The sequence below is a fragment of the Gossypium raimondii genome, chromosome 6 (assembly GCF_025698545.1).
Source record: "Gossypium raimondii isolate GPD5lz chromosome 6, ASM2569854v1, whole genome shotgun sequence".
In the NCBI taxonomy this organism is placed as follows: domain Eukaryota; kingdom Viridiplantae; phylum Streptophyta; class Magnoliopsida; order Malvales; family Malvaceae; genus Gossypium; species Gossypium raimondii.
The window spans coordinates 58,941,143-59,002,937 of NC_068570.1; the positions used below are offsets into that span (position 1 = coordinate 58,941,143).

At 31.9% G+C, this 61,795-nt stretch overlaps 4 protein-coding genes, 1 long non-coding RNA gene, 1 other non-coding gene and 2 pseudogenes across 9 annotated transcripts in view; 6 read left to right on the forward strand and 2 right to left on the reverse strand.

The window, feature by feature from the left end:
• Window positions 1-263: 263 nt before the first annotated feature.
• Window positions 264-5,229, reverse strand: LOC105773975 (developmentally-regulated G-protein 2). Of its 4 annotated transcripts, none has more exons than XM_012596239.2 (12): window positions 5,113-5,229; window positions 4,449-4,555; window positions 4,251-4,318; window positions 3,717-3,793; window positions 3,348-3,528; window positions 2,924-2,980; window positions 2,535-2,609; window positions 2,243-2,362; window positions 1,995-2,165; window positions 1,592-1,705; window positions 1,307-1,477; window positions 264-663 (listed from the first exon to the last, which is right to left on the reverse strand). In XM_012596239.2, the coding sequence occupies exons 2-12, from the start codon at window positions 4,516-4,518 to the stop codon at window positions 568-570; spliced, it is 1,200 nt and encodes a 399-aa protein (XP_012451693.1). In that variant the 5' UTR covers window positions 4,519-4,555; window positions 5,113-5,229; the 3' UTR covers window positions 264-567. The 4 variants fall into 4 exon arrangements, with proteins under 4 accessions (XP_012451693.1, XP_052488833.1, XP_052488834.1 ...); XM_052632873.1 differs by having other exon boundaries at window positions 4,449-4,541; window positions 5,113-5,225; XM_052632874.1 differs by lacking the exon at window positions 5,113-5,229 and adding an exon at window positions 4,006-4,031 and having other exon boundaries at window positions 4,449-4,517.
• Window positions 5,230-8,978: 3,749 nt separating this feature from the next.
• On the forward strand, window positions 8,979-11,431 carry LOC105773333 (shikimate O-hydroxycinnamoyltransferase). The gene is made up of 2 exons (XM_012595110.2): window positions 8,979-9,472; window positions 10,363-11,431. Exons 1-2 carry the CDS (start codon window positions 9,065-9,067, stop codon window positions 11,290-11,292), a joined length of 1,338 nt encoding a protein of 445 aa, XP_012450564.1. The 5' UTR covers window positions 8,979-9,064; the 3' UTR covers window positions 11,293-11,431.
• A 5,795-nt stretch (window positions 11,432-17,226) lies between these two features.
• LOC105773329 (shikimate O-hydroxycinnamoyltransferase) lies at window positions 17,227-34,367 on the forward strand. Its single transcript, XR_008197147.1, has 2 exons — window positions 17,227-17,651; window positions 33,297-34,367. It is a non-coding gene; the product is annotated as a shikimate O-hydroxycinnamoyltransferase (transcript).
• Window positions 22,218-23,417, reverse strand: LOC128041962 (uncharacterized). Its single transcript, XR_008197148.1, has 2 exons — window positions 23,017-23,417; window positions 22,218-22,906 (listed from the first exon to the last, which is right to left on the reverse strand). It is a non-coding gene; the product is annotated as an uncharacterized LOC128041962 (long non-coding RNA).
• Window positions 22,339-27,727, forward strand: LOC105773331 (shikimate O-hydroxycinnamoyltransferase). Its single transcript, XM_012595109.2, has 3 exons — window positions 22,339-22,808; window positions 25,385-25,829; window positions 26,657-27,727. The coding sequence occupies exons 2-3, from the start codon at window positions 25,422-25,424 to the stop codon at window positions 27,584-27,586; spliced, it is 1,338 nt and encodes a 445-aa protein (XP_012450563.1). The 5' UTR covers window positions 22,339-22,808; window positions 25,385-25,421; the 3' UTR covers window positions 27,587-27,727.
• Window positions 34,368-44,945: 10,578 nt separating the features above from the next.
• LOC105773334 (shikimate O-hydroxycinnamoyltransferase-like) lies at window positions 44,946-47,223 on the forward strand (annotated as a pseudogene).
• A 6,500-nt stretch (window positions 47,224-53,723) lies between these two features.
• On the forward strand, window positions 53,724-56,197 carry LOC105773332 (shikimate O-hydroxycinnamoyltransferase-like; annotated as a pseudogene).
• A 3,638-nt stretch (window positions 56,198-59,835) lies between these two features.
• Window positions 59,836-61,795, forward strand: part of LOC105773155 (transcription initiation factor TFIID subunit 12b) — a 7,138-nt gene continuing 5,178 nt past the window's right edge. Inside the window, exons 1-2 of the mRNA XM_012594853.2 lie at window positions 59,836-60,580; window positions 61,768-61,795. The exon at window positions 61,768-61,795 is cut by the window's right edge and continues 179 nt beyond it. Of these exons, the coding sequence (XP_012450307.1) occupies window positions 59,915-60,580; window positions 61,768-61,795 (694 nt within the window). The 5' untranslated portion in view covers window positions 59,836-59,914. The remainder of the gene's footprint in view (window positions 60,581-61,767) is intronic.

Consider the following 61,795-nt stretch of genomic DNA (forward strand, 5'->3'; position numbering starts at 1 on the left):
ATTATTATATTATAAAATTACAATTTGGTCCCTCAAAATGATAAATTTTGATTTAGCCATTTAAAAGATTATAAAATTATAAACTATTAAAATGATGAAATTACATTTTAACTCTCATAAAAATATAAAACTTAATTCCGACCCAAAAAGATTTTCTAATTACACCCCTACTTGTACCCATGTTGAAAGATGTGTCCACATCATAAAACCTAAACCGAAATTTATGGACAATATTTAAATGCTAGAATTAAAATATTTCAATGTACATTATGAAACATACAATATGCTAATTAATTTGATAATCAAACCATGAGTAAGGATTCAACATTTTAAGTTTTAACCTAAATGGATATCATAACTGGAAGATTAACATTTCATATGTCAACTACACATCAATATACAGCTCGTAATTTACACACCGGTTGCCTTCGCCAACCGCCGTGCACAGGCTGTTGGTGAAGTGTTGAACTCTTCATTTCATTACCACGGATCAAACCCTAATAAGAAAATGTAGACTTACTCGAAATACAATAGTGTACCTTTCATATTGTCTGATGTTGGACATGGCTAGGTCTTCAAGGGAGCTTTCTTCTGTCTATCGGATATTCGAGCAGGAGCTGTTGAATGTGATTTGAAGCGGCCTCTTCCTCCTTCCTCTTTTTCCTGAAAATCCGGATTCTTATTGTTTAATTTCCTTTTCATTAAAAATTAATGTTGTTGAGGGGAGGCTGATTCTTTTAAGAGAAGTCTTTGAAGTATCGTCTGCTCGGAGCCAATGGATCCCTCAATAGGTCGGCCTCCCCTCAACAAATGCATGCATGGGTTTTTTGCCCACAGCAAAGTAAGTTCTTATATTATTTGAAAAGCCACTACTATAGGCATCGGCTACGATGAACAATTAGACTTATCAACTTTGGCTCGAACCAGAACCCAACCCAACTCTATTTGACCATAAAAGTTAACAAACCCAATTGACCTAAACATAAAAATGACCTGAACCTGAAACGATCCAAACCCGCAATAACTTAAACCTGAAGTAAACAGAACTCAATATGATACGAAATCATAATGACCCACTATGAGAAACCCGAACCTCAAACTCAACTTAAAATGAATTGAACTCAAACAACCCGAAACCAAAATGGCCCGAACCTGGAATGTCTCGGATCGGAAATTGACCCAAACCTGGAATTGTCTTGAACCAAAATGACCCAAAAATTTTAAAATTCCAATTGATCCGATCGAAAACCAACCTGACCTACCCAATCGATGGGTCTAAGAACCATGGTTAAACAGTTTTGAATACCTTTTTCTTGACAATCTGAACAACATCTTCATCCTGCAGAACATGCCCAAGGCCACAATGTTGAGGGTAGTGCCTTGCACTAGTGCCCCAGACTAGAACATATTTGACATCCTTTATCAAATTTCTATGAATGTGATTACAAAAGTCTTCCACTGTGCAGCCACCCCTATCCTATTTCGTACCAAGAAAAATGGAATGAGAGAATGAGAGGAAGAAAAGTAGGAGAATTCAATGGTATAGGCTATAAGAGGTAATGGAAATGAAAAGAGCATAGTTGAGACATACGGCAGAGAGAACCACGGGATCACTAAAATCAGGTTGCTGGCCTTGTGGTTTTGTATATACTCTCACAAGCCCCATCTCTTCCCACATCTTCCAAAGCAGTCTATCCAAGTTCAGCTGCACAAGCAACAACATACATCAAACATGAAATGGATAACAGGTTTCACCTTGCATTCCATTATCTATGAACAGCAGACAGTATGTTAGTGTACTTTTGGCAGGTAATGGACAATGAACTTCATAAAATGCATGATGAGATGACAGGTCAACAGACTTTGAACATGTCATTAGAAGAAACAAGCTGCATTCTAAAACCAACACTCTTCTTCCTTAAATTCCATTCTAGTTCTTTATTATTTCCGGAAACCGTTAACATTTAAAAGACAACAGGGGATCAAAAACATACCTTCAGATTGCAGCTTATGACAACAGAATTCGGCCGCCGTGCTAACTTATCCACATCATCAATGCCAATGACATCTATCTTGTTGTAAACATAAACACACTTGATATATTTGCGGTTTCCTTCAATGACATCAATAAGATCATCCACGGTAGCATCCTCGCGAAATAGAACCTGAAAAATAATCCATCAAGAATATCTGAGAGTAAGGAAACACCATTTAAGATCGAATCATATCGAGGGGTGCATACCTCTGCATTGTGAATTTTGTATTCATGTAGAATTTGATAACAGAGTTTCTCATCCACATGAGTCAAAGGTAATGTGCTGTTGAAAGAGATTCCTCCAGTTTTTTTCTTTTTAAAATATATCTGAAAATGAAATAACACGTATATGAAGATACAGTAAAAAATACCAAATCATTTGTTATGTGACAATTGTAATTCATCTCGAGACAAACAACAATTCAATACTTTAAAACCTACAAATATAGCTAATATATCATTGATTTACCACACAGACAACAGTCAGGAATGAACTTACTTGAGGAGGTCTCTTGTTTAAACGCAGACCCACAGATTCCAGTTCCCTGGTTAATATCTGGCGATGACCCTCACTCTGAAGTTTCCATAGCAAGATTAAATAGGCATAAGGAAAGAATTGATAAAAACAGGGAAAACAACAAGTCAAAAACAGAAAAATAACATAACTCTTGAACGTTTAATGGTATCGAGTTAACAATAATATTCAGGATTGAGGAAACAGACATTAATAGTTAAAACATTGACAAACTATGGCAACTATAAACATCATAAATGCATGACCATCTGTTGACAGTAACACCTTATGAGCATCCTAATCAAGAATTTCACCATAAAAAATAAGCAAAATGACCAATTCTTGAACCCCACTATTATGGTATGGATACTTACTTTAGAGGCATCAAGAACCATAAGCACAAGATCCGACGACTTGGCAACAGCAATAACCTGAGAAACAAGCAATCTCATAAAATATTTTGAGATAAAAAACAAAACGACTCAATCAAATTGAGCATAAGAATGAGATCAGATAGTTGAACGGTAATGAAAAGGAAAAAGACATAATCTTATCTTTTTCTTAGTAGGAACTTTGAACGTAGGCATATAGCACCCTCAACCAACTTCAACATAACACTCAGCCAAAAAGAATGTTAAGCATTTAATCAAACAACATTTAAAGGAGAATGTTCAGCAGTTAATCAAACAACATTCAATAAAAAATTTTATCATAATTTCCCTCACTTGGTAATGATGCATTTTATACCAAGAGACGAGAACATTCCACCAGATAAAACTAGAATCTGCAAATTTTTACCTGCCTTCCACGTCCTTTGCCTTCAGAAGCACCTTCAATAATTCCAGGAAGATCAAGTAGTTGGATCTTAGTATCGTTGTAGTGTATGATACCAGGAATGCATGTAAGTGTTGTGAACTCATAAGATGCAGCTTCTGAATGAGTTCCTGTTAACATTGTTAAAAGGGTTGATTTCCCCACACTGTAGTCGAAATACAATGCAACAGTTAGCTTCCTCTCCAAAGAAAAAATGTAGACAGAGAGCACAAATTTATGCATGTTTTACTAATCAGAAAGTACACTATATGTTTTCCTAAATTAATTGCACAAGAAGATAGAGCAAGCATGCTGGATTCAAGGTCTCAGTATGCAAGTGATAAAGGTACAGACCTTGGAAATCCTATTAGTGCTACACGTCCATGACCAAATTTTGTAACTTCAAAACCATCTCCACCTGCACTAGAACCCTGACACATAGATTCGAAAGAAGTTTAAAGGACAAAAGAAAGATTATTGCATGGAAAAGGTAGTGCAATCTTAATAATAAATTATCAGCAAGGCAACGAACAGCTTAATCATTCAAAACTCTTAAAAATATCTAGCCAACCAAGCAAGAAAAAATAACTTATTTGAGCAGTTAGATATGGTAAAGTTATATAGTAAAAAGAAACCAACCTACCCAGAAAGTGAAAAAGAACCTGTAAACTTAAAACATTGAAGAAAAAGAAAAGGAAACTGATATTAAATTCAAGCCTTAGGAATTGTTAGTAAAGATAGATGGTAACATTATTAGCAGGCACAAGTACATTAATAAGTGGCAAAGCAGAAGTTAGAGAAATATATACCTATATTTATGTATTCATCATACAGGTAGAAAACAAAAAACAAAAATATAATTTATTCAAACATAAGAAACATTCATACTTTTGGTGGCTCTAGTAATTGAGTTCTTAGCTTTGCAATCTTTGCCTTGAGCTGGCCAAGATGGTATTCTGTATACATTCAGTCCAAAAATAGAAAAAACATAAGTTAATAGATTCACTGTTTTCAATAGGATGAAGAATTAGCAAATACCAACAAATAAAAAGGAAAATTCAGTTCATAAGAGATAAAAATTTATACCTGTTGCCTTATTTTTCTGGGTTCGAGCCATCTCGGCTTCAATTTCTTTAATCCTCTCAATGATCCCCATTATTTTCCCCTTGATTTCAAGTACTAAAACAAGAGCACTGATATATAGATTTATATAAAACAAAAATTAAGTGAAAAACAAGCTAAAATCATGCACACACACACACACACACACACAAAAAAAAAAAAAACCCAATACATATTGAAAGAAAAACTGAACTTTGAATAGAACCCAATTATACGAGGTGATCAAAGAAGAAAAAAAAATATTAACACAAAAATCCATGAAAGTGCCGTGTTTGGTAGACAAGAAAAAGGTGTAAAAAAAGGGAGAGAAATTATTCCTTTTCCTTTTCTTCTTTTTTTCAATATTCGATAAGAAACTGATTAGTTGAAGCATGTCATCGTAACATTATAACTATAAGTAAAAATAAATTTAAATTATGAAAAAGGAAAAGAAAATTGATTTTGTTGATCACCATATCGGACTGAAAAGAAAGTGAAATTTAGAAATAATTGAGCTAAAAAAAAAAACTTGAAGCATATGGCATCGTAAATTTATAACTGCATGGAATTGATTGAAATATATATATATATATATATATATATATATAAATAAAGAGAGAATAAAAATTATGTTTAATGGGTGACTCACCGGAACTGAGTTGAAAAGATATCTATGGAGCAGAAAGATGAAGAAGGAAGACGAAGCTGAGAGACAGTGGCAGGCTTTTGAAACAGAAAAATGAGGGACTTTGGGATTTTAAAAGGCCCAACAAATTAGGATCATAAATTAATTAACAATACCTGCGTACATAATAACTTATTTCACCCTTCAATTTTAAAAAAAATATATATTTTAATTTTTTATTTAATTTTTCATTTTTCTAAATTTTAATTTTGTGTTATTTATTAAATCACACAAATTTAGATGAAAAAACATTTATTAACTTTATTAACTTGGTATTAGACCTGTTCATGAGTCGACCGACCCGCCCGACTCGACCTGAAGACCCATCCGAGGGTTTGAATAAAAATATAGGCTTAAAAAATCAAGTTAGACAAAAAAAGAAGAAGATTCATTTAGAATATTTTGACCCTGCCTGACATGAATACATGCATAAGGTATCGATACCTCGTAGTAAGTATCAATACCCTCCCTAAGGTATCAATACCTCGTAGCAAGGTATCAAAACTATAGACTTTAATACGGACCAAGTCTATTTGGGCCTGACTTTAACATCTATAACATGGGTTGGGCTTGGACAAAAATTTAAGCCCATTTTTTGGGCCAGACTGAGCCCAAGCCTATCAATAATTAATTTATTTAAAAAAACAATAAATATATAATATTCTTTATTTTTAAAAAAATTAATTGATGATGTGACATATACATAGACTGCCATATGGATACCACATAGCAAAGTTAACAAACGCTAATTTTTTTGTCGTCTATTTTGATATAATTTGACAAATAATATAAATTTAAGAGTTGAAAGATATACAATTTTAAATGAGTAACTAAAATAATTATTTTATAAATCCATACACCTTCACATTATGTAAGTATGTACATAATTATATGCAAAGGCTTCAAGACCCATTGGGTTTTGATAATTATTTAGTCGGATTTCAATTTAGAATTTTAATCTCTTGTATAATTTGGTTTAGCTTGTTTTACTCTTTAAAAATAATAAAATATATAAAATAAATTTACATTAATAAAAAATTTATTATAACAGGTCGAGTTAAGTTTAAGCTTGAGTTCAATTTTTTATAATCGAAAGTCGAAACTAGAGCAAGCCTAATAATGAATTATTCAAATTATTTTTCCATAATCATATTAAAAAATACGGATAATTGAAATATATTCAAAATTTTAAAGTAAATTAAGTTTGGATCAAACTCACTTGTGATATATGATTTAGCTAAAGTGAAATAAAACTCGAAAATACAAAATTTATGGGTAAATTTAGGTTTTGTCACTTAATTAAAAAATTATAGTTTGGTTATTGAATTATCTAAAAATTTTCTTTTAAGTCATTGGGTTGTTAAAATTGATATTATATGACTTTTTCTATTTGCACTGTATGCATAGATTGAAAGCTCTCTTTCTCCTTCACTTCTATGGTTCATTTTTTATTTTTATTAAACAACTTTGGATGTCACGAATCTGTAAACAAAAATTCAAGCATTTTTTCTTTGATTTCCAACATTGATTGTCAAAACATCTTGGACCTAAGATGTAATTTTCTACTCGTCGATGGGTACCAATCCATCGTATCGATTGTCGAATCCTTACTTAAAGCTCGTTGGCAAAACTTAAAAAAACAACAACTATATATCCTAGTGACTTAAATGAAAATTTTAGAATTTAGTGACCTAATAAAAGACTTTCCCATGATTTAGTGACTAATAATGCAGTTTACACACTTCCTCTTGGCCCAATTGAAGTTTTTGGTACTCCCAACCACTCGTAAAAAAGTTTTAATACTAGAAATGTATGAATATTTTAATATAAAGTACCAGTTTACTCTTTGATCTACATAGTGAGACTGATTTGTCAATTTTTTAAATAAATGAGATAAAATACAATTTAAATTTTAGTATAAGGACCTCCATGGTACATTTACCTTGAAATTATCAATAAAAACTTATAAATATAAAATGATACAGTTAAGAATATATAATATATCCACGAGGTGATAAGTGTTTTCAAAACTTAACATGCCTTAATGGGTTAGTGACAAGGCCGAGCAAAGCCACTAGTGGATGGGTAACAAATTTGGTAATATTTTAACAATTTAACTGTTAAATTTATCGATATAATTTTACTTAACATACATGTAAATTTTCAAACCGATCTGATATTTCTATCATATTGATCTAAAATATTGTATATATTGAACTATAAAGAGTTTTTTATATAAAATAAATAGTTAAAATTTGTTAACGTAGATCAAATTTGATATGCATAATTTATTTGAATGAATATAAAATATGATAGGTGAATGATTAGAATATTAATCATATAAAAATAAAATACATATTTTAAATTTAATATAAAAATATTTAAAAACACTAAAATAAATTAATAAAATCTACAATAACTTTTGAATTTAAATCATAATTATCGAAATTGGATTAAGTTAAATCGAAAACTAATTAAGGTATCAATTTAGAATAAATGATTGTATTAATTATCTCACAAATTGATTAAATCGACCTATCAGATAAATTTTTAAATTTTAAAATATTTTAATAAATTTTTAATTCACAGACGAATTTTTAAATACTTTATTACATTACTTTGTAATGTCAAAGTCACGTGATTTTTTTAGACTTGATTTTTTCTGCCAATTACTTCCGCACGTGCCAACTCTTTTATCATCTTTCAATGACGTGTACGGTATAGATAGCTTGTATTCAATTTTTTTATTTGCCAAATTGTGTTATTAGTCCCTATACTATAAGTAGTTTGCGAATTTAGTCTCTATATTTTAAAAAAGTCAATTTTAATCCTTATACATTTTAGCATTTAAAATTTTCATCATCCACAAAGGTTAGAAATTAAATATGCTTGGTTAATTTATATCCCTAATTTTGTACATAGCATAAAGTTATTTCACATTCTCCAATTTGATCATTCACAATTTTTATATTATTGAATTTTTAAATTTTAAGAAGATGACATAACATTACATATATGACAACATGTTTGACGTATAAGATTTTGAAAATAGTAGAACTTAATGAATTTAATGGTTATTGTTTAAATCAAGATTGGAATTTCAAAATTAGAAAAATATAGGGACTAAAATGATCAAATTAATTAAAGTACATAGACCAAATTTGCAACTTGCAGATTGCACAAGTATTAATAGCAGTATTTAACCTATTTTTACATTTTAATATGTAAAAATATCACCCATCCACCGTCTCCCAATGTAGAAGATAGGTTTTTTTTTTTAAAGTAATTCAATTTTTTTTTATTAATTCCAATAATGACTAACTTAAAAATTATTTATGTAAATGATCTAATTTCTATAGTGTACGCCAGATACATTAGCGGCGCCGACCCCATCATCGGCCAATGATTGTATTTCTAAACATTTTCAATTCATTCCCTAACATATTTAAATTTAGATAAACTAGTAAAATTTTTTTGAAGGATATATTTGAGTAATTTAAACGAGAATTTTATATAATATTTTAAGTTTATTGTTTTTAAAAAAAGTAAAAAATTAAAAGAGTTTATTTTTGTTATTCCTATAATTTTAAGGACTATTTAATTTTAATTTTAAAAGGAGATATACAAGCAAATAAACGAAAAATTGAAAAATATAAAATTTGTTAACTACCTGCTGCACCCTTTTAAAAAATTATTATTATATTTTTAAAATGCAATTATTGGCCAATGATGGTGTGGCGTCAACGACAATCATTGTAGAAGTTGAATTATTTCCGTAATTATTCACAAAACTTGGGTTACTTTTATAAAAAAACCCGAGAAGAGAACCTCGCCTTTGCTTAAGATAGCCGGACACTTTCTGACTTTCCCTTCTGTCAGTTTTTCATCAACTGTTTTGCCTCTTACCAGAACATCAATGGATGTTAGTGTAAAGAGATGGAGCATGATACGCCCTGCTCAAGATACTCCTAAAGAAAAGCAATGGATTTCAAATCTGGACGTGGTGATGACAACATACCATCTCCCTTTGCTGATTTTCTACAAACCAAATGGCTCCTCTGATTTCTTTAAGCCTCAAGTGCTACAGGAGGCTTTAAGCAAGACTCTTGTGCAATTCTATCCTATGGCTGGGAGGTTGGGACATGATGAAAATGGTAGGCTCGAGATATTATGCAACGCAGAGGGTGTTCTGTGGATAGAAGCTGAAACTACATCGGCCATGGATGATCTCGACGGTTTTACTCCCTGCTCAAAACTGAGGAAACTGGTTCCCACGGCTGATTACTCTGGAGATATCAGTTCTTATCCGCTTATTATGGCTCAGGTAAGTGAATGAAGAACTATTATCTTATTATAGATGATAACTGTTACTTGCAGTAGGAGACCAAGGATAAGCTCTGAGAAAACTCAAAACAGCCTGATACTGAAGTTAAAGCACAAGAAAACCTAAGCTATCAGCTAAGAAGTTGATATATATACGAAAATGACCAGTTTTCTACCGTAAAAGTCAATGCCGCTAGACTAATTAGCGACACCGATACTTTTGTAAAAGTAATACCATCAACAAAGTATCGATACTTTCAGTTCATCTTCACAAGAAAGTGCTAATTACGGAGGTCCATGGTGGTGGCTTAGTAGTGAAGAAGATGAAACCAAAAACCTTTTTTCTTCAATGAACCTCTGGTTTGACTCATTTGTAATAATCATTTTCGCTCGTCGGATGCGACCGCATTTTAAATGGAAAATTGTAATAATCCTCACCGAAGAAAAGCTAAGAACAAGATTAATCAAAGCTAAGAATAAGATTACAAGATTATTACAAATGAGTTGAACGAGAGGTTCATTGAAGAGAAAAAGATTTTGGTTTCATCTTCTTCACTGCTAAGCCACCACCATGGAACTCTTAGCACTTTCCCGTGAAGCTAAATGGTACCATCAACAAAGTATTGATCCTTTTTACAAAACTGGCATCGGTGTCGCCAATGAGTCCGGCGACATTCAAAAAAAAAAAAATTTAAAAAACATGGGGTGGTGCCTTCAATGAGAATGGTGGCACCAAATTTTACGGTAGAAAATGGGTTATTCTTGTACAAGATTTTACACTTGAGTCATTTTTATATATAATTAATCAATTTTTTTCGTCAATTTTGAAGAAAAAAAACCCTTAATATTTTTGTTTCAAAAAGGTCAATTGTTGTGTGTATATTTTGCTAGGTAACTACTCTTAAATGCGGTGGAGTCTGTCTTGGAATAGCAACTCATCATACTTTGACTGATGGCACAACGGCCTTTCATTTCATCAATAGTTGGTCTGAAATGGCAAGAGGCTTGCCCTCAATTAGCATGCCACCACTTATTGACCGAACCCTTCTTAGAGCAAGAGTGCCACCAACCCCTAGATTTCATCATCTCGAATATGACCCACCTCCTTCCTTAAACACCTCTACGTCACTTGGCCATAATAATCATAAACCCTCAATCGTATCTGTTTTCAAAATCACACAAAATCAACTCAATACCCTAAAAGCCAAGTCATGGGAACATGGAAACAAAACCAATTACAGCACATTCACCATTCTAGCTGCATACATATGGCGTTGTGCAACTAAAGCTCGGGGCCTCTCATATGACCAACCAACCAAGTTAAACATGCCAATTAATGGACGTCCCAGACTACATCCTCCCCTCCCATCAACGTACGTGGGCAATGCAGTGTTTGCGGCTTCATTAATTGCTCTATCTGGAAATCTCCAATCAGAATCGTTTGTAAATACCCTTGAACGAGTTTATGGAACATTGAAAAGGATGAATAATGAGTATCTAAGATCAGCTCTTGACTACCTAGAAACACTGCCAGATATAACAGCTGTCAGGAGAAAACCAGACACTTACCAGTGCCCAAACCTAAATATCAACAAATGGACACGACTGTCTATATATGATGCAGATTTTGGATGGGGTCGACCAATATACATGGGTCCAGCAAACGTTGTCCATGAAGGAAAAATATACATACTATCAAGTCCAACCGATGATGGGAGCTTGTCACTGGTAGCATGCCTACAGACTGCTCATATGAAACTCTTCGAGAAACATCTATACGAAGGCTTAAAGTCATTTGACAAGATCAAAGCTCGATATTAGTTGTTTGTTCTCTCTATCAATATATGTATAAGCCTATAAATCTTCTACTTCTGTTTCTTTAACTAAAACTTTGTTTGAATCCTGTTCATTTGAAATTTAACATCTAAGCTGCCCTGGCTGACGGGTTTTTTATTGGTAATTGTTATACTCGGTAATAGTGTAGTAGGATTGACCACAAAGTAATAGCAAAGAAAAATAAAAATATATAGATTTTGCGTGAAAAACTCTTATCGGGAAAAAAATCATAGAGGAGAAGAATTTCACTAATGTTAAAAAACAATAATGCAAGAGATTTTTTTTACTACACATTTTAATGATTAAACAACGTTTTCATAATCAACATCTAAAAGAAGATCGCCCCCACATATCCCCAAATTTTGTGTTTCTATTTTATTTCTTTAACAAGTGAGTTACACATCGAACTTTTCTGATCGGATCAAACATAATTCAGATCATAAAACTCTAACAATAATCCAAGCAGAGAAGGAGCAGGAGCTATAATACGGAATGATTAGAGGGCCTGGGTATTCATAATTTTAACTTTAACCTTCTGTGGTTGATATATTGACAAGCTAGAGTCTTGAGAAGAAAAACAACTTATAACAAATGAACCCAAAAAACGATGTCAATTCCAAACAGCATCATTTGCTATTCTTTTTACTGTTCAGAGGTAAACAATGGAGGATGGAGAAATTAGTGCTATATTAATACAAATTGAGCAAGAAGAAAACCAACACTCATACAAGTAGACATAAATATATGATTCATAACATTTTTAACACGAAAAATAGATAAGGATTGTATGAAACAGAGACGCCACATCATATTATATCTTTTATCAATTATTTAATGTCATTTCACTATCTTTTTTTTCAGGTCATTAACACATAATTTTGATAATTTTTATAACTTAAACCTTAGACATTGGACCATGAACTCTAGACTCTAAAACCCTTTACTTTGAACATTGAATTTTGAACCCTCCCTGAACATTAGACCCTAGACCCTAGACCTTAAATCCTAACCTTTGTCCTATACCCTGAACTTTGGATCCTGTATCTTGAACCCTAGGTTCAGGGTCCAGGGTTTGAAGTCCAAGATGTAGGATTCAAGATCTAAAGTCCAGAGTCTAGAGTTTAGGGTCTAAGTTAAAAAAAATTATTAATATTTTGTGTCAATGACATAAAAATGCTCAAATAAAATTAAATAATTTGTAAGTGATACATGATGACGTGGCGTCTCTGTTTCATACAATCATTTCTCATTATCAAAATATTAAATTTTAGTTTATTTTCGATACTTTGTCTAACATGATTTTAGTCTATATACTTTAATTTTGAGACACCGAGTCCTTATATTATTTTGTTTAAAAATCTTAATCATTCGTCTAATTTTGAACTTATAAAAGATAGAATAGTTGATAATGCACTTAATTGACATATTTTTATTATTTTATTTAATTAATTTTGGACATGTATTTTATCTAATTTAAGACTTAATTGATCAATTTCTATTTTGGTACAATTGTTATCCAATGTGTCGAGAAATGTGAGGATACTTGAATTGCATAAAAGATTTAACATGAGAACTTGAATTGAGGCGTGAAGGAAGGGGAGGCGCATTAGTGCACACTAGATCTGATTATAGGCAAGTTATCCATCCAGGCCTAAAGATCCGATTGGAAAGTAAGAGGGTTTAAATAAAAATATAGACTCGAAAAATAACTTTGAAAAAAAAATGGCTTGTTTTCTCAAAAAATCAACTTAGACAAAAAAAAGTAGAGATTCGTTTAGAGTTTTTTGGCCCTGCCCGACCCGATTACATGCATAAGGTATCGATACCTCGTAGTAAGTTTCGATACCCTCCCCAAGGTATCAATACCTCGTAGCAAAGAATCGATACTATAGACTTTAATACGGACCAAGTCGATTTGGGCCTGACTTTAACATCTATAACATGAGTTGGGCTTGGATAAAAAATTAAGCCCATTTTTGGGCCAGACTGAGCCCGAACCTATCAACAATTAATTTATTTTTGAAAAAACAATAAATATATATAATATTCTTTATTTAAAAAAAATAATTGATGATGTGACATATACATGGACTGCCATATGGATACCACATCAGCAAAGTTAACAGACGCTAATTTTTTTGTCGTCTATTTTGATATGATTTGACAAATAATATAAGTTGAAGAGTTGGAAGATATAAAATTTTAAATGAGTAGCTAAAATAATTGTTTTTATAAAATTGGAGGACCAACTAAATCCTTACACCTTCATATTATGTAAGTATTTACATAATTATTATATGCAAAGGCTTCATGACCCATTGGGTTTTGATAATTATTTAGTCAGATTTCAATTTAGAATTTTTAATCTTTTGTATGATTTGGTTTAGCTTATTTTACTCTTTAAAAATAATAAAATATATAAAATAAATTTACATTAATAATAAAAAATTATTATAACTAGTCAAGTTAAACTTGTGTTTGAGTTTAATTTTTTTTATAATCGAAACTATAGCAAGCCTAATAATGAATTACTCAAATTATTTGTCCATAATCATATTAAAATAATATCGGATAATTGAAATATATTAAAAAATTTAAATTAAATTAAGGGTCTGTTTGATTGACGGAATTGATTTTTCGGAAAATCATTTCTAACTTTTCCAGCGTTTGATTGGCGGAAAATATTTTCCATTTGGAAAATGAACTCCAAAACAAGGGAAAATGGGTTACATTTTAGGGAAAATGTCTTACCCTTTCAATTTCCGTAAGACATTTTCCGTGCTCTCCTCTCTATCGCCTCCTTCATTCCTTCCTTCATTTCCGGTAGAAAACTGCTTTTGTTTATCGATTTTCCAGTAACTTGTTTTTTTAATTATTCAATACTTGTTTTTAACACAATTACAAATAATTTATTTGATATTAGTTTTTTTCAATTTATAACGATTAATATTGTAGCTTAATAATTGAGTATTATTATAAATAAATCATTGCAATATATGTAAAAATAATTTAAAATATAAAAATTATTAATATATATTAATATATGTAAAAACAACTTTTCGAAAAATATTTTCAAAAATCGCAAGCAAGAAAATATTTTACAGATTCAATCAAACACCGGAAAATATTTTCCAATAAATCATTTTACGAGAAAAGTAAAATATTTTTAGAAATAATTTTACGGAAAATATTTTACTGGCAATCAAACAGACCCTAAGTTTGGATCAAACTCACTTATGGTATATGATTTAGCTAAAGTGAAATAAAAACTCGAAAATACAAAATTTATGGGTAAATTTCGGTTTATGTCACTTAATTAAAAAAATTGTAATTTGGTTATTGAATTATCTAAAAGTTTTCTTTTAAGTCATTGGGCTGTTAAAATTGATATTATTTGACTTTTTCTATTTGCACTGTATGCATAGAGTGAAAGCTCTCTTTCTCCTTCACTAGTTCACTTCTATGGTTCATTTTTTATTTTTATTAAACAACTTTGGATGTTAGGAATCTGCAAACAAAAATTCAAACTTTTTTTCTTTGATTTCCAACATTGATTGTCAAAACAACTTATACCTAACATGTATTTTTCTATTCGTCGATGGGTACCAATCCACCGTATCGATTGTCGAATCATTACTTGAAGCTCGTTGGCAAAACTTAAAAAAACAACAACTTAATATCCTAGTGACTTAAATGAAAACTTTAGAATTTAGTGACCTAATAAAAAACTTTCCCATAATTTAGTGACTAATGGTGTAGTTTACACACTTCCTCTTGCCCCAATTGAAGTTTTTGGTACTCCCAAACACTCGTAAAAAAGTTTTAATACTAGAATTGTATGAATATTTTAATATAAAGTACCAGTTTACTCTTTGATCTACATAGTGAGACTAATTTGCCAATTTTTTAAATAAATGGGATAAAATACAATTTAACTTTTAGTATAAGGACCTCCATTGTATGTTTACCTTGAGATTATCAATAAAAACTAATAAATATAAAATGATACAGTTAAGAATATATCAAATATCCACGAGGTGATAAGTGTTTTCAAAATTTAACATGCACAACTTAATGGGTTAGAGACAAGGCCGAGCAAAGCCATTAGTGGATGGGTAACAAATTTGGTAATATTTTAACAATTTAACTATTAAATTCATCGATATAATTGTACTTGACATGCATGTAAATTTTCAAACCGATCGATATTTGTATCATATTAATCTAAAATATTGTATATATTGAACTATTAAGGTTTTTTATATAAAATAAATAGTTAAAATTTGTTAACGTAAATCAAATTTGATATGCATAATTTATTTGAACAGAATATCAAATATGATAGTTGAATGATTAGAATATTAATCATATAAAAATAAAATGCATATTTTAAATTTAATTTAAAATATTTAAAAACACTAAAATAAATTAATAAAATCTTCAATAACTTTTGAATTTAAATCACAATTATCGAAATTGGATTAAGTTAAATTGAAAATGAATTAAGGTATCAATTTGGAATAAAAGATGGAATTAATTATCTCACAAATTGATTGAATCCACATACCGGATAATTTTTTCAATTTTTAAATATTTTAATAATTTATTTAATTCATCCATTCAGACCAATTTTTAAATACTTTATTACATTACTTTGTAATGTCAAAGTCACGTGATTTTTTTAGACTTGATTTTTTCTGCCAATTACTTCCGCACGTGCCATTTCTTTTATCATCTTTCAATGACGTGTACGGTATAGATAGCTTGCCTTCAATTTCTTTATTTGCCAAATTCTGTTATTAGTCCCTATACTATAAGTAGTTTGCGAATTTAGTCTCTATATTTTAAAAAAGTCAATTTTAATCCTTATACATTTTAGCATTTAAAATTTTCATCATCCACAAAGAGTAGAAATTAAATATGCTTGGTTAATTTATGTCACTAATCTTGTACAGAGCATAAAGTTATTCCACATTCTCCAATTTGATCATTCATAATTCTTATATTTTTGAATTTTTAAATTTTAACAAGTGACATAACATTACGTGTATGACGATATGTTTGACGTATAAAATTTTGAAAATAGTAGAACTTAATGAATTTAATGGTTATTTTTAAATCAAGATTGAAATTTCAAAATTAAAAAATATAGGGACTAGATCAAATTAATTAAAGTACATAGACCAAATTTACAACTTGCAAATTACACAAGAATTAATAGCAGGATTTAACCTATTTTTACATTTAAATATGTAAAAATACCATCCATCCACCGCCTCCCAATGGAGAAGATAGGCTTTTTTTTTTTTAAGTAATTCAATTTTTTATTAATTACGATAATGACCAATTTAAAAATTATGTACGTAAATGATCTGATTTCTATAGTGTATGCCGGTGCCATCAAACACACTGATGGCACCGGCCCCATCATCGGCCAACGGTTGTATTTTTTAAAACATTTTCAATTCATTCCCCAGCATAATTAAATTTAGATATACTCGAGAAAATATTTTGAAGGATATATTTGGGTAATTTAAATAATAATTTTATATAATCTTTTAAGTTTATTGTTTTTAAAAAATTAAAAAAAATTAAAAGAGTTTATTTTTGTTATTCCTATAACTTTAAGGGATATTTAAATTTAATTTTAAAAGGAGATAGACTTGAAATAGACAAAAAATTGAAAAATATAAAATTTGTTGCCTACCGGCTGCACCCTTTTTCAACTAAAAAATTATTATTATATTTTTAAAATGCAATTATTGGCCAATGATTGTGTGGCGTCAACGACAATCATTGTAGAAGTTGAATTATTTTCGTAATTATTCACAAAACTTGGGTTACTTTTGTAAAAAAACCCGAGTAGCCGGACACTTTCTGACTTTCCCTTCTGTCAGTTTTTCATCAACAGGTTTGCCTCTTACCAGAACATCAATGGATGTTAGTGTAAAGAGATGGAGCATGATACGCCCTGCTCAAGATACTCCTAAAGAAAGGCAATGGATATTTCAAATCTGGACGTGGTGATGACAACATACCATCTCCCTTTGCTGTTTTTCTACAAACCAAATGGCTCCTCTGACTTCTTCAAGCCTCAAGTCCTACAGGAGGCTTTAAGCAAGACTCTTGTGCAATTCTATCCTATGGCTGGGAGGTTGGGACGTGATGAAAATGGTAGACTGGAGATATTATGCAACGCAGAGGGTGTTCTGTGGATAGAAGCTGAAACTACATCGGCCATGGATGATCTCGACGGTTTTACTCCCTGCTCAAAACTGAGGAAACTGGTTCCCACGGCTGATTACTCTGGAGATATCAGTTCTTATCCGCTTATTATGGCTCAGGTAAGTGAATGAAGAACTGTTATCTTATTATAGATGATAACTGTTACTTGCAGTAGGAGACCAAGGATAAGCTCTGAGAAAACTCAAACAGCCTGATACTGAAGTTAAAGCAAAAGAAAAACTAAGCTATCAGCTAAGAAGTCAATATATGGCTTTTTTTTCTCAAAATTGACATTAATTATGAAAATGAACCAGGTATAAAATCTTACACGAGAGGTAAAAGTATTACCATCAACAAAGTATAGATACTTTACGTTCATCTTCACAAGAAAGTGCTAAGGTCCATGGTGGTGGCTTAGTAGTGAAGAAGATGAAACCGGAACCTTTTGCTGTTTAGTGAACCTCTCATATTTAATAAACATTTTAGCTCGTCAGATACAACGATATTTTAAATGAAAACAACTGTAATAATCCTCACTGAAGAAAAGCTAAGAACAAGATTAATCAAAGCTAAGAATAAGATTACAAGATTATTACAAATGAGTCGAACGAGAGGTTCATTGAAGAGAAAAAGGTTTTGGTTTCATCTTCTTCACTGCTAAGCCACCACCACGGAACTCTTAGCACTTTCTTGTGAAGCCGAATCGAAAGTATTAATACTTTATTGCTGTTATTACTATCAATAAAGTATTGATACTTTTTACAAAACTAACACCGGTGCTACCAATGAGTCTATAGTGGCATCTAGTTTTTATTATTATTTTAGAACATGGGATGGTGCCGCCAATAAGAATGGTGACACTAACTTTTACCGTAAAAAACGGATCATTTTTGTGAAAGATTTTGCACTTGAATCATTTTTATAATTAATCAAACTTTTTTGTCAATTTTGCAAAAAAAAAAAAACCTTAAAATTTTTGCTTCAAAAACGTTAATTGTTGTGTGTATATTTTGCTAGGTAACTCTACTCTTAAATGCGGTGGAGTTTGTCTTGGAATAGCAACTCATCATACTTTGACTGATGGCACAACGGCCTTTCATTTCATCAGTAGTTGGTCTGAAATAGCAAGAGGCTTGCCCCAAATTAGCATGCCACCACTTATTGACCGAACCCTTCTCCGAGCAAGAGTGCCACCAATCCCTAGATTTCATCATCTCGAATATGGCCCACCTCCTTCCTTAAACACCTCTACGTCACTTGGCCCTAATACCCATAAGCCCTCAATTGTATCTGTTTTCAAGATCACACAAAATCAACTTAATACCCTAAAAGCCAAGTCATGGGAACATGGTAACAAAACCAATTACAACACCTACATCATTCTAGCTGCATACATATGGCGCTGTGCAACTAAAGCTCGGGGCCTCTCATATGACCAACCAACCAAGTTAAACATGCCAATTAATGGACGTCCCAGACTACATCCTCCAGTCCCATCAACGTACGTGGGCAATGAAATGTTTGCGGCTTCATTAATTACTCTATCTGGAAATCTCCAATCAGAACCGTTTGTAAATACCCTAGAACGAGTTCATGGAACATTGAAAGGGATGAATAATGAGTATCTAAGATCAGCTCTTGACTACCTAGAAACACTGCCAGATATAACAGTTGCCAGGAGAAAACCAGACACTTACTAGTGCCCAAACCTAAGTATCATCAAATGGACACGACTGTCTATATATGATGCAGATTTTGGATGGGGTCGACCAATATACACGGGTCCAACAAACGTTGTCCATGAAGGAAAAATATACATACTACCAAGTCCAACCGATGATGGGAGCTTGTCACTGGTAGCATGACTGCAGACATCTCATATGAAACTCTTCGAGAAACATCTATACGAAGGCTTGAAGTCATTTGACAAGATCAAAGCTCGATATTAGTTGTTTGTTCTGTCTATCAATATATGTATAAACCTATAAATCTTCTACTTATGTTTCTTTAACTAAAACTTTGTTTGAATCCTGTTCATTTGAAATTTAACATCTAAGCTGCCCTGGCTAACAGTTTTTTTTATTGTTAATTATTATACTATACTTCGATAATAGTAGTAGCATTGATTGATCGCAAAGAAATGATAAAGAAAAATAAGAATATATAGATGGAAAAGTCTTATTAGGAAAAAAAAATCATGGGCAGAGGAGAAGTTAACTAATGTTGAAAAACAATAATGAAAGAGGTCTTTTTTACTACACACATTTTAACGGTTAAATAACATTTTTATAATCAACGTCTAATAGAAGATCGCCCCCACATATCCCCCAAATTTGCAATTCTATTTTATTTCTTTAACAAATAAGTTGCACATCGAATTTTTTTGCCTGGATCAAAAGGGATTCAGATCAAACAACTCTGACAACACCTCAAATTATTTGTCCATAACCATATTAAAACAAATACCGAATAATTGAAATATATTCAAAATTTTAAATTAAATTAAGTTTGGATCAAACTCACTGATGATATATGATTTACCTAAAGTGAAATAAGAACTCGAAAATACAAAATTTATGGGTAAATTTTTGTTTTGGTCACTTAATTAAAAAATTATAATTTGGTTATTGAACTATTCAAAAGTTTTCTTTTAAGTCGTTGAATTGTTAAAATTGATGTTATATGACTTTATCTGTTTGCAGTGCATGCATCAATTGAAAGTTCTCTTTTTCCTTCACTTCCAGAGTTCATTTTCTATTTTTATATAACAACTTTAGACGTTACAAATCTGCAAACCAAAATTCAAATATTTTTTGCTTTGATTTCCAACATTGACTATCAAATCAATTTAGATCTAAGGTATGTTTTTCTACGCATTAATGGGTACCGATCCATCGTATCGGTCGTTGAATCCTTACTTGGAGCTCGTTAGTGGAACTTAAAAAACAACTTAATAGCCTAGTGACTTAAATGAAAATTTTACCAAACCAAAAAAAGGGGAGAATGTGATATCACTGCGAATTTTATTTATTTTTTTATTTAGCCCTAATAAAGTGACGCGTTTCAAAGGATGAAGATATTTTCCCATTCGAGCTCTATGAGTTATTCGCGCCTTTTAATTGGGCCATTCATTTTTTTTCTTTAATTCTGTTGATTCTCAATTTAATCCCTAATCTTTTATTTTAGGTTTTTAGTCTATTTTATTAATTTTGTTATTATTATTATTATTATTATATTATATATATTATTATTATTATACCTACATATATATGCATATGCATGTTAATATATATACATATATATTTTAAACGTTTTAATATATATACATATTATATACATACTTTATTATTATTTTATTTTCATAGTTTTTATACATATATATATATACACATTTATATTTCATAATATTTATACCTTTCCCATATTCTATGATTTTTATATGTTTATACATTTTTGTAATATGTACACATATATTTATACTCCATTCAAAGCTTATTATAAATAATTTCTACGTTTTTATATTATACTTATATATTTCATTTTTTCGTAAATGCATGTATATATTTTGTACCTTTTCATTATATTTTTGTTTATTTCCTTCATTTGCTTATTGATCCATGTTTTCTTTTTGTATTTGGTACGTTTGATATTTTACATGATTGTTTTATGTACATTAATTTCATCTATTTCTATGCCATAGTTGTATTTATTATTGCATTGTATATTTAATGTAGCATCACATCATTTTTTTTACTCGATTTCAAACTTTTCAAAATTGAGATAATGCTTGTATTTAGGATTTTCAAGGAAATTGAGCCCTAACGTATTGGGTTCCGATTTTCTTCGTTAAATCTAACAATCGAGCATTTCTCTTTAATCAAAAAATAAGAACTCATTATTGGGAATTCAACACGTTGTGTCCTAACGTATTGGATGTGACGCATTGATTTCTCGAAATGAAGATTTTTTCTAAAAAATAATAAAGGAAATATTCCGAGTTTGGGATTTTGGAGGAATTGTGCCCTAACGTATTGGGCTGCGATTTCTTAAATCTTGAATAAATGGATATTCTTTTAAATTTTTATTACATGAGTATTCTGACCTAATTCATTTTTGAAGAAATTAGAATGTCGTGCCCTAACGCATTGGGTATGGCATTTTCTTTCTCTGAAATGATGAGGGTCTTAATACGTAACGTTTTTAAGTTTTTGCTAAGGATTATATTTTTTCAAATTTTCGACATTAAGACATTAATTAATTAACTAGGAACCAATTTTTGAGCGTTATGAGGGTGCTAATCCTTCCTCATACGTAACCGACTCCCGGACCCATTTTTCTAAAATTCGTAGACCAAAGTCGTTTTTAGGTGACCCAATCACACCTTAATAAAAGATTGGTGGCGACTCTCAATTTTCATTTTTTAAAGTCGACAACCTAAAATTTTTTGTTTTCAAAAAATGGTTTCGACAATTAAGTTTGGGTCAAACTCGCTGATGATATATGATTTACCTAAAGTGAAATAAGAGCTCGAAAATACAAAATTTATAAGTAAATTTTCGTTTTGGTCACTTAATTAAGAAATTATTATTATATTTTTAAAAAGGTTAATTGCTTCACGTTTTATATAACACCACTAAAAAATTATTATTATATTTTTAAAATGCAATTATTGGCCTATGATGGTGTGGCGTCAACGACAATCACTGTAGAAGTTGAATTATTTTCGTAATTATTCACAAAACTTGGGTTACTTTTATTAAAAAAAACCCTAGAAGAGAACCTCGCCTTTGCTTAAGATAGCCGGACACTTTCTGACTTTCCCTTCTGTCAGTTTTTCATCAACAGGTTTGCCTCTGACCAGAACATCAATGGATGTTAGTGTAAAGAGATGGAGCATGATACGCCCTGCTCAAGATACTCCTAAAGAAAGGCAATGGATTTCAAATCTGGACGTGGTGATGACAACATACCATCTCCCTTTGCTGTTTTTCTACAAACCAAATGGCTCCTCTGATTTCTTTAAGCCTCAAGTGCTACAGGAGGCTTTAAGCAAGACTCTTGTGCAATTCTATCCTATGGCTGGGAGGTTGGGGCGTGATGAAAATGGTAGGCTCGAGATATTATGCAACGCAGAGGGTGTTCTGTGGATAGAAGCTGAAACTACATAGGCCATGGATGATCTCGACGGCTTTACTCCCTGCTCAAAACTGAGGAAACTGGTTCCCACGGCTGATTACTCTGGAGATATCAGTTCTTATCCGCTTATTATGGCTCAGGTAAGTGATTGAAGAACTGTTATCTTATTATAGATGATAGCTGTTACTTGCAGTAGGAGACCAAGGATAAGCTCCGAGAAAACTCAAACAGCCTGATACTGAAGTTAAAGCACAAGAAAAACTAAGCTATCAGCTAAGAAGTTAATATATGGCTTTTTTTTTCAAAATTGACATTAATTATGAAAATGAACCAGGTATAAAATCTTACACTAGAGGTGCCGCTAGACTCATTGGCGACACCGGTAATTTTGTAAAAAGTATTACCATCGACAAAGTATAGATACTTTACGTTCATCTTCACAAGAAAGTGCTATAAGGTCCATGGTGGTGGCTTAGTGTTGAAGAAGATGAAACCGGAACCTTTTGCTGTTTAGTGAACCTCTCATATTTAATAAACATTTTAGCTCGTCAGATACAACGATATTTTAAATGAAAACAACTGTAATAATCCTCACTGAAGAAAAGCTAAGAACAAGATTAATCAAAGCTAAGAATAAGATTACAAGATTATTACAAATGAGTCGAACGAGAGGTTCATTGAAGAGAAAAAGGTTTTGGTTTCATCTTCTTCACTGCTAAGCCAACACCACGGAACTCTTAGCACTTTCTTGTGAAGCCGAACCGAAAGTATTAATACTTTATTGATGTTATTACAATCAATAAAGTAATGATACTTTTTACAAAACTAACACCGGTGCTACCAATGAGTCTGGTGGCATCTAATTTTTTTAGAACATGGGAATAAGAATGGTGACACTAAATTTTACCGTAAAAAACGGATCATTCTTGTGAAAGATTTTGCATAACCATATTAAAACAACTCTTACTGGATCAAAAGGGATTCAGATCAAATAACTCTGACAACATCTCAAATTATTTGTCCATAACCATATTAAAACAATTACAGAATAATTGAAATATATTCAAAATTTTAAATTAAATTAAGTTTGGATCAAACTCACTGATGATATATGATTTACCTAAAGTGAAACAAGAAATCAAAAATACAAAATTTATGGGTAAATTTTTGTTTTGGTCACTTAATTAAAAAATTATAATTTGGTTATTGAACTATTCAAAAGTTTTCTTTTAAGTCATTGGATTGTTAAAATTGATGTTATATGACTTTCTCTGTTCACAGTGCATGCATCAATTGAAAGCTCTCTTTTTCCTTCACTTTCACAGTTCATTTTCTATTTTTATATAACAACTTTAGACGTCACAAATCTGCAAACCAAAATTCAAATATTTTTTGCTCTGATTTCCAACATTGACTATCAAATCAATTTAGATCTAAGGTATGTTTTTCTACGCATTAATGTATACCGATCCATTGTATCGATCGTTGAATCCTTACTTGGAGCTCGTTAGTGGAACTTAAAAAACAACTTAATAGCCTAGTGACTTAAATGAAAATTTTACCAAACCAAAAAATTTCCCATAATTTAATGACTAATGGTGTAGTTTACGCACTTCCTCTTGGCCCAATTGAAGTTTTTGGTACTCCCAATTCCCAAACACCAGTAAAAAAGTTTTAATAGTAGAAATATATGAAATTTTTAATAGAAAGTACCATTTTACTTTTTGATCTATATAGAAAGACTAATTTGTCAATTTTTAAATTAATGGGGCAAAATACAATTTGACTTTTAATATAAAAATTTCCATGGTACTTTTACCTTGAAACTATCAATAAAAACTAATAAGTATAAAATGAAACAATTAAGAATATATCGATATCCACGAGGTGATAAGTGCTTTTAAAAATAGTAGTACTTAATGAATTTAATGGTTATTGTTTAAATCAAGATTGGAATTTCAAAATTAGAAAAACATATGAACTAAAATGATCAAATTAATTAAAGTACATAAACCAAATTTTCAACTTGCAAATTGCACAAGTATTAATAGCAGGATTTAACCTATTTTTACATTTAAATATGTAAAAATATCACCCTTTCACACCCTCCCAACGGAGAAGATTAGCTTTTTTTTTAAGTAATTCAACTTTTTTATTAATTATGATAATGACCAACTTAAAAATTATGTACGTAAATGATCTGATTTCTATAGTGTATGTCGGTGCTGTCACATACGCTGGTGGCACCGACCCCATCATCGGCCAATGATTGTATTTTTTAAAACATTTTCAATTCATTCCCTAGCATATTTAAATTTAGATAAACTTGAGAAAATTTTTTGAAGGATATATTTGGGTAATTTAAATAAGAATTTTATATAATCTTTTAAGTTTATTGTTTTTAAAAAAATAAAAAAAATTAAAAGAGTTTATTTTTCTTATTCTTATAATTTTAAGGGCTATTTAAATTTAATTCTAAAAGGAGATAGACTTAACATGCAAATAATTCAAAAATTGAAAATATAAAATTTGGTGCCTACCTGCTACACCCTTTTTATTGGCCTATGATGTGTGACGTCACGATCAAACACTGTAGAAGTTGAATTATTTTCGTAATTATTCACAAAATTTGGCTTACTTTTGTAAAAAAACCCGAGAAGAGAACCTCGCCTTTGCTTAAGATAGACGGACACGTTCTGACTTTCCCCTCTGTCAGTTTTTCATCAACAGGTTTGCCTCTTACCAGAACATCAATGGATGTTAGTGTAAAGAGATGGAGCATGATACGCCCTGCTCAAGATACTCCTAAAGAAAGGCAATGGATTTCAAATCTGGACGTGGTGATGACAACATACCATCTCCCTTTGCTGTTCTTCTACAAACCAAATGGCTCCTCTGACTTCTTCAAGCCTCAAGTCCTACAGGAGGCTTTAAGCAAGACTCTTGTGCAATTCTATCCTATGGCTGGGAGGTTGGGACGAGATGAAAATGGTAGGCTCGAGATAGTATGCAACGCAGAGGGTGTTCTGTGGATAGAAGCTGAAACTACATCGGCCATGGATGATCTCGACGGTTTTACTCCCTGCTCAAAACTGAGGAAACTGGTTCCCACGGCTGATTACTCTGGAGATATCAGTTCTTATCCGCTTATTATGGCTCAGGTAAGTGAATGAAGAACTATTATCTTATTATAGATGATAACTGTTACTTGCAGTAGGAGACCAAGGATAAGTTCTGAGAAAACTCAAACAGCCTGATGCTGAAGTTAAAGCACAAGAAAATCTATCAGCTAAGAAGTTGATATATATACGAGAATGACCCGTTTTCTACCGTAAAAGTCAGTGCCGCTAGACTAATTAGCGACACCGATATTTTTGCAAAAGTATTACCATCAACAAAGTATCGATACGAGAAAGTGCTAATTACGGAGGTCCATGGTGTGGTGGCATAGTAGTGAAGAAGATGAAACCAAAAACCTTTTCTCTTCAATAATGAACCTCTGGTTTAACTCATTTGTAATAATCATTTTCGCTCGTCGGATACGACCGCATTTTAAATGGAAAACTGTAATAATTCTCACCGAAGAAAAGCAAAGAACAAGATTAATCAAAGCCAATAATATTATTACAAATGAGTTAGGCGAGAGGTTCATTGAAGAGAAAAGGGTTTCGATTTCATCTTCTTCACTGCTAAGCCACCGCCATGCAACTCTTTGACCTTTCTCATGAAGCTAAACGATACCATCAACATCGGTGCCAACATTGAGTCCGGCCACATTCAAAAAATATATATTTTTAAAAAACATGGGGTGGTGCTTCAATGGGAATGGTGGCACCAAATTTTATGATAGAAAATGGGCCATTCTCCTACAAGATTTTACACTTGAGTTATTTTTATAATTAATCAATTTTTCTTGTCAATTTTGAAAAAAAAAACCTTAAATATTTTTGTTTCAAAAAGGTCAACTGTTGAGTGTATATTTTGCTAGGTAACTACTCTTAAATGCGGTGGAGTTTGTCTTGGAATAGCAACTCATCATACTTTGACTGATGGCACAACGGCCTTACATTTCATTAATAGTTGGTCTGAAATGGCAAGAGGCTTGCCCGAGATTAGCATGCCACCACTTATTGACCGAACCCTTCTCCGAGCAAGAGTGCCACCAATCCCTAGATTTCATCATCTCGAATATGACCGACCTCCTTCCTTATACACCTCTACATCACTTGGCCCTAATAACCATAAACCCTTAACTGTATCTGTTTTCAAGATCACACAAAATCAACTTAATACCCTAAAAGCCAAGTCATGGGAACATGGAAACAAAACCAATTGCAGCACCTTCACCATTCTAGCTGCATACATATGGCGCTGTGCAACTAAAGCTTGGGGCCTCTCATATGATCAACCAACCAAGTTACACATGCCAACTAATGGACGCCCCAGACTACATCCTCCCCTCCCATCAACGTACTTGGGCAACGCAATGTTTGCAGCTTCATTAATTGCTCTATCTGGAAATCTCCAATCAAAACCATTTGTAAATACCCTAGAACGAGTTCATGGAACATTGCAAAGGATGAATAATGAGTATCTAAGATCAGCTCTTGACTACCTAGAAACACTGCCAGATATAACAGTTGCCAGGAGAACACCGGACACTTACCATTGCCCAAACCTAAGTATCAACAAATGGACACGACTGTCTTTATATGATGCAGATTTTGGATGGGGTCGACCAATATACATGGGTCCAGCAAACGTTGTCCATGAAGGAAAAATATATATACTACCAAGTCCAACCGATGATGGGAGCTTGTCATTGGTAGCATGCCTACAGACTGCTCATATGAAACTCTTCGAGAAACATCTATACGAAGGCTTGAAGTCATTTGACAAGATCAAAGCTCAATATTAGTTGTTTGTTCTCTCTATCAATATATGTATAAACCTATAAATCTTCTACTTATGTTTCTTTAACTAAGACTTTTTGTTTGGATCCTGTTTATTTGAAATTTACCATCTAAGCTGGCCTGGCAAACAGGTCTTTTATTGGTAATTATTGTACTATACCTCGATAATAGTAATAGCATTGATCGCAAAGAAATAATAAAGTAAAATAAGAATACACAGATTTTACGTGGAAAAGTCTTATTAGAAAAAAAATCACGGGCAAAGTAAAAATTTACTAATGTTGAAAAGCAACAATACAAGAAGTTTTTTTTACTACACACGTTTTAACGGTTAAATAACATTTTTATAATCAATGTCTAATAGAAGATCGCTCCCACATATCCCCCAAATTTGCAATTCTATTTTATTTCTTTAACAAACAAGTTGCACCTCGAATTTTTCTTGACTGGATCAAACGGGGTTCAAATCAAACAGCTCTGACAACACCTCAAATTATTTGTCCATAACCAATTAAAACAAATACCGAATAATTGAAATATATTCAAAATTTTAAATTAAATTAAGTTTGGATCAAACTCACTGATGATATATGATTTACCTAAAGTGAAATAAGAACTCGAAAATACAAAATTTATGGGTAAATTTTCTTTTTGGTCACTTAATTAAAAAATTATAATTTGGTTATTAAACTATTCAAAAGTTTTATTTTAAGTCATTGGATTGTTAAAATTTATATTATACAACTTTCTCTATTCGCAGTGCATGCATCAATTGAAAGCTCTCTTTTTCCTTCATTTTTACAGTTCATTTTCTATTTTTATGTAACAACTTTGGACGTCATAAATCTGTAGACCAAAATTTAAACATTTTTTGCTCTGATTTCCAACATCGACCATCAAATCAATTTAGATCTAAAGTATATTTTTCTACTCATTAATGGAATAATGGGTATCGATCCATCGTATCGATTGTTGAACCCTTACTTGGAGCTCGTTAGTGGAACTTAAAAAACAACTTAATAGCCTAGTGACTTAAATGAAAATTTTCAAATTTAGTGACCAAACCAAAAACTTTCCCATAATTTAATGACTAATGGTGTAGTTTACGCACTTCCTCTTGGCCCAATTGAAGTTTTTGGTACTCCCAAACACTAGTAAAAAAGTTTTAATAGTAGAATGTATGAAATTTTTAATAGAAAGTAACATTTTACTTTTTGATCTATATACAGAGACTAATGTGCCAATTTTTTAAAATAAATATGACAAAATGCAATTTGACTTTTAATATAAAAATCTCCATGGTGCGTTTACCTTGAAATTATCAATAAAAACTAATAAATATAAAATGAAACAGTTAAGAATATATCAAATATTCACGAGGTGATAGGCGCTTTTAAAATTTAACATTTACAACTTAATGGGCTAGTGACAAGGCCAAGCAAACCATTAGTGGATTGGTAACAAATTTGGTAATATTTTAACGATCCAATTGTTAAATATATCGATATAACTGTATTTGGTATGAATGTAAAATTTCGAACCGATCCGATATTTCTGACATATTGATCTAAAATATTGCATATATTAAACTATTAAATTTTTTATATAAAATAAATAGTTAGTTTTTTTTAATTTACATCAAATTTGACATGCACAATCTATTTGAATAGAATATGAAATATGATAATTGAATCATTAAAATATTAATTGTATAAAAATAAAATACATATTTTAAATTTAATATAAAAATGTTTAAAAACACTAAAATAAATTAATAAAATTCTCAATGACTTTTGGGTTTAAATCAAAATTATCGAAACTGGATTAGATCAAATCGAAAATTAATTAAGGTATGAGTTTGGAATAAGAGGATTAATTATCTCACAAATTGGTTAAATCGACAAATCAGATCAATTTTTTCAATTTTAATTTTTAATAATTTATTTAATTAAATTAATAAAATCAATCAAATCAGAATTAGAATCTAATTCTAAACACTTTGTTTTGTTATGTCAAAGCCACATGTTTTTTTACACCTTATTTATTCTGCAAATTACTGTCCGCACGTGTCAACTCTTTATCATCTTTTAATGACGTGTACGGTATAGATAGCCTGTCTTCAATTTTTTTATTTGCCAAATTCTGTTATTAGTCCCTGTATTATAAGTAGTTTGCGAATTTAATCTCTATATTAAAAAATAGTCAATTTTAGTTCTTATACTTTTTAGCATCTAAAATTTTAATCATCCACAAGGAGTAGTAATTAAATATGTTTGTTAATTTAGGTCCTTAATCTTTTACACAGTATAAAGTTATTCTCGTTCTCTAATTTGATCATTCATAATCCTTATATTTTTGAATTTTTAAATTTTAATAAGTGACATAATATTACATATATGATAATATTTTTGACACATAAGATTTTGAACATAATAAAACATAATGAATTTAATGGTTATCGTTTAGATCAGATTGAAATTTTAAAATTAGAAAAATATATGGACTAAAATGATTAAATTAAAGTACATACACTAAATTTACAACTTTCCCATTGCACAAGTACTAATAGCAGGATTTACCCTATTTTTACATTTAAATATGTAAAAATATCACCCATCCACTGCCTCCCAACAGAGAAGATAGGCTTTTTTTTTTTTGCAATAAAAGAATTAATAATTACTTGATAAATTATTTTATGGACATTTTTTGTCATATCATCCATGATCCCGTCCAATTAGAAGAGAACGCGTCATCTTTTTTTCCACATCATATATACATTTAGACTAAACTTCCAAATAAAAGATGACGTGTCGTGTTTTAATTGGGAGGAACTATGGATGATGGGGTGAAAAATGTCCATAAAATAATTTCTCATTATTACCTTATCTTCGAACACAAAAACACAAGCATTAGCAAACAGATTTCGCCCATCTGCTACCTCCCAATCGAGAAGATAGGTTTTTTTTCTGAGTAACTCAATTTTTTTGATTAATTATGAACATAATTAACTTAAAAATTATGTCCGTAAATGATTTGATTTTTACAGTGCTTGTCGATGTTGCCAGACACACCGACGGCACCAGGCCCATCATCGACCAATAATTATATTATTTTAAACATTTTCAATTCATTCCTTAGCATATTTAAATTTATATAAATTGAGATAATTTTTTGAAGGATATATTTGGGTAATTTAAATAAGACTTTTAACTTTATTGTTTCTAAAAAAATAAAAAATTATTTTTATTATTCTTATATTTTTAAGGACTATTTAAATATAATTTTAAAAATAGATATACTTAACACGCAAATAAATAAAAAATTAAAAAGCATCAAATTTGGTGCCGACATGGTGCACCCTTTTTCTGCAAACTAAAAAGTTATTATTTTCTAGGTAAGGAATAGTCTGTTTTATTTACCTCATATTATATTTTAGTTATTTATATTTAAAATGTTATTTTTAAGTGGTCACTCCACTGTTAAATTTCGTTACCTCTCTAACGGTAATTTTATGTGACAGTTAGACCTGTCCATGGGCCGGGCGGCTCAGCCTGGCCCGAAGGCCTGCCCGAAATATGGGAGGGTTCGGGTAAAAATATAGGCCCGAAATATGGGCTTGGGCAAAAAAATGAGGCCCGTTTAAAAAATGGGCCGGGCTTGGGCTCAACTTTTTTGGCCCGGGCCCGGCCCGGCCCGAATATAATAAATATATTTTTTATTTTTATTTTTTAATTTTAAAATACGTTAAAAATATTTTTTTTATTTTTATTTTTTTATTTTTAAAATATTTTTTTGTGTTTATTAAAAATCGGGCCGGGCCCGGGCTTATTATTTTTTTCTCGGGCCGGGCCTGAGAAAAATTTTAGGCCCATATTTCGGGCAGGGCCTAAGAGTCGGGCCGAATTTTTTCCCGGGCCCAGCCCGGCCCATGGACAGGTCTAGTGACAGTACAAATGGGTTTTAAATGCCAACTACGATGCCCAATTATTATGACAAAAATAGGTTTTTAATTAAATAAATTTAATTTAGACTGCCACGTAGGACCGTCATTAGGGAGGTAAGAGAGCTTAATGATAGAGTGATCAATTCGTAACAGAACGATAACATTAGTGACTAAAACGTAACATTTCAAACTTAAGCGACTGTTTTATAGTTTACCCTTAATGTAATTATTGGCGGATGATCTGGCCGCACCGACAAACAGCAGAAATTGAGTCATTTTCGTAATTATTTACAAAATTTGGGTTACTTTTCTAAAAAAACCAGAGAAGAGAACCTCGCCTCTGCTTAAGATAGCCGGACACTTTCTAACTTTCCCTTCTTTCAGTTTTTCATCAACAGGTTTGCCTCTTACCAGAACATCAATGGATGTTAGTGTAAAGAGATGGAGCATGATACGCCCTGCTCAAGATACTCCTAAAGAAAGGCAATGGATTTCAAATCTGGACATGGTGATAACAACATACCATGTCCCTTTGCTGTTTTTCTACAAACCAAATGGCTCCTCTGATTTCTTTAAGCCTCAAGTGCTACAGGAGGCTTTAAGCAAGACTCTTGTGCAATTCTATCCTATGGCTGGGAGGTTGGGACGTGATGAAAATGGTAGGCTCGAGATAGTATGCAACGCAGAGGGTGTTCTGTGGATAGAAGCTGAAACTACATCGGCCATGGATGATCTCGACGGTTTTACTCCCTGCTCAAAACTGAGGAAACTGGTTCCCACGGCTGATTACTCTGGAGATATCAGTTCTTATCCGCTTATTATGGCTCAGGTAAGTGAATGAAGAACTATTAGCTTATTATAGATGATAACTGTTACTTGCAGTAGGAGACCAAGGATAAGCTCTGAGAAAACTCAAACAGTCTGATACTGAAGTTATAGCACAAGAAAAACTAAGCTATCAGCTAAGAAGTTGATATATGGCTTTTTTTTTTCTAAACTGACTTAAAAGAATCGATTAATTATGAAAATTACCCAGGTATAATATCTTATATGAGAATGACCCGTTTTCTACCGTAAAAATTGGTACCGCTAGACTATTTAGCGGTACCGATATTTTTGTAAAAGTATTACCATCAACAAATTATCGATATATACTTTCCATTCATCTTCACAAGAAAGTGCTAATTACGGAGGTCCATGGTGGTGGCTTAGTAGTGATGAAGATGAAACCAAAACCCTTTTCTCTTCAATGAACCTCTGGTTTGACTCATTTGTAATAATTATTTTCGCTCGTTGGATACAACCGCATTTTAAATGGAAAACTGTAATAATCCTCACAGAAGAAAAGCAAAGAACAAGATTAATCAAAGCGAACAATATTGTTACAAATGAGTTAGGCGAGAGGTTCATTGAAGAGAAAAGGGTTTCGATTTCATCTTCTTCACTGCTAAGCCACTGCCATGGAACTCTTAGACCTTTCTCATGAAGCTAAACGATACCATCAACAAAGTGTATCCTTTTTACAAAACTAACATCGGTGCCAACAATGAGTCCGGCAACATTCAAAAAATATATATTTTTAAAAAACATGGGGTGGTGCTTCAATGGAAATGGTGGCACCAAATTTTATGATAGAAAATGGGTTATTCTCGTACAAAATTTTACACTTGAGTCATTTTTATAATTAATAAAATTTTTTGGTCAATTTTGAAAAAAAAAACCTTAATGTTTTTGTTTCGAAAAGGTCAATTGTTGAGTGTATATTTTGCTAGGTAACTACTCTTAAATGCGGTGGAGTTTGTCTTGGAATAGCAACTCATCATACTTTGACTGATGGCACAATGACCTTACATTTCATTAATAGTTGGTCTGAAATGGCAAGAGGCTTGCCCCAAATTAGCATGCCACCAGTTATTGACCGAACCCTTCTTCGAGCAAGAGTGCCACCAATCCCTAGATTTCATCATCTCGAATATGACCGACCTCCTTCCTTATACACCTCTACGTCACTTGGCCCTAATAACCATAAACCCTCAACTGTATATGTTTTCAAGATCACACAAAATCAACTTAATACCCTAAAAGCCAAGTCATGGGAACATGGAAACAAAACCAATTACAGCACCTACACCATTCTAGTTGCATACATATGGCGCTGTGCAACTAAAGCTTGGGACCTCTCATATGATCAGCCAACCAAGTTACACATGCCAACTGATGGACGCCCCAGACTACATCCTCCCCTCCCATCAACGTACTTGGGTAACGCAATGTTTGCGGCTTCATTAATTGCTCTATCTGGAAATCTGCAATCAGAACCGTTTGTAAATACCCTAGAACGAGTTCATGGAACATTGCAAAGGATGAATAATGAGTATCTAAGATCAGCTCTTGACTACCTAGAAACACTGCCAGATATAACAGTTGCCAGGAGAACACCGGACACTTACCATTGCCCAAACCTAAGTATCAACAAATGGACACGACTGTCTTTATATGATGCAGATTTTGGATGGGGTCGACCAATATACATGGGTCCAGCAAACGTTGTCCATGAAGGAAAAATATACATACTACCAAGTCCAACCAATGATGGGAGCTTGTCACTGGTAGCATGCCTACAGACTGCTCATATGAAACTCTTTGAGAAACATCTATACGAAGGCTTGAAGTCATTTGACAAGATCAAAGCTCGATATTAGTTGTTTGTTCTCTCTAACAATATATGTATAAACCTATAAATCTTCTACTTCTGTTTCTTTAACTAAGACTTTTTGTTTGGATCCTGTTTATTTGAAATTTACCATCTAAGCTGGCTTGGCGAACAGGTCTTTTATTGGTAATTATTGTACTATACCTCGATAATAGTAGTATCATTGATCGCAAAGAAATAATAAAGAAAAATAAGAATATACAGATTTTACGTGGAAAAGTCTTACTAGGAAAAAAAATCACGAGCAGAGTAAAAATTCACTAATGTTGAAAAATACTAATACAAGAAGTTTTTTTGACTACACACATTTTAACGGTTAAATAACATTTTTATAATCAACGTTTAATAGAAGATCGCCCCCACATATCCCCCAAATTTGCAATTCTATTTTATTTCTTTAACAAACAAGTTGCACCTCGAATTTTTCTGATTGGATCAAACGGGGTTCAGATCAAACAGCTCTAACAACAACTCAAATTATTTGTCCATAACCATATTAAAACAAATACCGAATAATTGAAATATATTCAAAATTTTAAATTAAATTAAGTTTGGATCAAACTCACTGATGATATATGATTTACCTAAAGTGAAATAAGAACTCGAAAATACAAATTTTATGGGTAAATTTTCATTTTGGTCACTTAATTAAAAAATTATAATTTGGTTATTAAACTATTCAAAAGTTTTATTTTAAGTCATTGGATTGTTAAAATTGATATTATATGACTTTCTCTGTTCACAGTGCATGCATCAATTGAAAGCTCTCTTTTTCCTTCATTTCTACAGCTCATTTTCTATTTTTATGTAACAACTTTGGACGTCACAAATTTGCAGACCAAAATTCAAACATTTTTTGCTCTGATTTCCAACATGGACCATCAAATCAATTTAGATCTAAATTATATTTTTATACTCATTAATGGGTACTGATCCACCATATCGATTGTTGAATCCTTACTTGGAGCTCGTTAATGGAACTTAAAAAACAACTTAATATATAGCCTAGTGACTTAAATGAAAATTTTTGAATTTAGTGGCCAAACCAAAAACTTTCCTATAATTTAATGATTAATGGTGTAGTTTACGCACTTCCTCTTGGCCCAATTAAAGTTTTTGGTACTCCCACACACTAGTAAAAAAGTTTTAATAGTAGAAATGTATGAAATTTTTAATAGAAAGTACCATTTTACTTTTTGATCTATATACAGAGACTAATTTGCCAATTTTTTAAATAAATGGGGTAAAATGTAATTTGACTTTTAATATAAAAATCTCCATGGTATGTTTACCTTGAAATTATCAATAAAAACTAATAAATATAAAATGAAACAGTTAATAATATATCAAATATCCACGAGGTGATAGGTGATTTTAAAATTTAACATTTACAACTTAATGGGCTAGTGACAAGGCCAAGCAAACCATTAGTGGATTGGTAACAAATTTGGTAATATTTCAACGATCCAATTGTTTAATATATCGATATAACTGTATTTGGTATGCATGTAAATTTTTGAACCGATCCGATATTTCTGACATATTGATCCAAAATATTGTATATATTGAACTATTAAAAGTTTTTATATAAAATAAATAGTTAGTTTTTTTTAATTTACATCAAATTTGACATGCATAATCTATTTGAATAGAATATGAAATATGACAATTGAATCATTAAAATATGGGTAAACTACACCCATGGTCACTTTTGTTTACCTTAGGTTACATTTAGGTCACTTATGTTTGAAATGTTACATTTTAGTCACTACGTTATCGTGTTGTAACATTTTAGTCATTGAGCCGTTAATTGCCGTTAATGGTGTAATGGTAGTGACGTGTACGTTAAATCATCATTTCAAACAAAAACTTTAGGTTAAATTATAAAAAAATTAAATTACTAAAAACGAAAAAATATGGGGATCAATTATATAATTTAACCTAAAATTTTGTTTGAAATGATGATTTAACGTGCACGTCACTTACTGTTACACCATTAACGATTTATTAATGGCTCAATGACTAAAATGTTACAACTTGATAACGTAAATGACTAAAACGTAACATTTCAAACATAAGTGACTTAAACGTAACCTAAAGTAAACAAAAGTGACCATGAGTGTAGTTTACCCTTAAAATATTAATCGTATAAAAAATAAAATACATATTTTAAATTTAATATAAAAATGTTTAAAAACACTAAAATAAATTAATAAAATTCTCAATGACTTTTGGGTTTAAATCACAATTATCGAAACAGGACAAATCGAAAATTAATTAATGTATAAATTTGGAATAAGAGGATTAATTATCTCACAAATTGGTTAAATCAACCAATCAGATAATTTTTTCATTTTAAATTTTTAATAATTTATTTAATTAAATTAATCAAATCAATCAAATCGGAATTAGAATCTAATTCTAAACACTTTGCTTTGTTATGTCAAAGCTATATGTTTTTTTACACCTTATTTATTCTGCAAATTATTGTCCGCACATGTCAACTCTTTATCAGCTTTTAATGACGTGTACGGTATAGATAGCCTATCTTCAATTTTTTTATTTGCCAAATTCTTTTATTATTCCTTGTATTATAATTAGTTTGTGAATTTAATCTCTATATTAAAATAAAATGTCAATTTTAGTCCTTATACTTTTAGCATTTAAAATTTTAATCCTCCACAAAGAGTAGTAATTAAATATGTTTGTTAATTTATGTCGTTAATCTTGTACACAGTATAAAGTTATTCCACGTTCTCTAATTTGATCATTCATAATCCTTATATTTTTGAATTTTTAAATTTTAACAAGTGATATAATATTACATATATGATAATATTTTTGACGTATAAGATTTTGAAAATAATAAAACTACTTAATGAATTTAATGATTATCGTTTATATCAATATTGAAATTTTAAAATTAGAAAAATATACGGACTAAAATGATTAAATTAAAGTACATAGACTAAATTTACAACTTGCCCATTGCATAAGTACTAATAGCAGGATTTAACCTATTTTTACATTTAAATATGTAAAAATATCACCCATCCACTGCCTTCCAACAGAGAAGATAAGTTTTTTTTTTTTAGCAATAAAAGAAATAATAATTACCTGATAAATTATTTTATGGAAATTTTTCACCATATCTTCCATGATCCCGTCCAAGTAGACGATGACACATCATCGTTTTTTTCCACATCATATGTACATTTAAACTAAACTTCTAAATCAAAGATGACATGTCTTGTTTTAATTGGTAGAAACTGTGGATGGTCGGGTGGAAAATGCCCATAAAATAATTTCTCATTATTACCTTGTCTTCGAACACAAACACACAAGCATTAGCAAACAGATTTCGCCCATCCGCTACCTCCCAATAGACAAGATAGGTTATTTTTAATTAACTCAATTTTTTTGATTAATTACGAAAATAATCAACTTAAAAATTACGTACGTAAATGATTTGATTTTTACAGTGCTTGTCGATGCTGCCAGACACATCGGCGGCACCGGTCTCATCATCGACCAATAATTGTATTATTTTAAACATTTTCAGTTCATTCCCTAGCATATTTAAATTTATATAAATTGAGATAATTTTTTGAAGGATATATTTGGGTAATTTAAATAAGACTTTTAACTTTATTGTTTCTAAAAAAATAAAAAGAATTTATTTTTGTTATTCTTATATTTTTAAGGGCTATTTAAATATAATTTTAAAAATAGATATACTTAACACGCAAATAAATAAAAAAATTGAAAAGCATCAAATTTGGTGCCGACATGGTGCACTAAAAAGTTATTATTTTCTGGGTAAATTATAGCAATAGTCACTTTTATTTACCTCATATTATATTTTAGTTATTTATGTTTAAAATATTACATTTTAGTCACTTACATTATCATTTTGTTATTAAGTGATCACTCCACCGTTAAACTTCGTTACTTCTCTAACGGTAGTCCTATGTGACAGTACAAATTGATTTTAAATGCCAACTGGCAACTATGATGTCCAATTGTTGGGACAAAAATAGGTTTTTAATTAAATAAATTTAATTTGGACTGCCACGTAGGACCGTCATTAGGAAGGTAAGAGAGCTTAATGATAAAGTGACCAATTCGTAATAAAACGATAATATAAGTGACTAAAACGTAATATTTTAAACTTAGGTGAATAAAATATAATCTGAAGCAAATAAAAGTGACTGGTTTATAGTTTATCCATAATGTAATTATTGGCGGATGATCTGGCCGCACCGACAAACAGTACAAATTGAGTCATTTTCGTAATTATTCACAAAATTTGGGTTACTTTAATAAAAACCCGAGAAGAGAACCTCGCCTTTGCTTAAGATAGACGGGCACTTTCTGACCTTCCCTTCTGTTGGTTTTTCATCAGCAAGTTTGCCTCTGATGGGTTGTCGAATCCACCAATGTAAACCTACGCCTAACTTGCAAATTAAGCAGTATAGGGAGTAGGGTCGATCCCTCAGAGACTGGGTTTACTGCAAATTGTTCCTCTCTTGACCAGATTTTTGTCAGGGCAGTTGTCGTGCCCAAGAAATTCAGAGGGATAAAATCTGAAACCTGAAATAAATAAATAAAAAGCGTAAAAAGTAAAAGTTGAAGACAGAATAATAAAAACAGTGAAATAAATATGAAGAAAAATTAATTAGAATAAGCTCAGCTTTAGGCACGAATTTTCCTCGTCTTTGAACCGATCCTCGAAATTGGATGAACTCCTCTTTTCCAATAACTAGTTATAGCTACCAAGGACGCCTCGGGCACCAACTCTTCCTTGTGTAAATTAGTTATGGAACATCCAATAACTAACCTTTACCAATCGAACAACCACGAAACATTCGTGATTTAGAACTCCGACAGCTTTGCGTTCTAGAAGAGCCTAGCTCGAACCAATGCCCTCAACCGCGTGGGACATTTAAATCCGGTTACTACTTCCCTTGACGGAACCAAATAGCAATCTCCACGGGCACGCCACTGTGTTCACAGAAAACCAAATAGAAACGTTCCTTTCGGAATTCCAACTGTACGTCTAATCACACTAAATCAAACGACGTCTTTTTTTGACTTAGTGCTGGTCTGACTTTATGAGTTGACAAAATCATACTCTTAATCCAGAGAAGTAATAAGTACTAGAATTTTAGGAGTTAAATGGCTCGGGTTCGTAACTCACGGGTTTTGACGATGCTAATTTCGGCCTAAAGCTGAAAATGGTTTTAGTTGGCTAAGGTTTGGGGCACGTTGGTATTAGAATAATTAAATAAGATTGAATAAATGAAAAAAAAAAATGAAAGTGAGTGGTGAAGGTTATGCAAGGTTGGAAATTAATTGCTAACAAAAAACAGGAAAGAAAAGATTGAATTGCAAGAGATAAAAGCTTAATTTAAAAACGAAATGATTAAAAACTTGATGGAAAATTTTATGAAAAGACTTGATGAAAAACTTTAAAAAGAACTTGCTGCAAAACTTGATAAAAAAACTTGGTAATTAAAAACTTGATAAAAGAACTAGATGAAAAATACTTGAAGAATGAAAAACACTTAATGAAAGACTCAATTGAAAGCTTGATTCATGAATTGATGAATTGATAAACAATGTAGCCTCTATTTATACTAGTAGCTTTACTAAATTAGGAGCCAACTAGTATAGAAAATCAAGGAAAATATTCCATAATATAAAAAATATCCCAAAATAATCTCCCACTAAGTCAACAATTTCAGCTAATTATTCTTGGAAAAATTCTACTTTGGCCCTCGTTCTTTGCTTCTTTCTTCAATCTAGCCCAATTGTTTCATTTTTCTTCTATTTAGCCCCAAATTGCATTCTTGCACAAAATTCAATAAATATGGCAAAATTAGTGGTGCATTCTCATAAATTAACCAATTTAATTACATAAAATATGTAACTTTAGCATTTAATCAAATCCCCCTACTTAGCTTATTCTAGTCCTCGAGCATTTTGTATGTATCTGCAAAAGGAAAAATTTTCTCCAAAATAGGACTTGGCCCTCATGGTTTGCACAATTCAACAATTTAATCCTAGCACACTAACATCTCAAATAACCTAGCCTAAGAAGTAAGTAAATATATTTCAGAATTTATTAGAGCTTGATAGACTTACCTTTCATTTTATTATTTTTTGTGCTTAGGACATTTTCGAATTTTTTGACGCGAGACATGATGACAACCCAAGCACCATGTTCCGGTTACTCAATTCGGATGTCTCTAAGCGGGTTATTTCGCCCTACTCATGATAACTTGTTAGCGGAGTGAGTGCAAAGAAATTGGACAGCTACACGAACCTTTTTACGCGAGATGTGATGACAACCCAAGCACCATATTCCGGTTACTTAGTCCAGTGTACAACCTCAATTTTCACTCTTAACATTCGTATCAGAGGAGTATTATTATTCATTTTTTCTTTTTTTTCTTTTCTTTTTTTTTTTGAAAGATAAAATAGGTAGTCAAGCAAACTCATAATTCCCAAAAATTTCTTACCCACTAAGTCTAGGTTATTGAAAAGTTGTATGTGTAAAGAACTAGATAGCTAAATAGGTCAAACCATAAGTGTACCATCCCAATTTATCAAAAGAAAAATTTTACCTTTCACGAAAAACATGCAAAAATAGCGACAACAGATAAGTAAATTAGAACCAATTTATATTTCCATCCCCCCTACTTATTTTACATTGTCCCAATGTAATTCAAAGAATAAAAGTAAAGATAAGTAGGAGAAAGAGAGAAAAAGAAACTCTCCATGTATTTCAACGTCGTGGAGGGTGGTCTCGTAGGTAGAGTGGGCCTTGGCTGAAATAAAAAGAATTTTGTGGGTTGACATGTGGAATTTAATTTTGTCTTGGAATGTTTTCCTGTAAAAATAAAAATGAAAATAAAATAAAATAGAAAAAATAAATAATAATAATAATAATAGGAAAATTTTAAAAAATTCAAATTTATTAGCTAAGCTATAAACTCGAAAAATAAATTATTAAAAACCAAGATTACGAGATTTGGTAAAACAGTCGTGATAAATGCACCAAGTAAGTTCCCAGGAAAGAGAGGTGAGCCACAATGGACATACTTAAGTACCAAGTCTTTCCCTAGACAGAACTAATCCTTGACATGCATTTTCATTTTCTATTTTACCAAAAATTTTATTTGCATAAAGGAAAAGAAAATTTGGGTTGCCTCCCAACAGCACTTTGTTTAACGTCGTTTAGCTCGACGACCTGTGTTATTCAAATTCTTTATCTTTTTGTAATAGACTGCAAAGCGGTTGCATGATCTTCGAGAAGTCTTTTATGAATTGTCTGTAAAATCCGTACACCGTGAAATCATTCATGAAGACTTCAATGATTTTCTCAACATAATCGGAAAATATGCTCACCATGCATTTCTGGAAAGTGGTCGGAGCATTACAGAGTCCAAACGACATTCGTCTATACGTAAACATTCTGGAAGGGCACGTGAAAGTTGTTTTGTCTTGATCCTCTGCCTCCCTCAATGTTTCGAGGATTTCTTTTTCCTCTTTCGCTTTCTTATCCTTTGCGAGCCTCTCTGGAAAAAGAGGTGGCATCAAGAATGGTTTCTGAATTTCTGATTCCGGTCTGACTTTTGGATCAGAGATCTGCTTTTCCCGTTCATTGCCTTACCCATAACTTTTGTCTGGAACTGTTTCCAGAATCTTTGCGCTACAAAGAGTTATTGCACTTACATTCTGCCTAGGATTCAGCTCTGTTTGGGAAGGTAATTTACCTTGAGATTCCAAACGATTAACTGCCATCGAGAGTTTACTAACTTGATTAGTTAACTCTTATATTGATGCGTCTGTCCTCTTTTGATATTTTGCAGCATTGAAAGCAAGTCTTTCCACAAGAGCGTCTAGAGATGTGCTTGACTTGGGTTGTTATTGTGGTGGTTACAAATGTCTCGGTTGGTATGATGGATTATATCGGGGATTAGCTCCGTAATTCAAGTTGGGATGATCCTTCCACCCGGGATTGTAAGTGTTGAAGAAAGGATCATAACGTCTTTGTGGAGGTTCTGAAAAACCTCCGATAGCATCAACATGTGCCTTTGAATTTTCGTTAAGGATTGGGCACAAATCTGTCGAATGTTCAGATATAGTACAAATTCCACACGGTTGGGTCCGATTCTTCTTTTCTGTAAGCATAGATTGAACAATATTAGTAAGCTTATCCAATTTATCTTCTAAGGATGAAACGTTTACCCAATTAACCCGTCTTGTGGGTTCTGAATCCGGCCGATACTGTTGAGAATTTGTCGCCATGGTGGATATTAGTTCTCTTGCCCTTTGAGGAGTCATATTGACAAGCGCCCCTCCACTAACAGCGTCAATCATCTTCATTTCCATAGGGAGCAAACCCTCGTAGAAATATTGAAAAAGTGATTGCACGGTCAAACTGTGTTGAGGACAACTTGCACACAGTTTTTTATACCGCTCCCAATAGTCGTAGAGCGATTTACTCTCCATTTGGCGAATTCCCACTATGTCTCTCCTTAGTTCAGCTACTTGCGATGTTGGGAAAAATCTGTCAAGAAAAACACGAGATAAGTCATCCCACGTTGTAATAGAACCAGGGGGTAAGTAAAATAACCATTCTTTTGCTGTATCAACTAAAGAAAAAAGAAAGGCCCGAAGTTTAATTTTATCTTCGGTTACTCCCTGTGGTTTCAAGCTTGAGCAGACCATGTGGAATTCTCTCAAGTGAGTGTGTGGATTTTCATTCTTCAAGCCTTGAAAAGTGAGCAAAAGGTGAATTAGGACTGACTTTAACTCGAACGAGGTTTTTCCGACTGGATAGTTGATGCATAACGGTGTTTGCTCGTTGGGAGCAGTGGCTAGTTGACGAATGGTTCGGTTCACCATCCTTTCTAGTTCACCGAGGTTGTCTTCTGCTTCTTTTATTTTAGGAAGTGATTTGGTCTCAGGTTCAACCACTTCAACTTTTTTTCCACGTTGAATTGCTTCTACACGTTTAAGAACTTCTGTCTCTTTACGTCGTGCTCGTGCTGATTTTTTGATCTCTGGGTCGTATTCGAGATCTCCGGAGGAAGATCTGGTCATGAAAATAATCTAAACAATTGTAAGTGTTGCCAGTCCCCGGCAACGGTGCCAAAACTGATGGGTTGTCGAATCCACCAATATAAACCTACGCCTAACTTACAAATTAAGCAGTATAGGGAGTAGGGTCTATCCCTCAGAGACTGGGTTTACTGCAAATTATTCCTCTCTTGACCAGATTTTTGTCGGGGCAGTTGTCGTGCCCAAGAAATTCGGGGGGATAAAATTTGAAACCTGAAATAAATAAATAAAAGCGTAAAAAGTAAAAGTTGAAGATAGAATAATAAAAACAGTGAAATAAATATGAAGAAAAATTAATTAGAATAAGCTCAGCTTTAGGCATGAATTTTCCTCATCTTTAAACCGATCCTCGAAATTGGATGAACTCATCTTTTCCAATAAGCTAGTTATAGCTACCAAGGACGCCTCAGACACCAACTCTTCCTTGTGTAAATTAGTTATGGAACGTCCAATAACTAACCCTTACAGGTCGAATAACCACAAAACGTTCGTGATTTAGAACTCCGGTAGCTTTGCGTTCTAGAAGAGCCTAGCTCGAACCAATGCCCTCAACCGCGTGGGACATTTAAATCCGGTTACTACTTCCCTTGATGGAACCAAATAGCAATCTCCACTTGGCACACCAATGTGTTCACAGAAAAACGATTAGAAACGTTCCTTTCAGAATTCCAACTGTACGTCTAATCACACAAAATCAAACGACATCTTTTTTTGACTTAGTACTGATCTGATTTTGTGAGTTGACAAAATCATACTCTTAATCCGGAGAAGTAATAAGTACTGGAATTTTAGGAGTTAAATGGCTCGGGTTCGTAACTCACGGGTTTTGACAAGGCTAATTTCGGCCTAAAGCTGAAAATGGGTTTAGTTGGCTAAGGTTTGGGGCATGTTGGTATTGGAATAATTAAATAAGATTGAATAAATGAAAAAAAAATGAAAGTGAGTGGTGAAGGTTATGCAAGGTTGGAAATTAATTGCTGACAAAAAACAGGAAAGAAAAGATTGAATTGCAAGAGATAAAAGCTTAATTTAAAAACGAAATGATTAAAAACTTGATGGAAAATTTTATAAAAAGATTTGATGAAAAACTTTAAAAAGAACTTACTGCAAAACTTGATAAAAAACTTGGTAATTAAAAACTTGATAAAAGAACTAGATGAAAAATACTTGAAGAAAGAAAAACACTTAATGAAAGACTTAATAGAAAGCTTGATTCATGAATTGATGAATTGAAAAACAATGTAGCCTCTATTTATACTAGTAGCTTTACTAAATTAGGAGCCAACTAGTATAGAAAATCAAGGAAAATATTCTATAATATAAAAAATATCCCAAAATAATCTCCCACTAAGTCAACAATTTCAGATAATTGTTCTTGGAAAAATTCTGCTTTGGCCCTCATTCTTTGCTTCTTTCTTCAATCTAGCCCAATTGTTTCATTTTTCTTCTATTTAGCCCCAAATTGCATTCCTGCACAAAATTCAATAAATATGGCAAAATTCGTGGTGCATTCTCATAAATTAACCCATTTAATTACATAAAATATGTAACTTTAGCATTTAATCAGCCTCTTACCAGAACATCAATGGATGTTAGTGTAAAGAGATGGAGCATGATACGCCCTGCTCAAGATACTCCTAAAGAAAGGCAATGGATTTCAAATCTGGACTTGGTGATGCCAACAGACCATGTCCCTTTACTGTTTTTCTACAAACCTAATGGCTCATCTGACTACTCCAAGCCTCAAGTGCTACAGGAGGCTTTAAGCAAGACTCTTGTGCAATTCTATCCTATGGCTGGGAGGTTGGGACGTGATGAAAATGGTAGGCTCGAGATATTATGCAACGCAGAGGGTGTTCTGTGGATAGAAGCTGAAACTACATCGGCTATGGATGATCTCGACGATTTTACTCCCGCTCAAAATCGACGTAAACCGGTTCCCAAGGTGATTACTTTGGAGATATCGGTTCTTATCCGCTTATTATGGCTCGTAAGTGAATGAAGGACTATTATCTTATTATAGATGATAACTGTTACTTGCGATAGGAGACCAAGGATAAGATCCGAGAAAACTCAAAAAACGACATCAAGTTAAAGCACAAGAAAAACTAAGCTATCAGCTAAGAAGTTGATATATGGCCTTTTTTTCAAAAATTGAGTTAAAAAGAATCGATTAATTATGAAAATACCCAGGTATAAAATCTTATACGAGAATGACCCATTTTCTACGGTAAAAATTGGTACCGCGAGACTAATTAGCGGTACCGATATTTTTGTAAAAAGTATTACCATCAACAAAGTATCAATACTTTCTATTCATCTTCACAAGAAAGTGCTAATTACGGAGGTTCATAGTGGTGGCTTAGTAGTGAAGAAGATGAAACCAAAACCCTTTTCTCTTCAATGAACCTTTGGTTTGACTCATTTGTAATAATCATTTTCGTTCGTCGAATTTGACTGCATTTTAAATGGAAAACTATAATAATCCTCACTGAAGAAAAGCTAAGAACAAGATTAGTCAAAGCGAACAAGATTATTACAAATGAGTCGGGCAAAAGGTTCATTGAAGAGAAAAGGGTTTCGGTTTTCTCTTCTTCACTGCTAAGCCACCACCATGGAACTTTTAGCACTTTCTCGTGAAGCTAAATGATACCATCAACAAAGTATTGATCCTTTACCGATGCCACCAATGAGTCCAACAACATTCAAAATAAATATTTTTTTTTAAAAAAACATGGGGTGGTGCCTTCAATGGGAATGGTGGCACCAAATTTTAAGGTAGAAAATGGGTCATTCACGTACAAGATTTTACACTTGAGTCATTTTTATAATTAACCAATTTTTTTGGTCAATTTTGAAAATAAAAAACTTTAATACTTTTGTTTCAAAAAGGTCAATTGTTGTGTGTTTATTTTGCTAGGTAACTACTCTTAAATACGGTGGAGTCTGTCTTGGAATAGCAACTCATCATACTTTGACTGATGGCACAACGGCCTTTCATTTCATCAGTAGTTGGTCTGAAATGGCAAGAGGCTTGCCCCAAATTAGTATGCCACCACTTATTGACCGAACCCTTCTCCGAGCAAGAGTGCCACCAATCCCTATATTTCATCATCTCGAATGTAACCCACCTCCTTTCTTAAACACCTCTACGTCACTAGGCCCTAATAACCATAAACCCTCAACTGTATCTGTTTTCAAGATCATACAAAATCAACTTAATACCCTAAAAGCCAAGTCATGGGAACATGGAAACAAAACCAATTGCAGCACCTACACCATTCTAGCTGCATACATATGACGCTGTGCAACTAAAGCTCGGGGCCTCTCATATGACCAAAAAACCAAGTTAGACATGCCAATTAATGGACGTCCCAGACTACATCCTCCCCTCTCATCAACGTACGTGGGCAATGCAACGTTTGCGGGTTCATTAATTACTCTATCTAGAAATCTCCAATTAGAACCGTTTGTAAATACCCTAGAACGAGTTCATGAAACATTGAAAAGGATGAATAATGAGTATCTAAGATCAGCTCTTGACTACCTAGAAACACTGCCAGATATAACAGTTGCCAAGAGAAAACTGGACACTTACCAGTGCCCAAACCTAAATATCAACAAATGGACACGACTGTCTATATATGATATAGATTTTGGATGGGGTCGACCAATATACATGGGTCCAGCAAATGTTGTCCATGAAGGAAAAATATACATACTACCAAGTCCAACCGATGATGGGAGCTTGTCACTGGTAGCATGCCTGCAAACTGCTCATATGAAACTCTTTGGGAAACATCTATACGAAGGCTTGAAGTCATTTGACAAGATCAAAGCTCGATATTAGTTGTTTGTTCTCTCTATCAATATATGTATAAACCTATAAATCTTTTACTTCTGTTTCTGTAACTAAGACTTTTTGTTTGGATCCTGTTTATTTGAAATTTACCATCTGGCCTGGCGGATAGGTCTTTTGGTAATTATTATACTATACTTCAATAATAGTAGTAGTATTGATCACAAAAAAATAATAAAGAAAAATTAGAATACACAGATTTTACGTGAAAAAGTCTTATTAGGAAAAAAAATCATGAACAGAGGAGAAATTCACTAATGTTTGAAAACAACAATGCAAGAGGTTTTTTTGACTACACGTTTAAACGGTTAAATAACATTTTTATAATCAACGTCTAATAGAAGATCGCCCCCACATATCCCCCAAATTTGCAATTCTATTTTATTTTTTTAACAAATAAGTTGCACCTTGAAGTTTTCTGACTGGATCAAACGAGATCAAACAACTCTGGCAACACCTCAAATTATTTGTCCATAACCATATTAAATCAAATACCAAATAATTGAAATATATTCAAAATTTTAAATTAAATTAAGTTTGGATCAAACTCACTGATGATATATGATTTACCTAAAGTGAAATAAGAACCTGAAAATACCAAATTTATGGGTAAATTTTCGTTTTGGTCACTTAATTAAAAAATTATAATTTGGTTATTGAACTATTCAAAAGTTTTCTTTTAAGTCATTGGATTGTTAAAATTGATGTTATATGACTCTCTGTTTGCAGTGCATGCATCAATTGAAAGCTCTCTTTTTCCTTCACTTCTACAGTTCATTTTCTATTTTTATGTAACAACTTTGGACGTCACAAATCTGCAAACTAAAATTCAAACATTTTTTGCTTTGATTTCCAACATTGACCATCAAATCAATTTAGATCTAAGGTATGTTTTTCTACACATTAATGGGTACCGATCCATCGTATCTATTGTTGAATCCTTACATGGAGCTCGTTAGTGGAACTTAAAAAACAACTTAACAGCCTAGTGATTTAAATGAAAATTTTCGTATTTAGTGACCAAACCAAAAACTTTCCCATAATTTAATGACTAATGGTGTAGTTTATGCACTTCCTCTTGCCCCAATTGAAGTTTTTGGTACTCCCAAACACTAGTAAAAAAGTTTTAATAGTATAAATGTATGAAATTTTTAATAGAAAGTACCATTTTACTTTTTGATCTATATAGAGATACTGATTTGTCAATTTTTTAAATAAATGGGACAAAATGCAATTTGACATCTAATATAAAAATCTCCACGACGTGATAAGTGCTTTCGAAACTGGATTAGATCAAATCGAAAATTAATTAATGTATCAGTTTGAAATAAGGGGATTAATTATCTCACAAATTGGTTAAATCGACCAATCAGACCACTGTTTTTCAATTTTCAATTTTGTAATAATTTATTTAATTAAATTAATCAAATCAATCAAATCGGAATTAGAATCTAATTCTAAACACTTTGCTTTGTTATGTCAAAGCCACTTGTTTTTTTTACACCTGATTTAGTCTACCAATTACTGTCCACGCGTGTCAACTCTTTATCATCTTTTAATGACGTGTACGGTATAGATAGCTTGTCTTCAATTTTTTTATTTGCCAAATTCAGTTATTAGTCCCTGTATTATAAGTAGTTTGAAAATTTAATCTCTATATTAAAAAAATAGTCAATTTCAGTCCTTATATTTTTTAGCATTTAAAATTTTAATCCTCCACAAAGAGTAGTGTAACACCCCTTACCCGTATCCAACACCGGAATAGGGTACGAGGCAATACCAGAACACATACACTTGTAAACATATTTAACCGAGTTATAAAATTTCATCTAAATTAAAACTTTCAAAATTATTAACATGCTTTTATAACTCTTCACAATATATCCTCAAAATATTATAATCTTAATAAATAGAGTCTACGAGACCCGATACATACTCATACAATTCAATGCTTCATTTCCATTTCATTCAATTCGTAATTTCTCATGCTCACAATTTAGATCATATCACCAGCAATTTCCATTTAATTCATGTACAATTCAATGTCACTAAGTTTAACACTAATACGTATTTACCATTTAACTCAACGTTTATCGGTTATACCATTCATTAACACATTTATGAAATTCTCAATTTTGCAATGAAGATATCACTTTAGCTTAAATAACAACATCATCCTGGTATAAATACACTACCACTTATCCATTTGCTTTAATTCTTTTGGGCCCATTTGTCACTTACCATCCTTAATCAAATTAGGGAATGGTTACAGAAAATTGAGTACTTCACTTCCACTTTGCCATAGTATAACTGTGGTCTTACTTATGATCAGTTATCACTTGTCCCTGATCAGATAAGTGTAGCTAGGCTACCACTTATCACTTTGTCACTTGATCAGATAAGTGTAGCTAAAGCTACCACTTTTCACTTTGTCACCACTTATCACTTGTTCCTGATCAAATAAGTGTAGCTAGGCTACCACTTATCACTTTGTCACTTGATTAGATAAGCGTAGCGAAAGCTACCACTTATCACTTTGTCACCATTTATCACTTGTTCCTGATCAGATAAGTGTAGTTAAAGCTACCACTTATCATTTTGTCACTTGATCAGATAAGTGTAGTTAAAGCTACCACTTATCACTTTGTCACTTGATCAGATAATTGTAGCTAGGCTATCACTTATCACTTTGTCACTTAATCAGAAGTACTCAAACCCGGCGTTCCGCTCAATTTGATCATTTATTCAGTTTTCGCATTTTTATTTTATTCTCATTTCATCAATAAATATATATTTCATCATACATTATATAATTCATGAAATTAACATTTAATCATTAAATTTCAATCATATGAACTTACCAGGCTAATTTGCAGAAATACCAAGATACAAGGGCATTTTGATAATTTTCCATTTTCTCAATTTTCTACCCGATATTGATCTAAATTAATTTTTCATTTAATAAAACAACTCATTTCATGCAATTTGGTCATTTTTTACATTTTTCCAAAATTACCCCTAAAGTTTTACTTTTATTCAATTTAGTCCTCGAGCCCAAATCATGCAAATTAACCATTTTAAATGCAAATCCATGCTAGCATAATATTCATAAATTTATTTTCCTCCTCCTCCTCTCCATTCCACATCCTTAATTTACAAACATGCTTATAAGTAACATTATCTATAATTTCACTATTTTCTTGTAAATTTATTCAAAGCTGTCCATTTGAGTCATAGTCGCTAAATCATTTATATCTTGAGCTACAGAAATCCAAATTAAGATCCGTTAATTTTTCCTGAAACTAGACTCACATATCTTCTTCCCATAAAATTTTCAGAATTTTTGGTTCAGCCAAATAGTACAGTTTATTCTTTAAAGTTTCCCCTATTTTGCTGTCTGACAGTTCTGACCACTCTACACTAAAAATGAATTATCTAATTGTACAGAATTTGGATGATGTTTTAGTTTATTTAATTTGAAAATATATTCATTAAGGATTCTAATCATATAAATTATAACTCATAATTATTTTTCTTCAATTTTTGATGATTTTCCAAAGTCAGAACAGGGGAACCCGAAATCATTCTGACATTGTCTCACAAAATTTATTATATCGCATGATTTACAATTATATTGCTTACACCATTTCTTCTATGAGAAACTAGGCTCAATAAGCTTTAATTTCATATTTTATTTATCTTCTAATTAAATTCCCACAATTTTTGGTGATTTTTCAAAGTTAACCTACTGCTGCTGTCCAAACTGTTTTAGTGCAAAATATCGATTATTAAGTTTATAACACTCTTATTTTCTTTCTCTACACTATTTCTCTCTTCACTAACATACCAAGAACATAAAATCTTATATAATAAAACTCTACATTAACATCAATTTCATACCTTTTCAATAATATCAAACTAAAAAATATATTGAAATCTTGATGTTCTTACCTTGCTTAATTGATTTCAATCTTTAACTTGATATTCTCTCTCCTCCAGCTTCTATTTCTTGAATCTAACTTGATATTCTAGCTCCCCATAGTCTCCTTGTTATCTTTCTCTCTTGATGGATATGGAAATTCTTTTGATTTCTAAGTGAAAATGGTAAATTTTTGGTAAAAGGACTAAATTATAAAGAAAAGAAAGTTTCTTTCTTTCTTTCCTCTTCATACGTTGGTTGCATGGGGAAGAAGATGATAATTCCTCATGTTTCCTTTTATATATATACTAAATAGAATAATAATAAATTAATAAAATATCATTTAAAAAATATATTAAAATATTAATAAACTAATATTTATTTAATTAATTAATCTAAAATATCACCAACATCATCATTGCCTTCTAGATTTCTCTCTCTTCTAATTGGCCATTTTTCCCTTCATAATCTTTTAAAATTCCATCATTGAGTCACACTTAATTTGGTAAAATTACGATTTAGTCCCTCATAATTCTTATTTTATTCAATTTGGTCCTAATTCATCCATTTTCCTTAGTTTCTAGATCATTCCACCCTTAAAATATTTACATCTTTGGTCCTTCAACTTTTTCATATTTACACTTTAACCCCTCAAATTTTGAGTATTTACTCTTGGGCAACAATACTTTTCTCACTTTTGCGATTTAATCCTTCCTTGCATTAATATGTCATAATATACTTCTCAATGTTGACATATCTCAAAATTTCCCTTTTTTTTTTTTTACTTTATTTCCTTATTTTACTTTACCAAGAATAATATCTTACTGTAGAAATTTTCAAAATATTACATTTGTGGTCCCGAAACCACTATTTCGACTAGGCCCAAATTCGGCTATTACAAGTAGTAATTAAATATGTTTGTTAATTTATGTCGTTAATCTTTTACACAAGATAAAGTTATTCCACGTTCTTTAATTTGATCATTCATAATCCTTATATTTTTGAATTTTTAAATTTTAATAAGTGACATAATATTACATATATGATAATATTTTTGACGATAAGATTTTGAAAATAATAAAACTTAATGAATTTAATGGTTATCGTTTAGATCAAGATTGGAATTTCAAAATTAGAAAAATATACGGACTAAAATGATTAAATTAAAGTACATAGACTAAATTTACAACTTTCCCATTGCATAAGTACTAATAGCAGGATTTAACCTATTTTTACATTTAAATATGTAAAAATATCACCCATCCACTACCTCCCAACAGAGAAGATAAGCTTTTTTTTAGCAATAAAAGAAATAATAATTACCTGATAAATTATTTTATGGACATTTTTCACCATATCTTCCATGATCCCGTCCAATTAGAAGATGCCACATCATCTTTTTTTCCACATCATATGTACATTCAGACTAAACTTCCAAATCAAAGATGACGTGTCTTGTTTTAATTGGTAGAAACTATGGATGGTCGGGTGGAAAATGTCCATAAAATAATTTCTCATTATTACCTTGTCTTCGAACACAAAAACACAAACATTAGCAAACAGATTTTGCCCATCCGCTACCTCCCAATAGACAAGATAGGTTATTTTTAATTAACTCAATTTTTTTGATTAATTACGAAAATAATCAACTTAAAAATTACGTACGTAAATGATTGATTTTTACGAGTTGTCGATCGATCGCTGCATTACATCAGCAAAGACCGGTCTCATCATCGACCAATAATTGTATTATTTTAAACATTTTCAGTTCATTCCCTAGCATATTTAAATTTATATAAATTGAGATAATTTTTTGAAGGATATATTTGGGTAATTTAAATAAGACTTTTAACTTTATTGTTTCTAAAAAATAAAAAGAATTTATTTTTGTTATTCTTATATTTTTAAGGGCTATTTAAATATAATTTTAAAAATAGATATACTTAACACGCAAATAAATAAAAAATTGAAAAGCATCAAATTTGGTGCCGACATGGTGCACTAAAAAGTTATTATTTTCTGGGTAAATTACAGCAATAGTCACTTTTATTTACCTCATATTATATTTTAGTTATTTATATTTAAAATATTACATTTTAGTCACTTACATTATTATTTTGTTATTAAGTGGTCACTCCACCGTCAAACTTCGTTACTTCTCTAACGGTAGTCCTACGTGACAGTACAAATTGATTTTAAATGCCAACTGGCAACTACGATGTCCAATTGTTGGGACAAAAAAAGGTTTTTAATTAAATAAATTTAATTTGAACTGCCACGTAGGACCGTCATTAGGGAGGTAAGAGAGTTTAATGATAAAGTGACCAATTCGTAATAAAACGATAATATAAGTGACTAAGACATAATATTTTAAACTTAGGTGAATAAAATATAATCTGAAGCAAATAAAAATGACTGATTTATAGTTTACCCATAATGTAGTTATTGGCGGATGACCCGGCCGCACCAACAAACAGCAGAAATAGAGTCATTTTCGTAATTATTCACAAAATTTGGGTTACTTTTGTAAAAAAAACCCGAGAAGAGAACCTCGCCCTTGCTTAAGATAGACGGACACTTTCTGACTTTCCCTTCTGTCAGTTTTTCATCAACAGCTTTGCCTCTTACCAAAACATCAATGGATGTTAGTGTAAAGAGATGGAGCATGATACGCCCTGCTCAAGATACTCCTAAAGAAAGGCAATGGATTTCAAATCTGGACTTGGTGATGCCAACAGACCATGTCCCTTTACTGTTTTTCTACAAACCTAATGGCTCCTCTGACTTCTTCAAGCCTCAAGTGCTACAGGAGGCTTTAAGCAAGACTCTTGTGCAATTCTATCCTATGGCTGGGAGGTTGGGACGTGATGAAAATGGTAGGCTCGAGATATTATGCAACGCAGAGGGTGTTCTGTGGATAGAAGCTGAAACTACATCGGCCATGGATGATCTCGACGGTTTTACTCCCTGCTCAAAACTGAGGAAACTGGTTCCCACGGCTGATTACTCTGGAGATATCAGTTCTTATCCGCTTATTATGGCTCAGGTAAGTGAAAGAAGAACTATTATCTTATTATAGATGATAAGTGTTACTTGCAGTAGGAGACCAAGGATAAGCTCTGAGAAAACTCAAACAGCCTGATACTGAAGTTAAAGCACAAGAAAAACTAAGCTATCAGCTAAGAAGTTGATATATGGCCTTTTTTTTTTTTTCTTTCAAAACTTGACTTAAAAAGAATCGATTAATTATGAAAATACCCAGGTATAAGATCTTATACGAGGATGACCCGTTTTCTACGGTAAAAATTGGTACCGCTAGACTAATTAGCGGTACCGATATTTTTGTAAAAAGTATTACCATCAACAAAGTATCGATACTTTCCATTCATCTTCACAAGAAAGTGCTAATTACGGAGGTCCATGGTGGTGGCTTAGTAGCGAGGAAGATGAAACCAAAACCCTTTCTTTTCAATGAACCTTTGGTTTGACTCATTTGTAATAATCATTTTCGTTCGTCGAATTTGACTGCATTTTAAATGGAAAACTGTAATAATCCTCACTGAAGAAAAGCTAAGAACAAGATTAGTCAAAGCGAACAAGGTTATTACAAATGAGTCGGGCAAGAGGTTCATTGAAGAGAAAAGGGTTTCGGTTTTATCTTCTTTACTGCTAGGCCACCACCATGGAACTTTTAGCACTTTCTCGTGAAGCTAAATGATACCATCCACAAAGTATTGATCCTTTATCGATGCCACCAATGAGTCCAACAACATTCAAAATAAATATTTTTTAAAAAAAACATAGGGTGGTGCCTTCAATGGGAATGGTGGCACCAAATTTTAAGGTAGAAAATGGGTCATTCTCGTACAAGATTTTACACTTGAGTCATTTTTATAATTAACCAATTTTTTTGGTCAATTTTGAAAATAAAAAACTTTAATATTTTTGTTTCAAAAAGGTCAATTGTTGTGTGTATATTTTGCTAGGTAACTACTCTTAAATGCGGTGGAGTCTGTCTTGGAATAGCAACTCATCATACTTTGACTGATGGCACAACGGCCTTTCATTTCATCAGTAGTTGGTCTGAAATGGCAAGAGGCTTGCCCCAAATTAGCATGCCACCACTTATTGACCGAACCCTTCTCCGAGCAAGAGTGCCACCAATCCCTAGATTTCATCATCTCGAATGTGACCCACCTCCTTCCTTAAACACCTCTACGTCACTTGGCCCTAATAACCATAAACCCTCAACTGTATCTGTTTTCAAGATCACACAAAATCAACTTAATACCCTAAAAGCCAAGTCATGGGAACATGGAAACAAAACCAATTACAGCACCAACACCATTCTAGCTGCATACATATGGCGCTGTGCAACTAAAGCTCGGGGCCTCTCATATGACCAACCAACCAAGTTAGACATGCCAATTAATGGACGTCCCAGACTAAATCCTCCCCTCCCATCAACGTACGTGGGCAATGCAACGTTTGCGGGTTCATTAATTACTCTATCTGGAAATCTCCAATCAGAACTGTTTGTAAATACCCTAGAACAAGTTCATGGAACATTGAAAAGGATTAATAATGAGTATCTAAGATCAACTCTTGACTACCTAGAAACACTGCCAGATATAACAGTTGCCAAGAGAAAACCAGACACTTACTAGTGCCCAAACCTAAGTATCAACAAATGGACACGACTGTCTATATATGATATAGATTTTGGATGGGGTCGACCAATATACATGGGTCCAGCAAACGTTGTCCATGAAGGAAAAATATACATACTACCAAGTCCAACCGATGATGGGAGCTTGTCACTGGTAGCATGCCTGCAGACTGCTCATATGAAACTCTTTGAGAAACATCTATACGAAGGCTTGAAGTCATTTGACAAGATCAAAGCTCGATATTAGTTGTTTGTTCTCTCTATCAATATATGTATAAACCTATAAATCTTCTACTTATGTTTCTTTAACTAGAACTTTGTTTGAATCTTGTTCATTTGAAATTTAACATCTAAGCTGCCCTGGCTGACGGGTTTTTTTTATTGGTAATTATTATACTATACGTTGGTAATAGTAATAAGATTGATCACATAGCAATAACAAAGAAAAATAAAAATACACAGATTTTACGTGAAAAATTCTTATCGGGAAAAAAACCACAGGTAGAGGAGAAGAAATTCACTAATGTTGAAAAACAATAATGCAAGAGGTTTTTTTTACTACACATTTTAACGATTAAACAACCTTTTTCATAATCAACATCTAATAGAAGATCGCCCTCACATATCCCCCAATTTTGTATTTTTATTTTATTTCTTTAACAAGTGAGTTACACCTCGAACTTTTCTGATCGGATCAAACATGATTCAGATCACACAACTCTAACAATAATCCAAGCAGAGAAGGAGCAGGAGCTATAATACGGAATGAGTAGAGGGCCTGGGTATTCATAATTTTAACTTTAACCTTCTGTGGTTGATACATTGACAAGCTAAAGCATTGAGAAGAAAATTAGCAACTTGTAACAAATGAACCCAAAAAAATTGTCCATTCCAAACAGCATCATTTGCTATGTTCTTTTTACTGTTTCAGAGGTAAACAATGAAGGACGGAGAAATTAGTGCTATATTAATACAAATTGAGCAAGAAGAAAACAAACACATCGTACAAGTAGACATAAATATATGATTCATAACATTTTTAACACAAAAAATGAATAAGGATTGTATGAAACAGAGACGCCACATCATCTTATATTTTTTATCAATTATTTAATGTCATTTCGGTATCTTTTTTTCATGTCATTAACACATAATTTGGGTAATTTTTATAACTTAAACCTTAGACATTGGACCATGAACTCTAAACTCTAAAGCCCTTAACCCAGAACCTTGGATCTTGCATCCTGAACCCTAGGCTCAGGGTCCATGGTTTGGAGTCCAAGATTTAGGATTCAAGATCTAAAGTCTAGAGTCCAGAGTTTAGGGTCTAAGTTAAAAAAATTATTAAAATTATGTATCAATGACATAAAAATGCTAAAATAACATTAAATAATTGTAAGTGATACATAATGACGTGTCGTCTCTATTTCATACAATCATTTCTCATTCTCAAAATATTAAATTTTAGTTTATTTTGATACTTTGTCTAACATGATTTTAGTCTATATACTTTAATTTTGAGACATCGAGGCCTTATATTATTTTATTTAAAAATCTTAATCATTCGTCTAATTTTGCAATTATAAAAATATAGAATAGTTCATAATGCACTTAATTGACATATTTTTATTATTTTATTTAATTAATTTTGGACATGTACTTTATCTAATTTAAGACTTAATTGATCAATTTCTATTTTGGTACAATTGTTATGCAATGTGTCGAGAAATGTGAGGATACTTGAATTGCATAAAAGATTTAACATGAGAACTTGAATTGGGGCGTGAAGGAAAAGGAGGCGCATTAGTGCACACTAGATCTGATTATAGGCAGGTTATCCATCCAGGCCTGAAGGTCCGTTTAAAAAGTAAGAGGGTTTGAATAAAAATATAGACTCGAAAAAATAAATTTGAAAAAAAAAAGGGCTTGTTTTCTCAATGGGCAGAGCCTTGGGTGAGTTTTTTTTTTTCACTCAGACTTGGCCTAAATTAGTTGTTTTGCTACAATTTCGATATTATATTACTACTATTTTGTTTTTGTTATTTGAATATTGTATAAGTTTTATTTTATTGTTAATTTTCTTATTATTTTAAAGGTATTTGCTTGCTAAGTTGTAACTATCTTAATATTATTTAAATATAATAAATTTTTTAATGTATTTTTAATTTGTTAGGAAATATTTATTTTACTGTTTTTAGTGTAAAAGTTTATTTTATGTAAAAAATAATTTTAAAAAATTAATACAAACATGTCGGATTGGGCTAAGTTTAGCAATTATAATTTGGACTGGACTAGACTCAAAAAATAGATAAAAATTTTGTATCAATCCAGCCTAAACCGAGTCTATAATCAAGTCAAGTGCACACGCATCCCTCTAGCATTTATTTTTATTTTAGGTTTATTTATTTTGTTTTATATATAAATTAGACCATTAAAAAGGTGGGGAGGCACTTTGCGCATAAACCAAAAACCATTGTTGCTTCGTTTTTATGAAGTAATTTTATTTTAGGGGAGCGACTTTGCGCATAAAATTTCCATTTGTTTTTATTTTCTTTTTTCTTCTTTAATTTGAAGTAATTTGGTGGAGCTTTAGGCAGATTTTTTATTTGATTTTCGAGTACGGTGAGATTCGAATCTGCACTTATAAATTTTGATTTCGGTATTTATTTAGGAGATAGATATCGATGTTTCATAAAATTATATTGACATAAATTAAAAAAGGATTTATTGATTCGTTTTTGATAAGCGTACAGTTGGAAGAACTAATATTCGGTATATTGAAGAATACATTGGTGTGTCCGATGAAGTAGTTAGTTGGATTCGTTAAGGAAAATAGCAATTGAATATAAACGACCTACGTAGTTGGAGTTTCTAGTTTAATTTAGGCCCTTCTAGTTCACAATGCTACTGGAAAGCTAAATCGTTGACGCGCATTTTGTGGTTGTACGTTCAGTGAATGTTAGTTGTTGGGTGTTCCCGTAATTAATTTACACATGGAATGGTTGGCGGTCTAAGATATCCTCGATCACTAAAATCGACTTGTCGGTTGAAGGAGAAGACTTGCTATCAATGATTAGTTCAAAACCAGAGTAAAAATTGAGCCTGAAGCTAGAATTTGTTCATATCAATTTATTCAATTTAATTTTGCTTCTATTTATTTTTATTGTTATTTTGATTTCAATTATTTTTATTAATTTTACTCTTATTAGATTTAAATTCTCCCTTTTTATTTCTACACAGTCGCCACATGTTGTGGCACGATACTTACCTGACATGCAATCTGGTTAAATCGAAATTATAATTTTAGATATCTTAATTTCTATGGGATCGATTCTACTCTCTATATTGTTATTTATTTATTGTTTAGGTGTAAAATAGTTTTTTAGTGAATTCATCACCCATCAATAATTTTCTCAATCCTCAATATTTACAATTTTATCAAATTGGTACTTACTTTTTAAAGGTATACAGAAATTATAAAAAAATAGAAGTTTTTTTACATTTCCAATAAATCTTAAAATTAAATAATTTTATAAAGTCTCTATTTATAGGCATAAGAGTATAAATGAAGTAGAGATCTACTTCTAATAATTATTAGAATTTAAAGTACATCAAAACTTATCTGGATGAACATCCATTAAATAATTTAATGAAAATTTTAATTTTTTAAATTTCAAAGCATTTTATTTTTAAAATTGCAAAATTTGAAGGAATTTTTATTGAAAATATAAAAACATTTAATTGTTTTAATAAATTTTAATGTACTTTTAATTAGTAAGGACCAAATTGATAAAGATTATAAATGTTGAAGGCTAAAAGGTTATTTTATATTTTTATAATTGCAAATTTCAACAAAAGATTCAATATCTTTAGATTAAAATGGTACAAGGATTCAATCGCTCAAAATTAAAGTACTATGACTAAATTTTAACTTGTAATAGAACACAGGGACTTTTGAGAAATTTAAGCCTTCTTTTTTATTTCTCTTAAAATCCTCTGCAGTGCAGATTTTCACCTTCAATAATTAAATAAAAAATTCTCAATTCCACCATGGATTAACAAAATTCGAGCTCCCCAAAAGGAAACATCAACAAAGCCATGGCTGAAACTACTTCTTCAACATCATCCCCCAAGCATCTCCAGTCGCCAAATCCCTTGTTGATGGACCCTTCATCATCGGTTCCGACACCGCCACCGCCATCGGCGGCGGCGTCAAATATTAACCCGACGCAGACGGCGACGCCGCTAACAGCCCCATCTCCGACAACGACACCAACAACAAATCCCTCAATTGATCCCTCACTGCAAAATTTGCAGCAGCAGCAGCAAATCTCGCAAATTTCGTCTCCGCCTCTTTCAAATCTCGCCCAACAACAACAACAACAGCAAATCTTGCAACAACAAACGCAACAAGGTGTTGGGGGTTTATCAAATTTTCAAATGCAGCAAAGCCTTCAAAGATCACCGTCTATTTCACGCATTAATCAACTCCAACAACAACAACAACAACAACAAAGCCAGCAGCAACAACAGCAACAGTCTCAATATGGCAACGTTTTAAGACAACAAGCTGGGTTGTATGGGCAAATGAATTTTGGTGGGTCAGCTTCAATTCAAGCAAACCAACAACAAAATCAACAGATGGGCAATCCTAATTTATCAAGGTCAGCTTTGATTGGGCAAAGTGGTCATTTGCCTATGCTCGGTGGTGCAGCTGCCGCCGCCGCTGCTCAGTATAATTATCAGTCTCAGCTTTTAGCTTCGGTATGGAACTCTATGCCTATTTTTTTGTTTGATTTTAGTGTTTAGAAATTTGGAGTATAGATTTAATGTATTTGATTAGTTGTTGCTTTAGAAATCATCATATTCCTTCTGTTTGGAAATGAGGAGGCAATTTAAGATCATGTAATTGCAACTTTTATATTATGTTTGGGGACATGAATTTGAAGATCTTGATTTGGATGTTATTTGCTATGCATACATTATATATGAATTAATTGAGATTCAATATGATTATATATTTGAAAGGTATTAAAAACACGAATTTCAATTTTCCAGGTATCTATAGGAATTTGAATTTCTTTACTATATAGACATCCGACAAATCAATGAATTTGAAAAACAATCATGAATGTTATATTTTTATGTGTTTATACAACTTCAGTACTTTTGAAATCTAAATTCATCTTTTGAAATTCAAGTTCCCAAACATTATCTTACACATTTTGTGTGCAAGTTTTTCTTTGCACAACCTGTGTGCAATCTGCAATTTTTAGGTGTTATTTTGTTTCCTTTTAACCTTTTACCTTCCTGCAGTGTTGGGGGATTTGAAGATTGTTATGTGCATGTTTTAGTAAGTGATTTAAGCAAGTTAAATTTGTACTGGAGGTCTTGCTGTTAGCTAAAGTTGGCTAATTTGATGATTGCCTATGTTTCTTTTAATTCCAAAAGATAACCGTTACCTAGTAAACTTGTACTGGAGATCTTGCTGTTAGCTAAAGTTGGAATTATTGATGATTGCTGATGTTTTTTTTATCCAAAAGATTAAACGTTACGTAGTTGATGGTTTTTGTTGGCGTGTGCCTTAAAGTCAAATATAATTTGTGCTTTTGATTGCATTCCTTGCTTTTTGAAAGTAATAATTGCATTGTTTCTACCCCATAAGCACTTTAGAGTTACTAAGCGGTGTAATTTTTTCTGATATCCTTTCTTGCTACAAATCAATTTAAATCATGCTCTAGTTTTTGTCTTAAGTTATACGATATTAATGGTTTCTTGAGATAGACCTAGTTTCATATTGAATTCATTGTAATTGTTTTCTTAACGGTAGTAATAACCTGTTCATTGCAGAACTGATTACTTTATAGGGCTTGATAGATACCACTCCTTCCTCATTTCATATTTTAGATATAAATTTTCTTTTCTTAAAACGTCTGAGGTTTTCTATGCAGCCGAGGCAGAAAGCTGGGTTGGTACAAG

What these genes read in the sequence shown, in the direction of transcription:
- LOC105773331 (XM_012595109.2), top strand. Translation starts at nt 25,422, where the DNA reads ATGGATGTTAGTGTAAAGAGATGGAGCATGATACGCCCTGCTCAAGAT. An exon ending in ATCCGCTTATTATGGCTCAG is followed by an intron (nt 25,830 to 26,656) that starts GTAAGTGAATGA and finishes ATATTTTGCTAG; the next exon opens with GTAACTACTCTTAAATGCGG.
- LOC105773333 (XM_012595110.2), top strand. Translation starts at nt 9,065, where the DNA reads ATGGATGTTAGTGTAAAGAGATGGAGCATGATACGCCCTGCTCAAGAT. An exon ending in ATCCGCTTATTATGGCTCAG is followed by an intron (nt 9,473 to 10,362) that starts GTAAGTGAATGA and finishes ATATTTTGCTAG; the next exon opens with GTAACTACTCTTAAATGCGG.
- LOC105773975 (XM_012596239.2), bottom strand. Translation starts at nt 4,518, where the DNA reads ATGGGGATCATTGAGAGGATTAAAGAAATTGAAGCCGAGATGGCTCGA. An exon ending in ATCCCGTGGTTCTCTCTGCC is followed by an intron (nt 1,478 to 1,591) that starts GTATGTCTCAAC and finishes GGTACGAAATAG; the next exon opens with GATAGGGGTGGCTGCACAGT. An exon ending in TTCAGATTGTCAAGAAAAAG is followed by an intron (nt 664 to 1,306) that starts GTATTCAAAACT and finishes CCGGATTTTCAG; the next exon opens with GAAAAAGAGGAAGGAGGAAG.